At 51.8% G+C, this 70,761-nt stretch overlaps 1 long non-coding RNA gene across 2 annotated transcripts; it reads right to left on the reverse strand.

Moving 5' to 3' along the window:
• Window positions 1-23,577: 23,577 nt before the first annotated feature.
• LOC116794428 lies at window positions 23,578-26,010 on the reverse strand. Of its 2 annotated transcripts, none has more exons than XR_004359794.1 (3): window positions 25,885-26,010; window positions 24,935-25,055; window positions 23,578-23,945 (listed from the first exon to the last, which is right to left on the reverse strand). It is a non-coding gene; the product is annotated as an uncharacterized LOC116794428 (long non-coding RNA). The 2 variants fall into 2 exon arrangements; XR_004359793.1 differs by having other exon boundaries at window positions 24,803-25,055.
• Window positions 26,011-70,761: the final 44,751 nt, after the last annotated feature.

Genomic DNA, 70,761 nt, shown 5'->3' on the forward strand with positions numbered 1-70,761 from the left:
CTGGTGTCTGGGCTGCCCCAAACCACTGAGCCTGCCTGCCCCTCTGGCAGCCCTGACACACAGAGGGGAGGTGGGACTCATCTTTAGGGGAAGATAGAACTCACCTTTAGGGGCAGGTGGGGCTCATTTTTAGAGGCAGATGAGACTCATCTTTAAGGAGAGATAGAGCTCATGTTTAGGGGCAAGTGGGACTCATCTTTTGGGTGAGGTAGAACTCATATTTAGGGAAAGGTTGAATTCATGTTTAGGGTAAAGTGAGACTCATCTTTAGTGCGAGGTGGGGTTTATCTTTAAGGGCAAGTAGGACTCATCTTTAGAGGGAGGTGGGACTCATCTTCAGGGAAAGGTAGAATTCATATTTAGGGGTGAGTAGGACTCATGTTTAGGAAAAAGTGGGACTCATTTTTATGGGGAGGTGGGTCTCATTTTTAGGGGAAGACAGAACTCATATGTAGGGGGAGGTGGGGCTGCTGCTGCCTTGCTGGAGCAGCCAGGTTGGAGCAGAGCAGTGGGTTTGCCCAGAGAAGCTGTGCCAAGAGCCTTCAGAAAAGCAACAGCGTTTTCTGGGATGATTAAGGGCTTCTCTGCATCCATCCAGGCACGTTGAGGCATCGATTCCATAAATGCTGCCTTTATTTGGACGAGCTCCCCAGCTGCATTGCCCTGCCGTGCCTGAGTCCCGCAGTGGGGACAGAGGAGCTCAGCACAGGGAGGGGGGGATAGAGGCAGGAGCAGAGGGGGATGGAGGCAGGAGGAGAGATGCCAGGGTCAGGCCAGGCAAGCTGTGTGCCCAGGGGGGCTGGCAGAGCCGTTCTGGAGGCTCAGCCAGCCCTGAGAGCTGCTCTCCCCCTCCCCGGTGCCTCCCCCCAGCTCTCCACACGCTCCCTCCCCTGCCCTGCGGTTCTCTGGCTATAATCAAATCAAAACTTTTATTAAATTCGAGATTACTTTTTAATGGAATCAATTTCTCGTGTGGTGCTTTTCCCTTCTGCCCCACGGCTCAGCCACGCTCTGCACTCCTGTGGTTTGACTCTGGCTTTTCTCTCTGCTGCTGCCCTAATGCCAGACCCTGGATGAGGGATGAGCACTCACAACCCCATCCTGAGTGGGACAACACTTGTCCCTTTGCCTGGTGTCACCAGAGCAGATATTCTTGCTGAGAAGCATCGGGATTTGCCCCACCTTGCAGCTGGCAGTGAGGATGGAATCAGCATTTTAGGCTTCAAGAATGTTCTCCTGGAGGGAAAAGCCCTCACCTTTCCCCTCAGCTTTGGTGCTGCACTGGAAAACCTCAGCTAGACCCAGCAGCTGGGAAGCTCCTGGAGCTCAGACAGGTTGAGGACACCTGACAGGGGCTCCCATCCTCTTCATCATCCCCTGGAGGAAGTCAGAAATTCAACCCAAGCTGGACATGGTGCCTGACAAGGCTCTGTGAGGATTTCCACACTGGGGGAGGCTCTCTCCATGTGACATGGACCACGTGGATGTCACCAAGCACAGCAGCTCAGTCCTTCCCACCCTCATGGCTTTGTGGATTCCTGATAACTGTATTCACAGGATCCCAGAATGTGCTGAGCTGGAAGGGACTCACAAGGACCATCCAGTCCAACCCTCAGCCCTGCACAGGCCCATCCCCAAGAGTCCCCCCCTGTGCCCCAGAGGATCAGCCAAACCCTCCTGGAGCTCTGGCAGCCTTGGGGCTGTGCCCACTGCCCTGGGGAGCCTGGGCAGTGCCCAACCAGCCTCTGGGGGAAGAACCTTTTGCTGAGATCCACCCTGACCCTGCCCTGACACAGCTCCAGCCATTCCCTGGCTGCTGTCCCTGGTCCCCACAGAGCAGAGATTGCTCCAAATGGTTTCAACTTTGCAGTTTTATGTAACTTTCCCCTCGTTTTCCTCACCTCCCCTTCTGCTGATTCTTTTCTCTCTCTTCAACAACACCTCCAGATTGTATTATATCCTCACATGCAAAAGCCCCACTCTGCTTTCACTTGTAACCGTATAATGACAACAAGAAAAATAACAGTGACAGCTTTTATTTGGTCCTCCTCCTGCTGATGTTCTTGAAAAGGAATTTCAGATCCCGACTTCGGATCTCGCATATAAATATTCTGGGTTTTTGCAGCTTTGTTGGTTAGTAACTGAATTTCTAAATCTTTGCTTAGGTCAGGCTGTGACCTTGTTTGTTCAAGACCTGCTTCAAGTCAAGGCATCTTTCTCACAAAAACCTCCTCTCAGTTTGTAATACCTGAGATTTGAAAAGATGGATGTTCTGCTCTGAAGGCACTCGGAGCGTGGGCTCGTGGGCTCTGTGCTGTCTTTTATAGAGTTTCATTAAATTTCTTTGGGAATTTAAATTGAATTCCTCCAAAACAAAGATGCATTGTCTGAAGTGGTTTCTTCAGATGAAGCTGGAGCAGCAGAGCCCGAGCTGGGGATGTGCAGAGGTGCCCTGAGCTGGAGGAGCTGAGGCCCAGCCCGCACCCAGTCAAGGCTGTCAGGGGGGTACAGACCACACTGGTGGTTAATAATGCAAGAAAGCCACCAAAAACATTCTCTAACCCGACCTTTTGCTTCTTTCAGCCTGTTTGGTGTTCGTGTCACACCATGAGCACCACAAATATTTGTACTGAACACAATCCCTGCCACTGTGTTCATCCCACCACCCAGGGAGGACATGGAGCTGCTGGAGAGAGTCCAGAGGAGGCACCAAGATGATCAGGGGGCTGGAGCAGCTCTGCTGGGAGGAAAGGCTGGGAGAGTTGGGATTGTTCAGCCTGGAGAAGAGAAGCTTTGGGGTGACCTGATTGTGGCTACAAGAAAGATGGAGAGAGACTATTTCCAAGGGCCTGGAGTGCCAGGACAAGGGGGGATGGCTTCCCACTGCCAGAGGGCAGGATTAGTTGGGATATGGGGAAGAAATTCCTGGCTGTAAGGGTGGGGAGGCCCTGGCACAGGTTGCCCAGAGAAGCTGTGGCTGCCCCTGGATCCCTGGAAGTGTCCAAGGCCAGGTTGGACGGGGCTTGGAGCAACCTGGGCTAGTGGAAGGTGTCCCTGCCCATGGCAGGGGGTGGAACTGGATGATCTTCAAGGTCCCTTCCAACCCAAACCATTAATTTTAAGAAAGAGGATAAGAACCCATGTGTGGATTGGAGTTTTGGTGTGTCTGCTCCTGCTGTAACTAAAATATCTTCCACGGCTGAGCATCCGTGTGGCCAGAAGTGAGTTTTCCATAATTAACACATCTCTAGAAAAGTTCACAGCATTTAACTGCTTCCAAAACAGCATCAAAGGCCTCTTTTCATTCAGAATTTGAAGGAGATTTTATAGTGTTCTTTATATCCTTCCTAAGATGGGAATCCAGAGCTCTTTCTCCCAACTGGAGAAATACCCCGTGAGGTGACAAGAAGGTCTAAGTCTGTAGTTATTCAAGTAACTTCTGTCTCCTTTCAAAGTCTTATTTTATTTTTCAGCCAAGTCCATTTTGTCTATATCTGTTCTTGGGAACAAAAGGATGTTATTCTTCCAGATTCATTTGAAATGCTCTTCCATGGTCATTTGTGAAAGCATAAAAATAGATTCAGTCCTGAAGCATAAGGCACATCACCACAAGCTATATGTATTTATATATATGAATAGATATTTGTGTTTGTGTGTGTGTCTGGGTGTGTGTAGTCTTTTAAGGACGACATTCCCTTTTTTTTGGCTGTGCATATGGGGTTTATTTCTGCAAAGGGTGAAGTTTTTTCCAGTCTCACACAAATCACCAGGACTGAGGGAGCTGCAGCTCTGCCGTAACTCTGCCTGTAATTAATAAATCATCTAAAGAGCAGAGAGTAACAGGTCCACTTTGAGGTCCAACAAGAGACTTCTAAGTATAGAAGTCTTTAAAAAATTAAAATAAGAAGTTCATTTTGGTGTCCGCTCTTAGCTCCCGTGTTTCTCTTGCTGGAATCTGTGGGAAGCTCAAGTTTTGTAAATCTGAGCCCTCCTGCAGTTCAGCAGATGAGAGTGGGAACTAGACATAGCTCTGGTTTCCTGGAGCTCAGGGATGGACAAACGTCCTTCCCCAAGGATGGGGTCAGTGGAATTGCCATGGCTTTTCCTGGAGCAGCCAGGCCAGTGACAGCAGCATTTCAAACACCAACTTTCTGGCTGGTTTTTAAGCCTCAGGTTGCCATGAGTAATTAGCTCCCTCTCTGTTACACTCCTCAATCGAATAGATAAATGCTTCTATCCAGTTTCATTTAGTAAAATTTGATCAAAAGATCATTTCCTACAGAACCCTCACTGTCATCACATGAATGTTCATCCTCCTTAGTCACCTGTGCAACCTACTCAGCTGCCTTGGTTTCCTGACACCTGGCTGACAAATAACCCCCCTGCCCCAGGGTGTGGGGTCAGACACACACCTTTCACTGTCCACTGGAGCTCTGTGTCCCCACATTTACCTGCCTGGGGCTGGGGGCTCCTGTTCTCAGCTGTGTTTACCCCCTTACTGCTCCCACTTCTCCTGGCACCTCACTGGCACAATGGTCCCAGCTCCTTCCAGAGTGGGATGTGCCTGGGAAGGTGCTGGCCACCCTCCTGCACCCTCACTGCTGTCCCAAGGCACCCTGACCTGATGAATGGCTCACCAAAGCAGCCTCTGGGCTGTTGTTTCCCACCAAACACAGAATACAAACGCTGTCCCTCAGGAAAGCACATTTTTCAGTGCCACTTTCAGGAGGACAGTCTGTCCTTCCTTTGCATCCCAGTGTAACCCCTCGAGCTGCAGACCAGCATTATGGAAATGTTCCTCCAGCCACAGTCAGAAACACAGCTCTGCCTGTGCTTCATCAGGTCACTGGCAGAACACAGCAGTGCAGGCTCTGAGATTTGCATCCTCCCCAGCAGAGAGACAAGGCTGTTTTCCAGTTGATGGTTGTTTTCCTCTCTGGAGTTTGTAGAAGCCTTGGACAGGTTCCTTGCTGCTGAGGACCCCACTGGGGGCCCAGATCTCCACATGGAGGTATTTGCCAGGCTGCTCTGGCTCCATCCATGAACCATCCACAGCTCCAGTGAAGCTGCATCTGGAAGAGGAGAGAGGAACAATAATTGCAAAGGCTGAATGGAGTCAACCCCAGGTTGGTCCTGGGTATCACACCACCCTCAGGCCCTTATTTTTGCCCCCATGGTGGTCCCAGGTCACTTCTCCTTAGCCTGGGCTCTGCTTTTGCATTGCTCCAGGACTCCAGGACAGGGATGAGAGTGATGTTCCCAGCATCTGTCAGTGTGCTCAGGACAGACCCCAGCCCCTGGGGAAGTGCTCCCCTATTTCAAACAATAAATGCACTCAGTACACTCCATGTAGCAATAAAAATGTAAAGTTTTCTTAAAAAATGAAGTTTCCCTGCCAAAAGTCCTTGAATTTTGGTCTAATGACCCTTGTATCCTGCTGTTTTCTAAGGGTGCTCACAGGATATGGGGGTTTATGTGGCATTCCCAGTTGTTCATGGCTTATGGACAAGCCTTTACACGTTGTTTCTGCACGTCCTGTGGCCAGTTCTACCATTTCTGTGTGGATTTCCTGGAGCTTGGCTCCTACCCTGCCTGCTGTTGAGCTCCTCCTTCCAGTCTGCCCAGTCCAGACCAGCCACAGGCTCTGTGAGCTTTCTTCCCAGAACCTTTGTCCAAGCTGTTTGCAACCCCAAGCCATCATGGAGCAGAAGGGTGAGGGCTTCCAGCACTTTCTGCCATGGAAGGTCTTACCTGGGAGGAGCATCACACTCCTCATCCTAATTCATGCCCTTTGTGAGGAATTCGCTCCCATTCCAGTACAGGGAAGAACAGCAACAGTAAATGGGATCCTGGGGGCATCAGGAAGAGCCTTGGAGCAGGGCAGGGAGGGGATCCTGCCCCTCTGCCCAGCCCTGGGCAGGCACATCTGCAGGGCTGGGCCCAGCTCGGGCTCCTCAGCACAGCAGGGCCAGGGAGCTCCTGCAGCGGGGCCAGCGCAGGCTGCGGAGATGCCCAAGGGATGGAGCAGCTCTGGGAGCAGCAAAGGCTGAGGGAGCTGGGGCTGTTCAGCCTCCAGAGCAGAGCCTGAGAGGGGCCCTCCCCAGGCTGTGTCAGGGGCTGCAGGGAGGGGGCAGAGGCTGGAGCAGGCTCTGCTCGGGGGGCCCAGCAATGGCCCAAGAGGAACGGGCAGGAACTGATGCCCAGGAAGTTGCAGCTGGACAGGAGGAAGAACTTCTTTGCTGGGCAGTGACCCAGCCCTGGAGAGAGAGCAGAGAGGGTGTGGAGTCTCCTGACTGGAGATCTTGCAGAGCTGTGTGGACACAATCCTGTGCCATGTGCTCTGGGATGGCCCTGCTGGAGCAGGGAGGTGGGACCAGATGAGCCACTGTGGGCCCTTCCAACCCGAACCACTCAGGGATTCTGTGACTTTTCAGTGGCTCGTGGGAAGAATTTGCCAATTCCTTTTCCTGTGCCTGAAAACCTCTTCTCTCTACTCTCTTTGTAGCTCCTCTAACATGTAAAAGGTGAGGAAGCTGATCCAAACACCTGGGCTGTCCTTGCTGGGACGCTCTTGAGCAGAAGACCCTCACCATGCACTCCCAGGCTGAGAGGAACCCACCAAGGGCTGACCTGCATGTCCTGGGAGATGCTTCTCCATCCTCTAACATGATGTACCTGTAATGCCATTCCCTTGAAATATGAAAAGCAGAGGAAATATATAAGTAAATATAGTGCCTATATAGTAATATATAAGTAAATATAGTGCTTCCTTGGAGGAGAGCACTGCAGGAATACTAAAAGTGAGTTGTTGGGTTTGACAGAGTACAATGCACACCTGACTTCATTACTCTCTTGAAATACAGACTGCTCAAAGGCATTTTGATAATTATTTGTGTCATCCACTTATTTATTTATTTATTCTGACTTTAAACCAGACTGGGTGCACTAAGGATCTTGGGGAGAGATACTCACACCGTAGGGGGCTGTGTAGGAAGCTGCAATGGTTTCCTAATTCTTTGTGAAATGAAAATAATCATAGGAACCAGGTCTTTTGGTTGTTGGTGGTTTTTTTTTTTAATCCTGAAAATGAACATTTGTAATCACTGTTCTACTGAGAAGCATCTTAACACATTCCTGCAAAGTCTGCTGAAAACAAATGCAGGGAATTTCACCCTGGAAAATATTTTGCAGAAAAGAATGGGTGAATTTGAACACACTAAATCAATTTTTTTTGTATCCTTGGCAGCAAGTGCCTTACTCAAATTTCTATTAAGCTCTGGGAAGGATGTTTTGTGTCGAGAAAGACAAAGTCAGCCCCTTGGATTTTCTTTCACACATGCCAGGCTGCTAATGAAAAGCCCAGACAGCAACAAGCCCTCACCAAAACAGTGGCTTTCAAAGGGCTCCTTCTGTACAAATGTGGTCATTAAAAATTTGCAAAACCAGTACAAAAAAATTAAAAAACAGGTGTAGGCCAAAAATTTAGTTAAAAACTGAATTCCCAGGGCAGTGTGTTCGGGAGGACACTGAGCCCTGTCCTTCAGTGGTGTCTCTGCAGAACATGCAAGCCAGGAATCTCCAGTGTGGGGTGCAGGAAAGGTTGTAGGATGGCCATGGGAATTAGGGAGTTAGGGCTGATACAGCTGCTGAATTAAAGCCATGTGTCAGCAGCAGGATTGCAGTTCCCAGGTGTGGGGGCACTGAGGAGGCAGCGTGGGATGGAGCTGGAGCTGCCTTCTGTGTCTGCACCTTTTTTTTTCAAAATACCCATTGTTTTCTTTTATATTTTGGCCAGTGAAAGATATTTATTTAAGGCAGGAGAGAACAGGAGGGATACACTGCCCAGTGCCAGGCTGAGTGTGTGCCAATGTGGGGTGTTTGTGGGGGGGTGTGTTGGGAAGGCACCAAAAGCCTTTGGTGCTCAGGTTTGCCGTAGGTGACACATCCACGGGGACACAGGGTCCAGGAATCTGAAGGGAACTACAAGGAAGATGGAGCGAGAGTATGTACAAGGACTTGGAGTCCCAGGACAAATGACAGAGGGCAGGGATAGATGGGATGTTGAGAAGGAATTCTTTCCTGGGAGGCCCTGGCACAGGTTGCCCAGAGAAGCTGTGGCTGCCCCTGGATCCCCAAAGTGTCCAAGGCCAGGTTGGACGGGGCTTGGAGCAACCTGGGCTGGTGGAAGGTTGGAATTGATGATCCCTAAAGCCTCTTCCCATCCAAGCCTTTCTATGAACCTCTGATTCCGAGCGCAGATCTCCCCAAATCTATGGAAAGCTGCAGAAGGGTCTCCCCTGGGAGCTCATGGCTGGGGTATGAACCCCCCTGGCTTGTTCTCCCACTGCTCTGAGTGTTTCTCCTGGGAGACTCAAGGCAGTGAGAACCTTCCCCTCATCATCTCCCACGGGCATTATCTGGGCTGGTGCTCCGTGGGGTGGCAGAATCCATGCTGGCACGGTGGTGCTGGCTCTGGCTCCCCCGGCTGTGCTGCTCCAGGGCTCCGGGGCACTCTGGTATTGCCTGTCAGGGAGATTGGTGGGATCTGAGCTGCCAAACTTCCCGAGTCATTTACAAAGCGCTGTTTGCCCCCCCTGCTCGGCGGTGATGAATGGAGTTATTATATCTGCACAATCTTATCCTGCCCCCCAGCAAAACTCAGTGGTGGATTGAATGTTGCTGGGAAGGCTAGTGAAGCACACCGAGCAGTGATCACATTTGTCTTGCAGGGAGATGGAGAATTGAGGGCTGCAATAAGCAGCATTAAATAGCCAAGTGTGCTGGATTACAGCTCGGCTGTGGTTTTCCAGCGGATTCCCATTGCCTTCCCACCAGCCTGGGCACCCTGGGGATGGGGAGCGGTCACTGGGGCTCTCCTCCCATCTTCTCTCACACTTCTTGTGCATCTCAGGAGGGAAAATCAGCTTGGGTATCCCTGCTCTGTGATGGAGTCACCCCATCCCACAGGCAGGACTCCCTCCAGTTGAGGGGAGCAGTGGATGATGTCCACAGGCTCTTCTCTCTCCACCCCACCGCTTCCCTGCTTTGGGATTGTTGTCTCCACAGCAGAGACAAGGTGTATGGGCACCTGGTGGAAATGACCTTTCCTGCATGCACATTATTCCACATGCTGCCCAGATGGGCTAATTAATGAGGAACAATTAGTTAATACTACCAAAGCACTTGGAAACAATGGATCAACACTTTCTGAACCTCTACACCCTCTGCAGCTGCAGTCAGTGTGCACGTTTCTGGAGCAGAGGAGTCACCCCTGGTCAGTATGAGGGTGCAGGGCTGGAGAAGGGCCAGCACAAACTGCTCCAGACCCCCAAAGGCTGGTGCTTGAACTCCTGTGCTCCTCCAACACCTGTCTGGATGCTCTGCAGTGTGGAGTGTGTGGCAGGACAGGTCAGGACTGTGACTGAGGTGTGTTTATGGGCACAGGAACATCAGTCAGGGTGTGACACTGGCACAGGCTGCCCAGAGAAGCTCTGCCTGAAGGGGCTCCAGGAGAGCTGGAGAGGGACTTTGGACAAGGGCCTGGAGGGACAGGACAAGGGGGAATGGCTCCACACTGCCAGAGGGCAGGGTTGGATGGGATATTGGGAAGAAATTCTTTTCTGTGAGGGTGGTGAGGCTCTGGCACAGGTTGCCCAGAGAAGCTGTGGCTGCCCCATCCTTGCAAGTGTTCAAGGGCAGGTTGGAGCAACCTCGGCTAGTGGAAGGTGTCCCTGCCCACGCCAAGCAGGATTGGAACGAGCTGATATTTCAGGTGCTTCCAACCCAAGTCATTCTGTGATTCCATGATTCCATCGTTTGGCAGGGGACGGGCAGAGTTCCACCCGGATGGGGCTGTTGGGGGGAGAGTGGGGGCTGGAGGGTGTTGAGGAGGAATGTGGACCCTCTCACACACGTGCTCTGCGTTCCTTCCTCTGACCCCCGCGGGAGCTGTGGGTGTGCTCGGGGGTACGAGCCGTGCCGGAGCCGAGGGGGTGGGCGGCAGAGGCTGCCGTGGCTCCCAGAGGCTGCGTTTGGGGGCTGTGATTCCTCCCCCTCCCCGGCGTGGGCTGTGGGAACCTCCGGCCCGGCCGTGCCGCGGGCGGGGAGCGGGGACAGCCCGCGGGGAGCGCTCGGGGCGATGCTCCCCGAGCTCGGGGCTCCCGGATCCCGGCGGAGGGACAGCGTGGGAAGAACTGCTGGGAAAGGCACGGCCGCGTCCCCCCGGAGCCGGGGGCAGAGCAGCAGCTCGAGCAGAGACCCCCTGGGAATTACCAGAGCGGGGTTTAACCCTGTGCAGGCTGAACTAGGCTGGGACTGGGACTGTGGGACGGGACTCGGTGCCTGTCTCTACCCAGGCAAGGGGCACTGGGGACACTCTTGCCCAGCTCTACCCGATCAAGGGGCATTGGAAACACCTCTGTACATCCCTACCTGTGGAAGGGGCACTGCAGATACTCTTGCCCACCTCTACCTGAGCAAGGGGCACTGGGGACACCCCTGCACACCCCTACCCGAGCAAGGGACACCGGGGACACCCTTGCACACCCCTACCCGAGCAAGGGACACCGGGGACACCCCTGCACACCCCTGCCCGAGCAAGGGACACCAGGGACACCCTTGCACACCCCTGCCCGAGCAAAGAGCACTGGGGACGCCGTTGCCCACAGGAGCATCCTCGCAGTGACACCAGCAGCAGCAGCCCATTAAAAGCACTGAGTGACTGGAGAGCAAGTCCCAGGGAGGGGTGGAGGTGGCTCTTTCTGTCGTGTCAAGGTGGGATCAGAGGCTGGAGACCGAACAGGGCAGTTCCTCATCATGTAAAACCACCACAGGCCCCTGTTCCTCTCTGGGTAGTGCAGACTGACAGCCCTGCCAAGCCACTGTCACAGATTTCCTGTGCAGCTTTAGAAGAGCAGGGAGAGATCTCGGAGAATTTGCATTAAAAATGGTCACGTTGGCATTTGCTTCTTGCTGAACATTTCTGCTCTTCAAAGAACCACGTATTTTCACAGGAAAAGGAGAGTGAGGAGCACACTGTCCCACGGATCAGGCCGATGCCTTTGTCCTGAGCAATTTTCATCTTAAGAATAAAAGAACTGCATAAAGGAAAATACTGCTGAGCACACTTGGTTTGCAATTTTCCAGCCTTTAAAGGCTGGTCCCATCACTTTCCTCCCAGAGCGGCTTGTTCTCTGGCCCCTGAGGACACTGTTTCCTTGCCAGATACTAATTTTCAAACCTCAGCTCTTTCAGCCCGTTCCAATAAACATCACAAGAATGTTTCTAAATAGGGAATGTGCTTTTTTTTTTTTTTTTTTTTGTTCTCCTTAAGCCTTAAGAAGGAGGGAAAGATTTTTGTTAAATGTTAAAAAAGGATTACTGGGTGATGAGGCACAGCTTGTCCAAGTAGTGGGGAGTTTGGAGAGGTAAGGAAGGGTTAAACCTATTGAAGCTGGGTAAGTGGCCCTGGATGAGGCTGGCAAATCAAGGAATATTGATTTTGATAAGTGGGGGTGAAATTAGGGGGCTGCTTGCTCCTCTTGCAGCAGGGGTTATGGGCACTGTGCCTGCTGCAGATGGGGGCTGGGGTGCTCTGAAAAGGAACATTATCATCAGGTTGTTTCAGGCACTCTAAAGATGTGTCTCCTGCTTGGCTTTCCTTCATTCCAGCATCCCTGGGAAACCAAGGGGATGGCTTTAGGCACTGGGAGCACACTGGGACCCTCCAAGGCTGCCTGAAGAATAAAGGCTGCTCCTGCTACGCTGCCACACTTATTAGTGATTATTTGAATTAAGTGAAAGCTTATAAGTGGCTCTGTAAACAAAGAAGGTGCTGGAAAGCTCAGTGCCTTCCAACTGCCCCGTGCTGGGCACTCTGGGGTTTGCTGAGGTCACTTGCTGTGCCCGTGGCTCCCTCAGCCCCATCTCAGCAGCCCTGGAACGGCCCCTGGCAGCTCCGCGGGTGAGAAAACTGCCAAAAGGATCCACTAAATAGTTGAGTGTGCAAGCCAGAAATAAAAGAGAAACAAAAAACCCTCGAGCAGAAGCTGCTGCAGGAGCAAAGCCCTTCACTCTCCCAGCAGGGAGGCTGAGAGGTGAGCTGATTGCAGCGTGTAAATGCCCTGAGATCTACAAGTCAAAGAGAGACAAATGAATTGTAAGAGATCGATGTTTTTCTGGGTCAGGTGCTTTAGCCAGGTATAAATTACCAGCTTGTTTCCAGGGTGTGGAAATTCGGGTTTTGCTCTCTGATCTGATGAGATTTCCTGCCTTGAGATCTGCCCTCTGAATCCCTAGAAACGATGGGAAGGAAGAAGTGCTAATCCACAGATAATCCCTCCGGGATGGTTCCCATACCTCCCAAATTTCGATGAATGCCATGTGTAACACAGCAAACAATTCAATGTGCTCATATATCTAATGATCAGAGAGGTACCCACAGCCTGTCATAATAAAATAATATGAATTTAATGCAAAATTAAGAAGACGTGGGCATTTTGATCACTAATATATCTACCCATTCCAGAAGATTCCAGAGCTGGAAAACATTTCTGTTCCTTACTTCCCCCTCACGATGTTGAACCTCATTTAACTTCCTCCAGGTTTTCTTTTTCCTTTTTCCTGGTGATCCTCTCGTTGCAATTTCTGTCAGCCAGTGCTTGCCACGCACAGAGACATCCCTTTAACTCCCTTTCCTGGATGTAATTTCTTAGAATTTTTGTGAAATCCATCTGCATGGATCCCAGTGCATACAAATCCAATGACACAATTATAATCAGGCTTAAATGCTGCAGCAGCCCGCTCCCATTTAAGCTAATAGCTCCCAGCAGGCAAAGGTTGTTATCCTTTATGGACCAGCCCTCTGGGGAGCCACATGGAACAGCTTGAAACAACGGGTTATGCATTTGGAAGTTGCCAAACTTTACTTACTGCCTCCCAGGGTCCTGGGATTTGGGAATTTTTAATTTTTTTTTAATTTTTTTTCTTCCCCAGGTGCCCAACAGAGGCTTTTGAGCCTGGGTGTGTTCGTGTAATATGAGCATTTCACTCAGTAATTCCTTTCTCAGATTCCTGGGATTATTGGTGTTCACCTGTGTGGGCATCTGGAAGATCTTTGATTATATTTTTTTTTTCCAGACAACAAGCAGAGGAATAAACTTGAGGGACCTGCAGCCTGAGAAATCCTGGGGATAAACACATGAGCTTCCAGGCAGGGAGGTTTGAGGCAAAATCCCTGGGAAATGCCGAAGGTTTGCTAACACCTTTGTAAATGGAGGTGCTTTTGTTTAAAAGAGTTGATATTTATTAGGCATGCCAGTGGAATAAAAACAAGCACAGATGGAGGATAAATCTTCCTGAACAGCCAGTGCAGCACTCCTTGATCATTCAATAAACATCATATTTTAGCACCTTTAGTCCTTCCCAGGCAGCTCTGTGCCTGTTACAAGAGGGGCTCACCCAAGGCAGGATTTGTTGCCAGCTCCTGTTCAGCCACGGCCGTTCCCATCTGCGTCGGGTGTTTTCAGGCTCTTTCTCTGACACTGAGATTTCTCCTGCTTAAAAGGCAGGGCAGTAACCAGGAGAGGGCTTTTGAATGAAGGGAAAATATTTCACAGAATCACGGAGTCATTGAGGTTGGAAAAACCCTCCCAGCCCATGGATCCCCCCTGTGCCCCATCCCCACCTTGTCCCCAGCTCAGAGCACTCAGTGCCACGGCCAGGCCTTCCTTGGACACCTCCAGGGATGGGGACTCCAACACCTCCCTGGGCAGCCCCCTCCAAGGCCTGACCACCCTTTCCATTAAGAAATTCCTCCTGCTGTCTAACCTGACCCTCCCCTGGCACAGCCTGAGGCCGTTCCCTCTCCTCCTGTCCCTTGTTCCCTGGCAGCAGAGCCCGACCCCCCCCGGCTCCCCCCTCCTGTCAGGGGGTTGTAGAGCCAGAAGGTCCCCCCTGAGCCTCCTTTTCTCCAGGCTGAGCCCCCCCAGCTCCCTCAGCTGCTCCTCTTACGAGTCAGTCTCATGAGTCAGTCAGAACCTTCTCCTTCTTTGTTCCCTTCTCTGGACTCCAGCCCCTCAAATTTTTTTAGATCCTCAGAAGCCTTGTCCAGGAGTACTCTGGAGACTGTCAGAAACAGCCATTTCATGGTCCATTTCTTGTGTGCAACACATCAAATGCAAGAGCTGGCCTGGGCAGCCCTGGGTGTGCCTTTACACCCAACAGGTTCAAACCCGGGTGCTGTGTCGGCTGCTTTGAGGAGCCCTGAGCACATCTGGCCACTTCCCTTGCACAGCTTGGGTGGAGATGTATTTCCATCCTGCCTTGTACATCCTGGACACTTAGAGACTGCATTTCTGATTGAATCAAAGCTCTGATAGCTGTGGCTGGAAGCCCGAGGAGTTTGCACACTCTGCAGAGGATTTGCAGCCTGGCTCTGGCTCAGGATCTGAGCTGAGCTATCAAAGCCTGCGTTCACCCCAGCTCTCTGCAGAGCTGAGGGGAAAAGGGACGAAAATGGGATATTTTGATGGAAATCCTTCCTGACTACACACTAATTCAGGATGGAGAAGAAGAAATCTGAGCATTTCACCTCTAAAAAGAAGTCTGGAAGCCATGGATTTCATTGGTGTTTGGTTTTACTGATGGAGTGCACGAGGAGCTGTGCACAGAACCAGTCTCTGTGAGCAGCCAGGAGAACATCAGAAAACCTGTCCCCTTCACTGAATGAACTTGTCCTCCTCCAAATCCCTCTCCTGCTCTACCTTAGTGTGGGAAAACAAGCACTGCCCATGCAGCAGATGCTCCTGTTACCCACTTGGATGCTCAAAGGGTTCCTTTCTCAGGGACCTCAAGGAGCAGAGGGCTCCAGATCAGAGCAGCTGGAGGATCCCCCAAATGCCTGAGATGGGCATGTTTGGTCCACCAGAGCCAAAGAGAGACTTCCTTGCAGTCATCTGGCAGCATTCACCCTTACTCAAACTGAGATTTGTATGTTTGAGGAGGGATAAAGCCCCAGGTTCCTGCATTTTCATGGGCTCTGACAATTGACTCAGCCTTGGAAAGGAGGAGTCACACTAACCCACTGTGGAGGACAAAGGTGGGTGATAATGGTGAGATCTCTGAGCATTGGAAGCAAATTGTGGTGTCCAGATCTGGGGTTTCGAGCATCGGAGGGACGTGGAGCTGTTGGAGCAAATCCAGAGGAGGCCACGGAGATGCTCCCAAGGCTGGAGCCCCTCTGCTCTGGAGCCAGGCTGGGATCGTTGGTGGGGTTCACCTGGAGAAGGGAAGGCTCCAGGGAGACCTGAGAGCCCCTTCCACTACCTAAAGAGGCTCCAGGAGAGCTGGAGAGGGACTGGGGACAAGGGATGGAGGGACAGGATAAGGGAATGCCTTCAAACTGCCAGAGGACAGGGTTAGATGGGATATTGGGAAGAAATTCTTCTGTCACAGGTTGCCCAGAGAAGCTGTGGCTGCCCCTGGATCCCTGGAAGTGTCCAAGGCCACGTTGGACGGGGCTTGGAGCAACCTGGGTTAGTGGGAGGTGTCCCTGCCCATGGCAGGGGATGGAACGAGATGATTTTTAAGTTCCCTTCCAACCCAAAGCATTCCATAGGTTTGTGGAATTGCTTTGGTGGGATTGGTGTGCAGCTGCACTTGCCCCCACCATGTCTCAGTGCTGCCTGGATATTCCAGGAGTGGCTGCTCTCTGGAGAGGATGGCTGGTCTCCACGTGCTCGTCCCTGTTCTCCCTGGTGAACAGCTGCTGCTTCACAAGGCTCAGAGCTCTCGGAGTCATTACCCAGGAAAACACAGCATTTAAAGGAACCAGAGTGACCCTTTGGCCGCAAATCGATGGCAGGCAGGGGGGGACACATCTCAATTAAGGGGTTTTACAAAGCCTTAACGAAGCCCCCACGTGTGGGCACCACACACCACCTGTGCTGGCAAACCTGGGGAGCTCCCGGGAGGCAAAGCCTGACCCTGGGCTGGAATGAAAGGCACCCACTTAACGAGCCATCCCTCAGCACCTCCCTCCAGCTTTATTGTTTGGGATGGGCCCCTGTCTTACAGACTGCTGGCTATACAAATCTTCTGCTGGGGACAGAATTATTCATCTCCTTGGCCTAGATAACATTAATGGGACACAAACTAATGGACTGATTTTTCACAACACTCCCTAAGATGAATGGGCTTCTTAATCCTCATTTTATCTGGGAAGAGTTGAAGCGTGGCACATTTAAGGTCCAAAGATTCCTCCCTGGATGGGTGTGCACTCACAGGCTCTGAGGTGGTGCCTGGAATTCGATGGACAGATTGCTTTGCATTAGATGAGCAAATCTGCCCCTTTTGCAGCAGCAGCTGTGGGATGTGGAATCTCCAGGCGTGCAGCCAGAGCCCCTCAGAGCCCACAGATGGTGCCAGTTCCTCCCTGAGCTCTGGATATCACTGCCACCTTCCCATCGATGTCCAGGAAAGAGCCCACCTCTGAGCCCAGAAGAGGAGGGGAGAGCACAATATTCCACAGAATACTCCCTAAATACTGATTAAAATTGCTGCTGGTTGTTTGTTGTGCTCTCCTGCTCCAGGATCCACATGGATGGGCTGCTCCAACCTCAGCAACGGATCTCAGTCGCCCAGTGCAGGACATGTGGAGCTGTGTTTGTCACAGAAATGGGAAAATGTTCATCATAGGAGGAGGAGGACAGTGCTGGCAGCTTCTTCCACAATGGCATGGATTTTGTGGCACAGCAGCAGATGCCTGCTTGGTCCAGATCATGCAATTGTTTAGGTTGGAAAAGACCTTTAAGATCATCGAGTGCAGCTGTCAGACAGGTGTAGATACACAAATGTTCCTGGGGGTGGTTAATGGTGAGTGGATGAATTTCCCACAGTGAGGTTTTGGTGTGTGATGGGGTTATACAGCACCTCTGAGAACAGCTGGGTGACCACTGTGTGCTCCAGAAGATCTTCAACCAAAAAGCAAAGGGGATCTACAGGGCGCTGGACCTGCTGAGCCAGAGCACCCACTCCCCACAGTCATTTCTGTTTTCTCCTCTGCTTATCTGGAGATCAGTGGGGCTGTGAAACCTCTCTTGAGGGTCCTTTTCCTCTAAAAGCCACTCTCCAAGTGCCTGTTATTCACCTGGTCCTGGAGACACTTCTGCATGTGATCTAACACATTGGCCACCTCACCGTCTCCCTGCCACCGAGTTTGACCTTTTTGGCTTCAAATTTCTACCCCAAAATCCCCAGCTCCAAAATTCTACTTAATGTTAGAGACTTCACTTTCTGAGGCCAGAGGCTCCTCTCCTACACATGCACACATGCTTTCTCTTTTACCTCATCCAGCTCTTCCTTCCTTTCTTCTAAACCACGGGCAAACTTCCCTTGTGCCATCAACTGCTTTTCCCGACAGCAACAGTCACAGGCTGGATGTCAGAGGCTCTGGGAGGTGAATCAGGACAGGATAAAATGTTCATCTCCTCATTGCACATCACAAATCCCTGAATCCCTCTTTCTTTATTTTCACCAAACACTCTTTGTTCTTGGATGCTCTGGAAAGGGGAATAGTGCACAGTGTTTATCCAGCCACCCCCCGCTTTGCATCTCATCCCCCTTTCCCTTGTTCCCAACGCCTTCCCTTCTGTGATGGCTCTGCCAGCTGAGCTCGTGGCTCCTCTGAACTCTCTTCCACGATCCTAGAAGGTTTTTTCCTCCCTTCCTGGGAGATTACAAGTAATTCAGTGCCCATCCATGCGTGCAAAAATTTAAATAATAAATCATCTCTCCCTGCCAGCGAACACCCATGAACAGGGATGCAAAGCCTCACTTCCTTCTGCCAAAGTGGGGCTCTGTCACAGCCTTGCCATTAATTTTGTGCAAATGCTGGGAATTGTGGACTGTGGGGCTTCCCACCTGCCTGCACAACCTCCCCCCCGTTTCCCTGCTTGTTTTGGCTCTGCTCTGAAGGAAATGATTGCTTTGGGATTCTCCAAATGACAGGGAGGGGGAGCAGCGAAGCCCAGAGGAGCTGATTTGGGGTGAGGATCGAAGGGAAGAAATGGAAATAGAGAACAAAATATGGGGGTGTGGGGAGCTAAAAGAGCTGGTGTGTGACCCCCGTGCAGAGAGCCAGTGTGCTAAACTCTCTTCTACACCGATGTAAAAGGTTCTTATCCTTTAACTAACACAGTGGTGAGAGGTTTATTCAAGTAGAAAATTTTTAATTGCATTCTCTTGTAGTCAAATATTAATGGAAGGACCTTGTACAAATAAAAGTGAATAATGCAACAGCTTAGCTGACAACATTGTTTCACATTCATTGCAGATTGTGAACCTTCATTAAAATGGATTATTTTTGCTTTGGAGATTTAACCAGCAACATGACTTTCCCCTCTCGCTGGCCCTGTTATGCCTGAGCCCACAGAGAGCTCGGTCCAAGGAGGAGCTTGCAAAATTAATTCTGAAATAAGAGGCTGAAACTTCCAGGATGTGAATTCTTCTCATCCCTCTGGCTCAGAGGAGGGCTCAGCACAGAAATCATTAGGCAGGAACTTCAGCAGACCCCAGGGATGGGGGAGGGCTCGGGGGAGGTGGGCAAGGCATTGTGCTTGGGAAATGCAGGGAGAATATGAGCAGGGACCTGTTGTAAAGGAAGCTGAGCTCATCCCAAGACCAAGGCCTTTGCTTTAGGTCAACAGCTCTACCAGTTGGGTGGGTCAACTGGTGTTTGTGATCCAGCCAGAGCAGCTGGAAGGGTGAGGGCATGTCTGTGGCTCAGCCCAGCACAGAGCAACCAGCAGAAGGAACTTCAAGGAGAACCACGGGATGGAGCTGGGTTTGAATCAGGTGTCCCTTCCTGGTGACTGGGGACAGTGGGAAGAGGGAGACCAGTGATAGGCACTGGTTATTGAGGGGGTTGCCTCCCCAAACCACCTCAGCTCCTCTCGGTACCCTGAGCAAGGGGGATGTGCTGATGCCCCCCTGCAGATGCCCTGTCCACGGCTCCAAGAGGCTGTTGACCATTCTCTGCTCAGCTTGTGGGTATTTTAAAGCATCCTTAGTGCAGGATTGTCAGCCCTGTGCCCTGTTACAGAATCACAGAATGGTTCCACCCCTGCCATGGGCTGGGACACCTTCCACCAGCCCAGGTTGCTCCAAGCCCCCTCCAACCTGGCCTTGGACACTTCCAGGGATCCAGAGGCAGCCACAGCTTCTCTGGGCAACCTGTGCCAGGGTCTCCCCACCCTCACAGGGAAAAATTCCTTCCCAATATCCCATCTAACCCTGTCCTCTGGCAGTTTGAAGCCATTCCCCCTGTCCTGTCACTCCAGGCCCTTCTCAATAGTCTCTCTCCATCTTTCCTGTCGGCTCCTTCAGGCCCTGGAAGGCCACAATCAGGTCACACCAAAGCTTCTCTTCTCCAGGTTGAACAATCCCAGCTCTCCCAGCCTTTCCCCACAGCAGAGCTGCTCCATCCCTCTGACCATCTTGGTGCCTCCTCTGGACTCTCTCCAGCAGCTCCATGTGCTCCCTGTGCTGTTCCCCAGGGCTGGAGCAGCTCTGCAGGGGGGTCTCAGCTGAGGGGCAGAGGGGCAGAATCCCCCCTGTCCTGCTGCCCATGCTGGGGGATCAGCCCAGCACACACTCTCCTGGGCAACCACGAGGGTTTACCCCACTTCCAGCTCTCCAGGCTGCTTTACCTGTGATTTCCCAAAGCTTTGGTGCCTCTGAGGAAGCAATGGCCCTGCTCCTCCTGCAGCCTTGGTTCCCATCCCCAACCCCGGCTGGATGGCTCCATGGCCAAGCCCAGGCAGCCCCAGCAAAGAAACCAAAGCCCACCTGCAAGAGGGGTTCCAAGAACAGTAACAGCTTAAAACTCCTTCAGTATTTTGGCCCAGGCAATGGGGGCAACTCTGATGTCCCAAAGCATCACTTTTCCATCAAAATTCCAGAGAGATGCAATCCAGGCACTCCAGTGGCCACAGCTTTTCACTGTTTGTGGTCACAAATGAGCTCAAACTAATTTTCACCCCAAAATTTCCCCTGCTAATCTGCATATGAGGAAGCTGAAGCTGTTCCTGAGCACTGGCTGTGAATCTCTGCAGCTGCACATTTTCATCCTGCCTAAGCCAGGATTAATTGGGTTTGTGGCTGCGGCTCTGGAAAGCTCTGATGTCCCCACTACTGTTTGACTCTCGGGTTCCTTGGCAATTCTGGTTCCTCGTTTACACTTTGAACAGCAATTCCTTGTTATTTTTAGCCCTAAAACATTATGAACATAGAGGAAACGAGACACCTACAGAAGTTGCCCCTGTGCAAAATTATGAATGATTCAAAAGTGCTGTCGCAATTGCCGACGTCTCCTTCTCTCAACAGCTTTGTAATATTAACAGTGTGGGGTTGGCTTGCTCCAGAGCACTGCAAAATACCTGAGAGAAATTGTTGAACCCTGAATTTACCCTCAAGAGAATCAAAGATAAAAGCACTGAGATCAGGGGAGGATAAAGAGAACCCCCCCCATCCCCTGTGCAAAAGGAAACTGTGTTCCTGCCTCAGTTTCCCCCTCTCTGGGCATTGGGAAAGCAGAAATATTTGCACCAAGGGAGCCCTGTATCTCCTGATGCTCAGCCTAGAAGCTTTAAAGGATTGGATCAATTAATTTGCTGCTGGTGGCTCACAGTGCAGGTGTTCAGTGTCCCCTGTGCATCCAAGGCATTGTGAGGCCACTTGCTGGAGCTGGAGCTCGGAGGAGCCTCTGAAGAGCTGTTTGGTGACTGGGGGATTTAGGTTTGTACAATGGCCTCACTGTAGAGTTAGACGAGCTACTGACGTGGCAGTACTTATAGTCTATAAAACAGCAATTATGCTTGTTATTAGATCATCCCATTTACAGCCTCAATCCTTTGCCTATGGTGCATGCAAAGCAACCCAGGGCCTCTCCAAACGCTGGGCTAATCTGTACTAATCCATTATGTAAATCACCAGGACAATAACCAGAGACAAATGGTAAATGTCTTCCAAGCATCCGGCCCTCCTTAATGAAATTTGACCCACAAAAAATGATGGTTTGGTCTGCAGGTTGCTGGGAGAACTGTGTGCAAAGAACATCTGCACTTGGCAATTTGCAGACACAGTTTGAAGCCCTGGGGCACCTCCTGATCCGAGCCTTTTCATGGGGCTGCTGCTGAATTGGTCCCTGCACACGCAGCAAAGTGCTTGGGCTCTTTGAAACAGGACCCCTGCCCCCAAACCAGGTCATTTTGAAGCAGCTGCAGTTGCCTTGGGGAGATGCTCTGCACTTTGAGTCCTTCCAAAATGTGGTCATTGTGAGCAGGACCTCGGGGGAATCTCTGGGACAATAAAACTTGACTGGTACCGTTGTAGGTCATGAGAGAGTGTGTGTTTTTCTTACTTAAGGCCACTTGTGACATCTCTGGGTGGCAGCAGCAAGCGAGGCACTGGATGAGATCCCACAAGACAAGCAGAGCATGCAGAGAGTTGGAGCTCCTGACCTCAGGAAGAGCAGATCTATGGCCTGTGCTGGAAAGCTGCACCCGTGTGTCCATCCTGCCCCTGGACACAGCACACTGGACATCTCTAGTGGTGTCCAGGTGGCTCTGAGGGTGTCACTAGAGGAGTTTACCCAAACTGCTACTTCTCCTCCTTGCATTTCTTAGTAAGACTACGGTTACTCCTTCCAGAGCCTTTATTATGGATTCATCATTATTGATCCCTTATCCCAGAACTCCAGGCTACAGATATTGAAGAGATAACGATATGAGGACACTCTCTTCTCTTCCACGAGGTCTGGCACCAGTCCACGAAGGTCTGGGGTGTCCTTTGCTTGTGTGACTTGCTCTCCCATCGCAGCAGGGAGAAGCAAAGCCACAAGGGGATGCCAGATAGACTCTCGTCTCCGCCTGGATTTCTGCTCCTTGGGAGAGAAACTGGGCTGTGGCAATGAATATTTTAAAATGTGGGGCTTGGGAATCTCAATGGCAACATGTTTCAGCAGCACGCTTCAAAGCAAACACAGCCATGGCTGTGTCTGTGCTCCCGCTGTCTGTCGGCGCTCCCGAGCCCTGACAGACTCCCCGTGATCTGCAAGAGATGGGCTCTGCCTCCCCCTCCCCGCCCGCTTTTTATTCAAATAAACCTTGGGATAATTACATGCAAAAGCCCTGTGCTACTGCAATGTTGATATTGCACATTTGGGAATCGCTGCAGAGGGGATGCATGTAGGCAGAGCCATAAGGACGGTGGCAGCTGGCTGCCAGGCTGGCACCGCGCGCGCCGCGCCAGCCGCCGAGCCTCGGCGCTCCAGACGCTTCCCACAGTCTCACACTTCCCTCAAACACCAAATTTCCTCCCCTGTTTGAGGTGCCTGCCTGTGCTGGGCTCCTCCTCGGATGCCAGTGGCTCCACACTGGGAGTTATTTTGGGAGAACCCGCTGGAGTCGGCTCTGGAGCAGAGGAGAAGGGCTCGGGCAGAGGCTGCTCCGGGCTCGTCCAGGCTGGAGGCTGCTCAGGACTGAGCGGGGTGCAGTCCAGCTGTGGGGTCTGGGGTGTGCAGGGCTGGCCAGAGCAGAGGAGGAGACTGAGGAGAGACCTCAGTGCAGTTCCAACTGCCTGGGCAGGGGCAGAGGAGGGGCAGGGACTGAGCTCTGCTCTGGGGGGACCAGGGACAGCAGCCAGGGAATGGCTGGAGCTGTGTCAGGGCAGGCTCAGGTTGGATCTCAGCAAAAGGTTCTTCCCCCAGAGGCTGGTTGGGCACTGCCCAGGCTCCCCAGGGCAGTGGGTACAGCCCCAAGGCTGCCAGAGCTGCAGGAGGGTTTGGCTGATCCTCTGGGGCACAGGGGGTGACTCTTGGGGATGGGCCTGTGCAGGGCCAGGGGTTGGACTGGATGATCCTTGTGGGTCCCTTCCTACTTGGCCTATTCTGTGATGCTGCAATTTCTGTGAACTTGCAAAAACATGGAATATTTTCATAGGGAATAGTGCCTCCACTATTTACACCACTCATCAAAAAGCAACAGAGAGGGAGGAAACCTGCTGTGCCACAGGGGTGGGAATGGCCCAGGCTCCAGCCCTGCCTGCAGCTCTCCCACTGGGCTGAGGCTGGTCCCCTTCTGTGCAGCCAAGGGGATGTTGTGTCATCATGTCTGAGCTGGATTTTGCCAGTAAAAGTAACTTTCATGACAGACACAGCTTTCATGATTATTTTTTTTTTCACCTTGGCCAAATTTTCAAACAGTTCTCCTACAGAAATAAAAAAAAAAAAAAAGGAAGGGAATAAAACATGAAGAACCTCTTGGAAATAATGCTGGAGGCTTCAGAATTTTGAAAAAACCAGGTTTTCTTCAAAAAACCAAAAAAATAAAACCTACAAAAACCAAACAAGCAGCCTAGAACTCAGTTTTAAAATCTGTACGTTGTTTTTTTTTCTTTTTTGCAGAACATCGAAGTTTTGTGCCCAAACAATGATGTTTTTTATTAAATGAAACTTGTATTTTTTTTTCTCTCACAAAACAAGCAAAAGATCCAAAGGAAATAGCAACAAATTATCCTGGAAATAAGCACTTGCCATTTGCTGAGTGGTTTTGGAATATCTTCCACCAGGAAAACAGGCAAATTTTCCTGGTACATCTGCATGGACCCAGCTTGCAGCTGATCCAGTTTGTCCTGTCTGTGATGAAATCATTAGGAAGCCCCAAAAACTGGCATTCAGACCAAGCTGGTTGCTCTGTGCAGCTGCACCAACATCTCCTCCCTCCCTTCCCTTTGCTGGGATTTTGTACCACCTTGGGTTTCTTCCTTGTGCCTTAATCAAACCCTGTGAAATTAAAAAAAAACCAAAACCTACTTGGAGTGTTACTAGCAAAATGAACACAGGTGTGATTTTTTTGGGTATCTTGAAGACTTGCTCTTCCACAAATAACCTGTAGATAGGGGATGGGAGAAGGAAAAATCAGAAGATTTTAGGTGCATCATTCCCATTGCAATAATTGGAGATGTAGGTCCCTGTTTCCCTTATCTCACTCCCTGTGGGGCAGGAATTTGTACTATTTCATAGAATTATAGAATCATGGAATGGTTTGGGTTGGAAGGGAACTTAAAGCCCATCCAGTCCCACCCCCTGCCATGGGCAGGGACACCTCCCACTAGCCCAGGTTGCTCCAAGCCCCGTCCAACCTGGCCTTGGACACTTCCAGGGATCCAGGGGCAGCCACAGCTTCTCTGGGCAACCTGTGCCAGGGCCTCCCCACCCTCACAGGGAACAATTTCTTCCCAATATCCAATCTAACCCTGCTCCCTGCCAGTTTGAAGCCATTCCCCCTTGTCCTGTCACTGCAGTTCCTGATGAAGGATCCCTCTCCAGCTTCCTTGTGACTGTTATTGCAGTGACCTCAGTAGCACCCAGGTGCCATCCTGCCCATCTCCACAGCTCCCTGCCCTTCTGTCCCAACAGCTGTTTCCAGAGGTGGGGAGCATCTCACAGCTCCTTGTTCTCTATTAATTAATCTCTCAGTTTCTAGCACAGTTCTATGGATGGAGAAATCACAGAATCAGAAGAGAGTTTGGTTAGAAGGGACCTTTAAAGGACATCCAATCCAACCCCCCTGCAGTGAGCAGGACATTCCACCAGACCAGGCAGCTCAGTGAAGACACTCTTAGAGTCACAGAATCGTGGAATGGTTTGGCCTGCAAGGGACCTTATAGATCACCTACTTCCAACCCCCTTGCAGGGCAAACTCTGGATTTGGGAGGTCAGTGAGACAGTCAGCCAGGAGCTCACCCTGATGCTCGAGGCTCCTGCAGGGATATCTTTGCTCCATCTGTGATGGGAGCCCAGTGCCCTCAGGTAACACCTCCTGATGCTGAACTGGGCTGAGGGCTTTGATCAATGCTTCAAACTGTGTGTGCCCACCTAAATCATTATTATGATCACTTTGCAGCTCTTCTGGGTCCATTTTGAGAGTTTCGTTGTCCCTGCTGGTGACTTTCCTGAAGTCCTGTGCGTGGTTCCCTGTTTGTAGCCATGCAATTAACTGTAAGGAGATAAGACAGGTGTCACTAACATTTAGACGGAGTAGAAGGAAACAGCAATTTGCATAAATTAATTAAGAAACTGACCTCGTTCCCCAGTACTCCTCAGAGAGCAAGCAAACCCCCCCCCAGTTTATTAAGTCAATACTTAGTTTGACACCTGAATCAAGCTTTACCCAAACCGAACGACAGAATTAATCCACAGCAAAATGCACCACAAGTCCCTTCCCTTCAGTCATTTATTTTTTAAGCTATCCCAGCAATTTATTTTTAAACATATCAGTACGTTATGTTCCATGACATTTCACATCTACAAAACACCATATGTATTGGCAAGTGATTACTCATTGAAACTGCCATATCATGGATGCAGCTATCTCTGGCAGCCTGGGTTTTCCCACCTCTTTTGGGTCTGTGCCCTTATTGTTCCATGGGCACTTTTTTGTTGGGAAAATGGGCTGAGTGTCTGTTTTATCCCCCCTGAAAGATAGATTCGGGTTTTCTGTGCGCATCAGGAGACCACACCTTCCTTCTGTGAGCCCTGGAGAGTGGTGGGTATGGAATGCTAAAATTCAGAGCAGCACTTTGTCACTGGAGAAGTCACTGGAAGGTGATGCAATCCCACCTGGCCCCAACATGCAGGCAGCAGGTCCTCTCCGACCTCTGCCATTCCTGTGTTCTGCTTTCCGGAGTGGAATTACAGCTACTCCAGCAAGCACAGCTTGAGGACATTATTCACTGCAGCTTAGTGATGATTTCAGAGCCATCCCTTGATGCTCACAACCCACAGGCAGTAACTTCAATAACAGAGCTGCAAACCTCCACCAGTACCTGTCTCATGGCTGAGCTGACAAGAGCAAATTGGTCTGAAATATCCAGGTTGTGGGGAGAGAGTGAGTGAGGGGGGTTGTTACTGCAGGGGCTGCCAACAGATGTGTGGAAACACTGGAACTGGGCTGAGTTCCTTCTACATCACAGAGCCATAGAATCATAGAATGGCCTGGGTTGGAAGGGACCTTAAAGAACATCCAGTCCCACCCCCTGCCATGGGCAGGGACACCTTCCACTAGCCCAGGTTGCTCCAAGCCCCCTCCAACCTGGCCTGAAACACTTCCAAGGATGGGGCAGACACAGCTCCTCTGGGCAACCTGGGCCAGGGCCTCCTCACCCACACAGGGAAGAATTTCTTCCCAATATCCCATCTAACCCTGCCCTCTGGCAGTTTGAAGTCATTTCCCCTTGTCCTGTCACTCCAGGCTCTTCTCAATAGTCTCTCTCCATCTTTCCTGTCGGCTCCTTCAGGCCCTGGAAGGCCACAATCAGGTCACACCAAAGCTTCCCTTCTCCAGGCTGAACAATCCCAGCTCTCCCAGCCTTTCCTCCCAGCAGAGCTGCTCCATCCCTCTGATCATCTTGGTGCCTCCTCTGGACTCTCTCCAGCAGCTCCATGTGCTCCCTGTGCTGTTCCCCAGGGCTGGAGCAGCTCTGCAGGGGGGTCTCAGCTGAGGGGCAGAGGGGCAGAATCCCCCCTGCCCTGCTGCCCACGCTGGGGGATCAGCCCATCAAGATCTCCTTCCTCTGGGAAGCTGCTGTGATCCATTTTCCCTCTGCAAGTGAGTCTCCAGGAAAATTATTCTAAAGATAAACCTGGGAATGGTCATGGATTTGCCCCCGCACTGGGAAGTGGCTGAGCAAGAAGTGTCCTCACCTCCTGCACACCTCTGACACCTCCCCATCTCCGTTTCTGGCCCAGCTGCTGCAAGGGAAGAGCAGAAAACAGAAGTAAAGCACTTTTTAGCAAATCATCATCAGTAATAGACAGGATGAAAAAATGAATCCAGGTGCCTAAAGACAGAGTGCAAACTGTAATTAAAAGCTCCCTGTGCTGCTCTGACAGATGGTACAATGCGTACCCTGAAAATTGTCCACGAACATTTATTTAATATCTGAGAGCACTGACTGCCAGCAGGCTGTGGGGCTCTGACTGCATCACCACTTCAGCAGTGACATCCAGGAAGAAGTTCTCTGGACTGCCTCCTGATTCCCATAAAACCCAGAGACCATCCTGTAACTGATGTGAGGAAGGCCAGCTTCATGTTGTTGGGGATGCAAATAGAAGACCCAAGGCATCATACTTTGCAAAGATATTAAAACTTAGCACGACAATGAGGTGGTTTGTTTGGCTGTAGGGACATGTTGTGGTATTCTGAGGCGTGATTTGCCATCCTGGAGTGGAAGAGCATGTTCTGCAGCACTGATGGGAAAAGGTTCTTTAACCTACTCCTTGTTCCAGCTTAAAAAAGGTAGCACAAGAATAACTTCTGTATGTCCACCACTCTGCCTTTGTGCAGGCCACGGCAAGACCCAAACTCTTCTGCTTCTCCACTAATGAAGTTCAACAAGGGGAAGTGCTGGATTCTGCCTCTGGGATGGATCAACCCTGGATGTTTGTACAGACTGGGGAATGAGAGGCTGGAAAGCAGTGCTGAGAAAGGGCCCTGGGGGTTCTACTGGGTGCCAGTTGTCCCTGAGTCAGCAGTGCCCTGGCAGCCAGGAGGGACATCCCTGTCCTGGGGCATCATTCCTTCTGCTTCCATTTGCTGGTGCCTATTTATCCTTCATCCATTTTCACCACCCTGCTTACAACTTTTATGTGATTTTTCCTGGCTTTGGTGAGGCAGCTCTGCAGCTCATGGGCACCAATGCCAGGAGTCTGATGGTCCCCTGGAGCCCCCGGGCTGCACGTTGGTGGCAGCCAGAGAAGCCTCTTGTGTGGGGCCAGCTCTGCAGAGCAGTGCTCTGCAAATGTTCCTGCTATTTGTAATCAGCCGTGGTTGTCACACTTTGATATTTGTTCTTTATAAGCACTCCTGCAGAGCTTGCCAACAGGAATGTTTTCCACACAAAGATGCAGCAGCATGTGTTTCAGACACGAATTTTGAACTTATGAGCATTCCACGTCGGAAACCTGAGGAGTCTGATGTGATTAAGAAGCAGATCCACATCACATGGCTTGTTTGCAGTCAAAACAGTCCCAATTCTGAATTAGGAAAATCTTTAAGCCTGGGTGTGATCGGCCGGCAGCTCCCGGCAGGGCGTGTGTCCCCGTTCCCGAGTTCACCCCGGCATCAGCCCACCCCAACCCGGGCCAGCAGAGCAGGCAGCACAGTGCTCTGAGCACAAAGATATTCAGCACAGCGAGTGAGGTTAATAAAACCCCAGTCTGAGGAGAGGGAAGCTCTAAAGTGGGAAAAAAAAGCCTTAATGCTTGCAGAAAGATGTTCTGCGGGATCACTGCGGGATGCTGAGCCTGCAGGAAATGCTGGGGAAGGCCCAGCAAGGTGGTGATGGTTGGTCATAATCATGCTTGGGTTTAGTAGGATGGAGATTTCTTGTCCAAGCCCATCCTGGAAGCTCTGAACTAAACTCCCTGAGCAGCCCTGGGCCCCATGGTGACCCTCCTCAGAGCTTTTCTCAGTGTGTCTCAGTTATGCTACAGCAAGGGTATCGTTGGCCCTGAACCTCTGGGTGTGGAAGCCCTCAAAGCAGGAGAAACTACACCGTGCTGGGAAGAAATGGGAAGGAGACAGAGAAGCAATGTTCAGTAGTGCTGCTTGTGCCAACATGGAAAATGAGCCCACCGTGCTGGTACTGCAGGAAAGAAAATGTAGGCTCTCTCCTGGTCACTTAGATCAGGTGGCAGCATTTAGGCATTTTGGCAGAGAAAGGTGCTTGTGAGAAATACAATAGGTGGGTGATATTTGGCAGAAGGGTCAACCAAGAGGAATAAAGTTTCCTTGGTCTCTGGTGCCCTTCATCAGGCAGCCTCAGAACCACTGTGGTGCCCCTGCAGGGATTTGCCATGTTTTTTTTCCAGGGAGCTCTGCCAGGAGGACACATGGTTGTTCTTACAAGTGGTCCTCACCTTTACTGCTGAAAATGATCCACGTGAAATAGTGACCAGGGAGATCAGGCTGGTACATCTGTGTCTGTCACTTAAAATGGGGACACAAAGCATGGCAGAGCCTTGATGTTGGCTACAGCCATTGGACGTGCCTGGAAAGCCCCTGGCCAGCGAGGCTGGAGTCTGCTCCATGCCCCTCAGAGGGTCCAGCTCACAGCCAGGTGGTAATTCCTGTGAATCCTCAGCTTTTGGCACCATGGACCAGAGCCAGGATAGGATCCCTGGGTGCCTCAGCCTTGCTGACCATGTTCCAGTGCCTGTGTAGGGTGAGTTGTTCCTGGCACTGTTTTCTCTGCTTGTTCCCTGCATGCAGGTGCCTGCAGGGTGTGTGTACTCTGCACTGTGCAGCTCAGTGACACCTCTGGCACAGGATTCTTTGGAGCAGGAGTGAGGGCAGTGGATTGCCAGGGGAAGTGTTTGGGTGCATGGATGTGTAGGGACAGGGGCAAGGAATTCATCTGGACTCCTCCCAGCAGTTTGGGAAGCTGCACCATTTTTCTTGTCACAGAACACAGGTCCCAGCTGAGACACAGGTCCCAGCAGCTGCTCTGCAGGTGCTGCTCCTCTGTCCTGTGTCAGGGCAAGGCAGGATGGCAAAGGGGAGGTCAGAGCTCTCTCACAGCCAAACCCCCAGCTCAGCTCAGCACTGGCATTTGGCAGCTCTGCAAATGGTTTTGAGGACCTGCTGCCTCCCACCTGCCTGTCCTGTCACCAGGCAGAGGGGTCCTAAGGCCATGGTATCTGGCCACCCTGACAGAATCCCAGAATCACTGAGGTTGGAAAAGCCCTCCAAGACCATGGAGTCCCCCCTGTGCCCCACCCCCACCTTGTCCCCAGCCCAGAGCACTGAGTGCCACAGCCAGGCCTTCCTTGGACACCTCCAGGGATGGGGACTCCACCACCTCCCTGGGCAGCCCCTTCCAAGGCCTGACCACCCTTTCCATGAAGAAATTTCTCCTGATGATCAACCTGACCCTCCCCTGGTGCAACTTGAGGCTGTGTCCTCTCATCTTTAGCACATGCTGAGCCTGCAGCCACATGGGGAGACACCACCAGGCACATGGGGCTTGTCCCTGAGTCAGCACGTGGGATGCTGGGCCCATCCTCATCCTCTGTCTCATTATTCTGTTGGCCACAAGGCATGAGGGGCTCTTTGCACCCTGCCCATGAGCCCCTAGATCCTCTCCAGCCCTGGACCCCCCCCCCCCCCCGAGGGATCTCAGAGCATCCCAGCTGTGGTTGGTGAGCCTTGGCTGTGCAAGGCTGTGCCTTGGCCAATGCAAACCAGCTGCCTCTTCATGCACATCCCAGCTCCACATCCGTCTGCAGCTCACTCATGAATGTTAGAAACGCTGAGGGGGACGCAGAGGACGAATCATGGGCCATCATGTAGCTATTTCTCTTCTCTTGACCACTCAACAAATGCTGCCTTCTGCTGTCTACCACCCATGTAGGACCTGTGAAGCTCCAGAGACCTCAGCACCAGCACTCACCTCACCTGCTCAGCTGCAGTAGCTCACAGACAGGCTGACTCTGTGCAGAGCTGTGGGTACAGAGCCTTGGAAACAGCAACACACACTCTCAGCCGGCTTAGTTCTGCATTTCAGCCCCTGGAAACACCTGTAGGAAGGGAAATGTGTGGGAAAAGCTGACAGAGCTGCTGTGTTTGGCTGCTGGCACATACTTCTAATTAATTTCTTTGCTGCTCTTCCAAAGCAAAGCTGCTGTCCAGGATCAGTGCTGCTTTCTGCTGGAGCTGCTTAGCCCTGGGATTCATGCCATACTTTCACTTGGCCTGAGGACCCCAGCAACTCCTGAGTCACCAACCTGAAGCTCCCAGTGGGGATCTGAAGGTGTGCCTGGCTCTGCCCTGGATCAGCCAAGCCTGGTGCTGCTTTCTGGGCCAAACGCTCTGGGAGCAGCATCAGAGCACAGGGAAAAGCTGTGGGACAGCCTGGCCTCTGGCAGGTGGGAGCAGAGCCAGCTGTGGGCTGATGGCCCAGCTCAGGTGCCAGTCCCCACAGGAGTCACCCAGGGTTGGGTTGAACACTCTGCAAACATTGCACTGACATTCCAAGAGGAACAGGGTCAGAGCTGCCCTGATAACTGCACAGCACTGGGAGAGCAGCTTGGGACACTGTTCTCCCTGGCTTGGAGGTGAAGTTAGAAAACCCACTCTTTGAGGATCAACCTGACTGCAGAACAGTTTGGTGGACCCAAACTCACCCAGGAGTTTCCTGCCTTTTTGGCTCCCCACAGGCACTGCCTGAGGGAGGCAAGGTCAGCCTGGCACCTTTTCTGTGCAGGCAGAAGGCCTTTCCTTCAGTTCCATCGTGGCCCTTGACATTTGGCATGTCCAGATATGACAGGGACACTGAAAAAGCCACCCAGCCCGGAGCAGAGCTGCATGGAACACATCTCAGCATCCTCAGGAGCAGAAGCCTCATCCTACTCCAGGAAAAGTCGCAGCCGCTGTGTGGGAGGTACCAGTTGCTGAGAAACCACCTCCTCACCATGTAGTCTGCAAATGAGAGTTATTCTGAGGTACTTTACCTAATGGTCTTCATCGTGAATACCCACTATAAAAAATGACTGTACTGGATACAAAGCTTCTGGCTACTCTGACTGTTACTTCTTCCTCTGCTGCAGGAACTCCACGGCTCAAGTTCTGCAATCAAAACCAATTTTTCCTTCTCCGTCTTGCTTTTCTTGCTTCCTCAAATTAGTGGAGTGGCCCTGTGCTTTCAGAGGAGCTGGCAGAGAATAAGACAACCCATTTTTCCCCATTAGCTTTGCAGTGTGTAGGAGCTAGCCCTGGAGTGAGGCATCACCTGGGCTCCTCCCCAGCTGGGACTACGGAGAGGGTAAAGCTGAAGTTTTGCTCTCCACACACTAATACTTCATTTTACATGTTCCTTCACGAAGGCAACGGGGCAAAACAAATGAGCCTTGATAGCCTTCCCCAAATGAGTTCTCATCTCGGCAGTTTATCCCCCGTTCCCCTTCATGGGCAGCTGTTCCCTCAGAGGGAGGGAGGAGAAGTCTTGATTCCTGCAGGGAGGCAATGCTGGGTGAAGCATCAGATCGTGGTGACACAGACAGGACTCTCCTGCCCTTCTGTCCCACAGCCTCCTGTGGTTATGACTTACTCCATGAAGGAAAACTGGTTGTGTGATGTGCTGAGACACTCATTTAGTCACAGCTCTGAGGTGGATCTGCCCAGACATTTTCCCTTCCCTCAAGAGAGGTAAAAGGACATTTAGGCTATTAAACCTGGCCTGTGGAGAACTACAATAATTAGCTGTTCCAATGGAAAAGATTCAAAATTACTGGGCCAGAGAGAAAAGAAATTACACAGGGTTTGTACATAACCGCCCCCTGCCCAGTGATGGGTAATCGCTCCAGTTCAGAAGGGACTGCCCAGGCTGGTGTTCACAGACCAGAAACTGCAGAAAGATTAAGCAGCTAAATCTGCTCAACTGGTTCCATGTGGAATTGCTCTGGCAGTGCCATAACTCTGCCAGGATTGTGTCAGAAGCTTTGGGGTGATACAAGGAAGGGGCTCTGAACAGCGTTATCGCATCTCAGGGTGAATCTTGAAAGGGCTGTTCCCACCCTCCTTGTGGTGGGAGAGAGGGAGAGTCTCTCCTGCCTCAAATTTAGGACTCTACCAGCAAGCTCCTGGTGGATCTGTAGGTCCCCACACCTCAGACACAGCAGTTGGGCACTCTCAGCCTGGACTGGGGATGCTGGGGAGCTGCTGGTCTGTGCCCTCGGGTGTCTGTGGGTCAGGGGCTGCCTCAGCAGGAGCACAAGAACGTGAGGATGGAACAGCTCATCCTGCCGTGCAGGCAGAGGGGCCAAGGAGGAAAACCTGGCCCTGCCAGTTTTCCTGGAAAAACATCCAGGAGCACAAGCAGGAACAGAGCCAGGTCTTGGGGGCTCTGAAGCACTTGTTATTCCAACACGGAGTGAACCCTGAATCAGGAATTCCTGAATCAGGAAAACCTGAATCTGGATTGATAGCCTTAAATTGAAGCCTGTCTTTGGGGCTGACCAGATCTGGCAGACATCAATGCCCAGATTTTAACATCCATCTCGCCTCAGAACCTTTCTCCTTATTTCTCCTCTCCTGCTCTTTCCCTCCTTTCTGCGTTTTCCTGCCCTCATCCCCTTCTCCACGTTTCCCTTCCCCAGCCCGGGCTGCAGCAGGAGCGGCAGAAGTGAGGTGGAATCAGCCGCCCGAATCGCGGAGCAGCAGGGAGCTGACACATCAATCACGGCTCTGCTGTTGGAATTAATGAGAGCGCCACAGGTTCGGGCTGTCACTCACTACCCTCACTTTGCTGCTTCCATATGGCTGCCAGCCGACAGCCTCACGCTTCCCAATCTCTGCCAATTACAGCCTCAGCACTCCCAACCTCCTCCTATTAGACTCACAGCTTCATTATTCTAATTAAGCCAAACAAGCTGAGCCCTCCCTTTTTCACTGGCGATGCGTGTCGCTCACATGCAGCACGGTTACACTGCAGCAAACCCCTCGCTGGGGCACCCTTGGAGGGAAAAACAGCTGGACAACGGGATCATTGGGCTGTCCTGTCTCCCAAACACCTTTCCAGTCCTCACTTCCCGGGGAAATGCCCCCGTTTGGCAGCAAATCTCCGAGGGGTTCTTTCTCCTCAGAGTAATTGCAGGCAAGGCTGGCTGATCTCAGCCGATCTCAGCCAGCCTGGCCTCCGAAACTAATTAGTCAGGGAATCCTTCAAAGCCAGATTGCATTTCCACCTTTTTTTTCTTGTCGTTTTTTTTTTTTTTTAGGTCTGCCTTCTGCCCCAAAGAGATGGGGAGAGCTGGCACTGCATGGGCAGGAGCCCCTCGGGAAGGAGGGAATGTTGCCTCTCTCCTCTGCTGGTGAGAGGAGCTGTGGTTGGGAGGGGTGGTAGTGCACCCCTAGATATCACCCCACACACCCCAAATTTTGCTCTTATTTCCCCCTGACTTGTTGCTCTGGGCAACAAGTGGTCGTGACTCCAAAGGAGGGCTGGAGCAGCCGTGGATGGGGAGGTGGAGCAGAGCAATCCATGCTGGGAACTAATGCTCCGTGTGACAGCTGGGGGGTTCTGGGCCCTGCAAATGGATTGCTGGACACAGCAGGAGCAGGTTCATCTGCCTGGGAGCTGGCAGGGCTGAGGGGCTGCAGGGAGCCCTGGGAATGGAGGAACACTCCTCCTTGCCAGAGAAGGAGCAGGGTCCCATTCCACAGAGCATCTCCTCCTCCATGTCTGGGCTGCACTGGCACACACGGGCATTCCCAGGGGTGTCTGAGCCAAAACCAGCTGGGTCTGCTGGAAAGGATGACCTGGGGATTGCCCCACGCAGCCCATGGGTGTAACCAGCCACAGGCAATCCCAAATCCCTGACCTGGCTGAACTGGGGCAGCAACAGGATTTTACAGGAACCACACCTATCCTGGGGCTCTTGCTCCACGAGGTGCTGGTAGACCAGCCCTGAGTACATGCCCAGCTGCCTGGTGGGTGCAGGGGCAGTGGCTGGGCCCTGGCAGGGAAGGGCTCCTCTGCAGAGGTGTCTCCTGGTGCCGCAGTCCCGGCACTCGGGATTTGCCGACCTTTGAATCCCCTGGAAATCGGTTTCTCCCGGTGTTGCTCTGCCGAGCACATCCAAGAGATGGAAGTGCTGGGTGGGTGCCAGAGCAGATCCTGGGCTCCAGCCGAGGGAGGGAAATGCCTCTCGCTGCTCGTGGTCGGGGGTGGAGAAACAGCAGTGATATTTTTCCATCTCTCCTCCCTCCCCGTGCTCCTGACACTGAGCAGCCTCCAGAAATGCCTTTGTAAACAAGGAGGCGTTCTCTGCCTTAAGACAGGCTTTGCTTCTTCCCCCCCCCCCCCCCAATTTTGAGTTATGTTTTTAAAAAACCTCGGTCTTTAATTCCATTTTCCATTTTCTAAGCAAGCCTGATGGTTTTTTTTTGTAATTTCCTCAGTGTCTCTTCTCCCACCTCAGTCTGAAGTGGAAGCAGGAGGCTTCTAAGGGAAATTTGGAATGGTTTGTGTCACTAAAATTCAGCATATTTTTTAAAAATTCAAAAATTTACCCCCAAATTACTTGTTGTTCAGTTAACCCTGCCTTCACTAAGAGCTGGACTTGATGATCCTTGTGGGTCCCTTCCACCTCCCTGTGATTCTGCGATCTGCTGACTGCTCTGAGTTTGAGCTCAGTCCCACACTCCGACTCCACCAGCACCTACAGCCCAGTTCTTCCCTATTCCCTGCCCTCCTGTCACCAGTAAAGGATCACCCCTGCACATCTGTCCCTGACCAACACCCCTCTAAATGACACCGTGATGCCCCATCCCTGCCCAGGCAGGGGGTTCTGTGGGTGGGCCCTGGTACCCACAGGGGGGGCAGAGCCCGTGACCCCCTGGAATTCCCACTGCCCGGCAGCTGGAGGGGGAGGGAAGCAGTGCAGACATGTTGGCTATGACATTGTTAGCATTTTCCCAATGAGTTATTGCCAGGTTAAAGGGTTGTGATAGTGCCAATATCCCAAGCTGGGTTATTGTGTTATTAATGTGTGGCTGTCGCTGGCTATTAGCACTGTGATCAATCCCCAGTGACAGGGGCTGCTTAGCCTGTCACACTTTGTTTTATCTTCCATTCTTAGACTTTTACTAACTCAGAAATTGCTAATCCAATCTCCTATAACCCAGTTAGGGGAGGACACTGTCTGTGTGCTGCTCAGAGAGGGAGCTGGGCCCTGGGAGAGGACGTGCTGCTGGAGGGGAGGGGTTCTCAGGGATGAGGAGCTGCTTGGAAGGGACCTTAGAGATCATCCAGTCCCACCCCCTACCATGGGCAGGGACACCTCCCACTAGCCCAGTCTGCTCCAAGCCCCGTCCAACCTGGCCTTGGACACTTCCAGGGATCCAGGGGCAGCCACAGCTTCTCTGGGCAACCTGTGCCAGGGCCTCCCCACCCTCACATGGGGAATTACAGCCTATTCAGGAGAACACCTTGCCTTTGGAACTGGCTTATCTCAGGTGCCATCCATGTCTTTGTTGTCTCAAGGGACTGCCATCCTCATCTCCACGTGGCCCACCCCAGTGCCAGGAGGATCTCTCGGGCATTTGCCTTTGTCAGGTACCTCAGAATCCTCAAGAGCTTTGGCACCTCCACACTGGAGCCTTCCATGGGCAGAAAAAACATTAAAACCTTAAAACTTCAGCAGTCCCAAGGATGAATCTGCACTTTGGAGCAACCCATTAGAAAGAGTTGGCAGCTTGGACACGGAGTTGCTGAGATGACTGGAGCACCTCCCCTATGGAGACAGGCTGAGGGAGCTGGGGCTGCTCAGCCTGGAGAAGAGAAGGTTGTGTGGAGACCTCAGAGAGCACTTCCCAGTGCCTGAAGGGGCTCCAAGGAAGCCGGGGGATCTCTGCATTGGGAACTGGAGGGACAGGACAAGGGGGAATAGCTTCAAACTGCCAGAGGGCAGGGTTAGATGGGACGTTGGGAAGAAATTCTTCCCTGTGAGTTTGGGGAGGCCCAGAGAAGCTGTGGCTGCCCCTGGAAGTGTCCAAGGCCAGGTTGGATGGGGCTTGGAGCAACCTGGGCTAGTGGAAGGTGTCCCTGCCCATGGTAGGGGGATGGAAGGAGATGGGCTTTAAGATCCCTTCCAACACAAACCATTCTGTGGTTTTATGATTCTCTTTGACCTCAAGATTGCCCATTTATTGGAAATGCTGCATTTCCTTTAGCAACTCCATTTCTGATCCCTGCTTTTTGCCTTATCTTTTCGTAGGAGAACTCAAGGCATCCAGAGAAGGAGAGAAGTTGCATTTGTGTTCTAACAATGAGACACAGAGATCATGCTGACCTTGTATTGGGATCAAAAACTGCCCAGAAAACCTGCTCTGATCACACCACACCCCACAGTCCTTCTATTGAAGCAGAGACATGAGGAACTGGGATTAAAAAATGAGTTTCTCTCATTCTGCCCATGGTAGTAGTTGAAGGTAGAACAAAAGCTGACAAAGCTGGTGGAGATGCTCCCTGGGGACACTTGGGGTTGTGTGGGGGTTTTGGGACAGAATTATAGAACCATTAAGGTTAGAGAAGCCCTCTCAGCCCATCGAGTCTCCCCTGTGCCCCATCCCCACCTTGTCCCCCAGCCCAGAGCACTCAGTGCCATGGCCAGGCCTTCCTCGGGCACCTCCAGGACTGGGGACTCCAACACCTCCCTGGGCAGCCCCTGCCAGTGCCTGACCACCCTTTCCAGGCAGAAATTCCTCCTGATGTCCAACCTGACCCTCCCCTGGCACAGCTGGAGGCCGTTCCCTCTCCTCCTGTCCCTTGTTCCCTGGGAGCAGAGCCCGACCCCCCCCGGCTCCCCCCTCCTGTCAGGGAGTTGCAGAGCCAGAAGGTCCCTCCTGAGCCTCCTTTTCTCCAGGCTGAGCCCCCCCAGCTCCCTGAGCTGCTCCTGCTGCTCCAGCCCCTTCCCCAGCTCCGTTTCCAAAGAGGACTGGACAGGACTGGTGTGTCTGTCCAGGGGGGAAAGCACAGGGGATGTGTGTGTGGGCAGGGATGGGAGTGTCCAGGACTGGGGATACCATCCATGAGGTTGGAATAAAGCTGTTGGAATTATGCTGTGCACGGTGCACCCTGTGCTGAGAGGAGCCTGGGGTGTTTCCCAAGGGCCCTGCTCTGGCCACGGGAACGTTGTCATTCCTGCACAGGCTGTTCAGGCTGGAGAGCCATTAATTCTGCTGCAGTGGCTGCTCACACCGAGAAACTGCTTTTTGCTTCCCGGCCAAGACAGTTTTGTATCAGCTCCGTGTGCAGCAACTGCTCCTCTGCCACGGTGAGCCCGGGTCCTACGTGCACAGCCTGAAAGTCTGCACCGGTGCCCTGGGGCTTGCAAAAGGCATCTTATCAATAAATGATAATGATTCCCAAGCCACAAAGCCAAGCAGCAAGTTCAGGAGTCCCAGATGCTCCCGGCGCAGGGGGGAGAGCTCCCGGAGGACGCACAGGGCAGTGCTGAGCTCTGGGGCTCCGGGTCTGGCAGCTGGAAAGGGAGGGGGGAGGCAATTCCTGCGAGGCACGACCCCCCTGTGCACACAGAGGTGTTTGATGGGAGCACTGAGCCCCGCCGGGAGGGCAGGAGGGCGCTGAGCTGGGATCTAATCTGGGCTGAGCTCGTCAGCGGGACCAGGGACACTCGTGGCCTTTTCTCCAGCTCCTTCAGGCCCCTCCGTGGATCCCAAGTCCTATTTTTAGATTTTCATCTCTCAACAAGGCCCTGTGAAATCGCTTCAGATGCTGCCATGGACTTCCAGCCCGGTGTGGGAGTCCGTGGATCCCAAGTTCTCGGATCCCTCCAGCATTTCACAACCTTTGCTGTGTTGGACAATTATTCTCAGTAGTGACCCCTCCATGTGTTTGTGTGTCAACATTTGGCATTCAACCACCACACCACAGTGCTGCTGAATGTCTGCAGTGCAAGAAGGACGTGGAGCTGCTGGAGCAAGTCCAGAGGAGGCCAAGGAGATGCTCCAAGGGCTGGAGCCCCTCTGCTCTGGAGCCAGGCTGGGAGAGCTGGGGGGGTTCACCTGGAGAAGAGAAGGCCCAGGGAGAGCTGAGAGCCCCTTGCAGGGCCTAAAGGGGCTCCAGGAGAGCTGGAGAGGGACTGGGGACAAGGGATGCAGGGACAGGACAAGGGGGAATGGTTTTAAGCTGAAGGAGGGTAGATTTATATTGGATATCAGGAAGAAATTGTTCCCTGTGAGGGTGGGGAGGCCCTGGCACAGGTTGCCCAGAGAAGCTGTGGCTGCCCCTGGATCCCTGGAAGTGTCAGGGATGGACAGGGCTTGGGGCAACCTGGGCTAGTGGAAGGTGTCCTTGTCCATGACAGGAGGTGGAACTGGATGATTTTTAAGTTCCCTTCCAACCCAAACCATTCCATGATCCTATGATTACATTCCAATCAGTTATCAGGAAATGGATGGTGTCTCAGAAGCACAAGGAAACCCTTCAGGCCAGTGACAGCATCAGCAGGAGGAACAGGACTGCACATTTCCTAATGACATCCATTAGGAAATCACAGGCACATTCAATTCAAACTCCCTGAGTGATAAATATGTCAAAATAGTTACAAATTGTGCACTTGCAGGTTGTCAAAGTCACACATGGAGGAAAAGGTGCAAACTCCTTTGCAATTTGTACAGTCTCTACTTTCGACATCCACAGACAGGAATATAAATGCTAAATATTCCAGGGGGCAAAAATTCCAACACGAGGTGGGGTTCCACAGTCTCCCATCGGTGCTTGGTACACTTGGAAAGGTGTTTATTTTTATTTTTAATATCATGATGATATGAAAATTGAGAATTTCACGTGAAAGACTAAAATCATCACTAATGTATTTCTTATCAAGTGAATTATCCCCTAGGCAAAGCATCTGCTGAATCTAATGTAATTTTTATTGTGGGCACTGCATTTACCCATTTTTTCTACCTGGACAGGGTTTCCAGCCACACTTCAGCCACGAGGGAGAATCACCTCCTTTTCCCAAGCCAGTGCACTCATTGCACGAGTCCTTGGCTGCATTTGTGGGTGTTAAAAAGAGAAAAATCAAAGCAATTTTAAAAAAAACAAAGTTGAATTAAAAAAAACCCAACCAAACAATGGGCTTTCTCTGTGAGAATGGGGAAAATGGGCCTGTTGGGGGAGAGATTCACAGGATTGAGATGATTCAGGGCAGAAGACTGTGCTCCACTCAGAGCAGGATGAAGGCACATCTGAACCTGCCCTGAATCACACCTGGAGCAGGGAAGGGATAAGAAAAGGGCTTTTTTTCCCCCCCTCAGGTTCTGCAAGGTCTATTTAGGAGAAGAGCTTATGTGTCAGCCCTGGTGTCACACGGGGTGTGACAGGGCCAGCACGGTGCTTCAGCCAACAAACAGGGCTGAGCACAGTTCAAGCACCCTGTGTTCCTGCGAGCTTTTAGATCAGCTTAAACTGTTTAAGCAGCTGCACTGCAGTTTAAGATTAAGCTGGTCTTTTGAGCAATCTAAGCAGTTTAAAATACTCTAAAGGCTTAACATTATAGCCAGTTTAAGTTGCTGTAGGGGCTTAAAGCAGTGATGTGCAGCCAGTATCTTAACAGGGTTTTCCACAAAATGTGTCTTTATAGCCCGTGATAAGCCCTATGGATCAGGGGATGTATGTTTGCATAGGGCACACTCATCTCCTGCCTCACAGGGGCTTCCTCCTGACCTTGCACATCCCTCCTCACGTGCACGTTCCTGCCTCTTTGCTGGACCGTGGTGTCTGTGCCAGCTAGAGAACTCCTCCTTTATTCTGCACCATCCTCTTCCTCTCCCAGATGCACCACAAGGACTTGCTTCTTCAAGGAAAGGGGGAAAACCAGCTCAGTTTGGCCAGCTCCAGAAGCCCTTTCATGAGCCCTTTCACGAGGCCCTTCCTGGTGAAGGAAGGAGACACCTCCTGCATGGACTCTGTAGGCTGAACCCAACAGGGACAAACAGGAGGCTTTGGAGCAGCCTAGGAGAAGGGAACACTCTCTGAGAGCCTGGTTTTGCTAAGCCTTTAAACTGGGAGCCCTCGGGATGCTGTAGGACTGCCCTTCAAGGACCACAGAGGCTGAAGGAGGCTTAGCTTGCTTTAACTCTGCCTTGTGACTCGCTACGGCCTTAAGGCCTTTAAGTCCTCGTGTGACACTGAGGGTTTAAGGTCTTACCCAGCTTTCAAAGTGGCTTAAATGTTCTCTCACCTTTCAGGCAGGACACAGAGCTCCTGGCACAAGTCAGGGGGGTGGCAGGGTACCCCTCATGGAATGAGGGCTTGGCTCCAGAGGTGCCACCCACGAGGGTCCCTGCAGAACAACCTTTGGGGTCTCGTTCCCATGACCACACCATTCCTGCAGGATGCAGGGAGTGGCAGGGTGGGAAAGAGCCCTTCCAGCTCCCCAAAGTCTTTTACCAAAGGCAACATCATGAGCTCTGAGCATGAAGAGATGAGGACAGTGCTCTCACCCGGGGGACCTACACCTCACTACCACTGGTGACCAGGAGTATCACAGGAGATTTTCTGGATCAAACAAATTCTAGGTGTTCTCTCCTCCAAACCTGGTGGGATCAGAGCTGTGTTTCTGACATAACCTGCTTCTAATGCTTTTCAGGGTGTAGGACACTTCCCTACAGAGACATTCAGGGTGTAGGTGCAAGGCTGGGCTTTGTGATGCTGTGCTTGGTGCTGTCCGTGCTCAGGAGGGAAACAACTCTCAGAGAGATTTTAGTGTTACTAAAGTCCCATGGGATGGATGCATCCCACCTCTGGGGAAGGGGATCCAGAGCCCAGGATCTCACCATCACCTGGCTGTACTTTGCACCCTCCCATTGTGACTGGTACTGTCATCACATGTGACCTGTCACTCTACAGTGCTTAAAGCCCCAGCTCTGGGATCCCATAATAACGCAGGGAGACAGACAGGTGCTTCCAGAGCCTTCTCCCTTCCTGCACTGGAGGTGTCCAATGCCAGCCTGATGAAATCATTGTCCAGTGGACACCTTCAGTTATGGACACAGCCCAGGTGACTGTGATATCTTCAGACAACCACGGCCTCTGGGCTCGTTTTGCTGCCCAGCAGTCAGACAGATGAAGCAGATTTCCCATGTCCTGTCCCACCTCGGTCCCAAACGGTGACCAGGAATCTAAACCTGGGTTATTCCACATCCTGCTCCCCAGAAAGCAAAGCTCAGCCTCCGAGAGCAGCCGGGCGTGGCTTTACAAACCCAGGGCCGGGGGAGGTTCTGCCCCTGCCCAGCCCTGGCTCAGGTCAGGCGGGAGCAGGCGCCGGCTCCGTGCGGGAGGCAGAGCCGGAGCAGCTCCGGGGCCAGGCTGGGAGCCACCGTCACGCCCAGGGCTCTGCACTGGCTCGCTGGCCATCGGAGGTGACAGGTGTCAGCTTCGATCCCGCAGCCAGGGAGCTGATCCCAGCTCGGGGGGCGGCAGCACTGCGGGGCCAGGGCACGGGGGAGGCAGGCGGGCAGTGTCCGGGCTGGCTCATCCACCTGCAGCTCGGGGACTCCTGGTGCTCCGTGTGTCCACTGCAGTGTTTAATTTCATGGATGTGCAGCCCCTCCCAGGCCCTCCCAGAGAGCTGCATCAATCCTGGGATGCAGGATCTTGTGAGAATAGATTAATGCAGCTGATAGCATTGTGCACTAAACATCAGAGAATCGTTTAGGCTGGAAAAGCCCTCCCAGCCCACGGAATCCCCCCTGTGCCCCATCTCCACCTTGCCCCCAGCCCAGAGCACTCAGTGCCATGGCCAGGCCTTCCTTGGACACCTCCAGGGGTGGGGACTCCAACACCTCCCTGGGCAGCCCCTGCCAAGGCCTGACCACCCTTTCTAGGGAGAAATTCTTCCCAATGTCCAACCTGACCCTCCCCTGGTGCAGCTTGAGGCCGTTCCTCTCATCCTGTCACCAGTTGTCTCTCCAAGCTCAGACCTTCAAGTAGGATGAGGAGCAGCAGGATCCAAGAAATCTCTTTTGTTTAGACAACTATTGCTTCCCATCAGCTGCTGAGGCTGCTTTTAGAGACCAATGACATGAGGATTCCTCACTGGTTGGGTTCCTCTCCTCTTAAACAGTCAGGTGAGAAGTTCAGGCTGAGATACAAATTCACCACTTGATGAGGTTGGTGATACCCATTAGAGATCCTCCCACACAATTCCCACCTCAGGAAGGATCATCCCTTCAGCACACTGTACTGGAAGGGCTGCAAGCCCCACAACCAGCTGTTTGGGATGTGGGCATGGGACACAGAGCCTGGGCAGCTCCAGGGCAAAAGTGCCTGTGTGCCACTGCAATGCCCGTCTGGATTGCACAGGCTGGATGTTCCTTCCCTTCCTTTTGGGCAGCTCTGGACTCTCATTTTCATAAACACCAGAGCCCTGCAAATCCCCCTGCTTTGCCACAGGCAGTGGGTGAGTTTGTTAATTCTGCATTCCTGTGTCCTTCCCACCAAAAGAGAAGCGACCAAGATATCAAAACAAAGCAGCTGTAACCCAAAATTGCTTAAAATGCATTCCCAGACCCCCCTTTTTTTAGAAACACAGAAACTGGGGCTTGCAAATCTGCACCTGGCAGGGGCCTTGTTTGCTGTTACAGCAGGTGAGGTGAGTGGCCCCCTCTGACAAATGCCACGTTGGATTTTTCCTACCCATCTATTTCTCCAGCGTGTGGAATTTGAGCGTGGAGCTCCCGGCCCAGCAGCCCAGCTGTGCTATCACACGGTCCTGAGAGAGGCAGCTGAGTCAGGTCCACGTTATTTAGACCTGATTTTAAATTAATTGCACTGTGAGGTGCATGGAGGCCCTCGGAGTCACTCATATATTTTGATTTTTCATGCTGGGATGTCACTATTCAAACTGCTACACCTGAAAGTGCCCATAATATATATAACAAAAATTTATTTGTTATCTAAATAAAAGGTTGCATTTCAGGTTTAAAAGAAGTGTTTAATAACCATCATTTTCCCTTCACTCTGCTAATTTGGCCAGTTGAAATGAGCAGCTTTTGTGCCGTGAGCAGTGGCAGAGGCTGCTCAGGAACATTGGGAACACCTGGCAAACCAAAATTGCTCTTTCAGGTGCCTCAGTGTGGGTGGAATTTGGGCTCCTGTGATTTTAATTCTGGTCTTTTTAGCAGACCTGGCTGCATCTGCTGGATTTTTAGGGCAGGAGGTTCTGCACATGAGTTGTGGTGTCTCTCAGCAGGATCTGGCCACCTCTGGACCATTTTCAGCCCTTGGAGAGGCAGTGGGGTGTGTCTAACACCTCGTTGGAAAACCCCTGCCTAATGAAAAGATTTTATTTGTATTTCAATTCTTTATCTGTTCTGTTAACACCAATTTAGACCAAATCCTCGAGAAATACTTGGAAAACCAATATATTTATCAGCAATTTTGCACCAACCCCTACCTGCAGTGGGCAGAGAAAGCTCATTATCTGCTCCCTAATGAGCCATCCAGCAAGTCAAGGGAAACTGAGACTAACAAGATGCCAAAACTGAGCAAAATGAAACACTCCAGTTTTCAAAGGGGAAAAATTTGGAAGGGCTCAACAGAACAGACACAGAAGGGCTTCACATGATCAGCTCTACAAAACTGCTTTCCAGGCATCCAACTGCACATCCCACCTCCCCAGGGGCTGCCACGGGCTCGATGCTCTCTTGCCAAACGAGAGGTGGTCCTGGAGGCCTGGGTGGGGAGTGAGGGGAAGATTAGATGGTGTGGCTTCCTGAGATACTTCCAGCCTGTTTTGTGTCACTTCCATGATTTCACCGCCTCAGATGAGCCAGGTTTACCCAAACCAGGCTCAGAGAGGTGCTCTGGGACTGGCTGCCCTTGTACTCTTGCTGGCTAGGAGGATGAGGAGGACTGGGTTGAGTGGGAGTCCCCACTAAGTCCCAATGATCCTGGTGAGAAGTTTTTCCAGGTGCCTGAGTTTTTCCATAGATGTTTCACCCTGGGCACTCCCTGCTGCATCTTTAGGGACCAACTTGGTGGACCTGCAGGAGGTTTCAATGCCAGCACATCTGGGAATTGCCCAGAGAAGGTACAGACTTTGCTGGACCTTTCTCCTCAGCTGTGCTGTCAACACAGGTCACTGTGCATCCTTCCTGTCTCCTCTAACCCTTCATTTCACATCCCTCTTTCCCATCTCCTGAACCCCAGTTGGCACCAAGGACCTGCTCCGTGTGTCGGATTCACCCAGGTGAGGTTCCCTGACCGGGAAGGTTCATCCCTGCAGTTGTAAAGGCAGAAATACACCCACCACGTATAAATGCAGCACTTGGGCATCTCTGTGGGAGTTCAGGGCACCCCAGCATCCAGTGCCTGCCTCTGGACCAGAGGCACATCCCCAGCTCCTGTGTCCTCTTCCTCAGAGACGGTTCAGACAAATGTGCTACCACATTTTCCAGGTGAAAGCTTCATGCTCTGTTTGTTTCTGCACTCCCTGCCACCTCTACCCAGCTAAAGTGTAGCAGTCAGCTGTGAGCAGCTCTGATGTCTTCTTGCTTAGAAGGAGCTTTGCCCCCAAAGCTTTTCACTTTCTGGCTCATCCCCCCGACCGCCCCCCTGCACTTGCAGTCACAGGCTTCCCGTGACCCCGTGGGCTGGACAAGAGAGACCTTGTCAGGAGGAGGATGTGGCTTGGATGTGCAGTTACTCTAATGATGCCTGAGCCACTGGCAGAGGTTCAGCCTCACCCACAGCAGAGAAGGACCATTCTGACCTCCCAAGTGATCTCCAACCCAGTGGGAGGTGATTTTCTGGGTTCCCAATCAATTCCTTGCACAGCCTCCCTTGATCCAGCATTCACCTCGAGGACAGGCAGGACCAAGGGCTGTAAAAGGCTGGTTTAACCTATTCCTCCTCGTTTTGTGATGCTGAGGCTCTGTGCTGGTGCCCTGTGCAGAGCTGAAATCAGGCTGAGGTGCAGGTGTGAGGGGCAGCTGCAGCTCGTGCCTGCAGCCAAAGGCAGCCCAGACCCTCCCAGCTGGCTGTGAGTGGGACCTGCTGGTCACAGAGCAGTGACACAGCAGTGACACAGCAGTGACAGAGAGACACAGATGAGGAAAAGGGCTCAGAAAAGGAGGGAACTGCCAGCTTAGGTGGGTATTGAACGTGCATTCCCTGGTTCACCCACATCACTGCTCTCCCTCAGCCCCTGCCACCGGGTTTATCCCTTTGGAAACCCCGGGACAGGGAGAGCTGATGCATCCCAGCACAGGGATGATATAAAGCCAGGAGGTACTCCTTGGAGCACAGGTGTCTCCCACATCCATGATCTGTATCTCACAGGGGAGCAGCAGCTTTGCTGTGGGGCAAGGGGGTGATGCTACCACTCCCTGCGTGCTTCAGCTTCTCAACTGCACACTGACCTTGGCACACTGGGATGGACATTCCCACCCCTTGGCTGGGGGTGTGAGGCTTCTCCACAGCCTTGCAGGTTTTGGCACCCACCTTCCCCTCTCAGACCCAGGGCAGTGCTCAGCTAGAACAGGCAGAAAGGATGAAGTGTGAAAAAGCTGAGTGTGAGTCCATCCCTGACGTGTCCAGTGCTGTCCTTGGGTTATTGGCAAGCTGAGAAGGATATCTATTGTTTCATTTTAAATCTAAACACGTGTGCCCTGGATGTATGGACAGACTGGGAATGAGAGGCTGGAAAGCAGTGCTGGGAAAGGGCCCTGGGCATCCTGGTCAGTGCCCAGTTGGCCCTGAGTCAGCAATGCCCTGGCAGCCAGGAGGGCCAACCCTGTCCTGGGGCATCAGGGAGGGGATTGTCCCGCTCTGCTCTGCCCTGGAGTGACCTCACCTCAATATTGGGGCAGTTTAGGGGGACACAATGGAAGGAAGAGATTGAGCCATTGGAGAGTGTCCAAAGGAGGGACAGGGAGATGGGAAGGGCCTTGATTTGAAGCCGTGGGAGGACACTGAGGGCACTTGGTGTGTTCAGCTGGAGCAGAGGAGACTGAGGGGAGACCTCAGTGCAGTTCCAACTGCCTGGGCACGGGCAGAGGAGGGGCAGGGACTGAGCTCTGCTCTGGGGAGACCAGGGACAGCAGCCAGGGAATGGCTGGAGCTGTGTCAGGGCAGGCTCAGGTTGGATCTCAGCAAAAGGTTCTTCCCCCAGAGGCTGGTTGGGCACTGCCCAGGCTCCCCAGGGCAGTGGGCACAGCCCCAAGGCTGCCAGAGCTCCAGGAGGGTTTGGCTGATCCTCTGGGGCACAGGGGGTGACTCTTGGGGATGGGCCTGTGCAGGGCCAGGGGTTGGACTGGATGATCCTTGTGGGTCCCTTCCAACTCAGCATATTCTGGGATTCTATTCTGCTTGAGCACCCTCTGACTGGACAGAGCACAGACATGAATGCAGCACCCCCAGACCTCCCCAAAAATACACAGACATCCAGCCATGCATCAGGAGTGCACATACATGGAGATCCATGTCCTGCTGTGCCCCTGCCTGCTCCTCTCTGTGTGTGCAGACACGTGAACACACCCAGTGCACACACACAGACACACGGGAGCACTGAGGGTGGGGAGGCCCTGGCACAGGTTGCCCAGAGAAGCTGTGGCTGCCCCTGGATCCCTGGAAGTGTCCAAGGCCAGGTTGGACGGGGCTTGGAGCAGCCTGGGCTGGTGGAAGGTGTCCCTGCCCATGGCAGGGGGTGGGATTGGATGTTCCTTATGGTCCCTTTCAACCCAAACCACTCTGGGATTCTCTGAATACACACACACAAGCTTCCCCATGGGCAGTTCTGCCCTTGTTCACTGTGGCTCCAAGCACCACCCTTCACCATTCTAACAGGTTCTGACACCCAGAAAGTCATAGTCCCCTCCAGACTCCTCTGGGAGGGAATTCAGTTCCCTGCTCCGAGCACTGGGGCTGTTGGGTCACCATTTCCCCCATCCACGGTGTCAGGCCCCACTGCATCCTCAGCCTGTGCTGGGCTTGGCATGAGATGGGTTTTCTCCCCATCCCTGCTGACATGGGTTGCAGTTGCCATGGCAATCCATGAGCTGAGCTCCTGTGGAGGATAACCTCCCCAGATCCTTCCCACCCTTGAGGGACAACTCCCTGCACCCCTGGCTGAGGGAGAACCCTCAGGGTTTTGCATCACTGCAGCACTTCTTGTCACTATTTCCCCTTCAGCCTCCGGTGTGCTGCAAACCTGAGACTGTGGAGCAAAAATGCAGGGTGAGCTGAGGAGGGTCATTTTTTGCTTCCCAGAAATGTTATTGAGATATTATCTGACAACACTAAAAAAAATGAACAAAAAGCAACCCCGTGCAAGTGGTGCATTAAAAGTGTTTCTGAACCCATTATATAATTGCTCTCCATCATTAAGAAGGATCAAAGTTATCCTGAACCATTTGAAAATGTGTCTGGAGACGTAGCCCATAAGCTTTGTCTCATAACAGACATTTAATAGGTGGGTGATTAATATGAAAGTGCTTCTTCCTTCAAATATCAATATTAACTTGAACTTTGCCTTAAGTAGGTTTGAGCCTATATTTGAAAAAGTATATTGGTTAATGTGTTAAATAAAAATCAGTCATTCCACACTGTAATCTTTCCCTTTGACTCCTTTTCATTCCTGTCCCTCAAGTAATGGCTCGAGCCTGGTTTTCTGCCAAGGGATGCACAAAGGGAGCTGTAAGTCACCTGCAGCCTGCAGAGCTGAATCCCCAATTCTTGAGGCAACAGAGCAAGCACTGGGCTAAGAACACATAGGCTGAAGTGGTTTGACACGGGTGATTAACAGAGCTGGTTCATCAACAAACACATGTGGATCAAAAAGAAGACTGCAAATATTTCATAAGGAGAGAAGGGGCTAAATGAATCGAATAAAGTGTTTGCTGAGACTTGCTTGGCTGCCTGGCAGTGAAAGCTGCATTTCTGGGGCCCAAAGTGGCTGTTTTGTTCCCTTTTCCTTCCAGCAGAACTGCCCCAGCCCCAGGACCCTCGCTGTGTGCTGCTGATTGCTTGGTGTGATATTTTTCTCTGTACCACTGGGCTGTTATTAATGAACTGCCAAACACAAGGGGAAAAAAATGAAGCCGAGTGCATCTGCATAGCTAAAGAGCTGCTTTCAATTTGCCTCAGGTCTACAGGTTGCTCAGTTTATTTGTGAGGACAAACTTCCAGCCCCTTGCTCTCCAAAGGGAGCTGTGGACAATAAAAAGAGGGGCTGCAGCAGAGAATTGGGTGAAATATGGGAAATGGAGAGAAAAAACTAGTTTTGACCATTTCAGGCAAATTATTGAAATGGGTAAAATGAATCCCTCTGCACCTCCTGGCTCCAGAGGAGGCTGCAGGGCTGGGTTTGGGTGCTGGGGCCTGCAGAGGAGGTTGGGCAGGTTTCTGCAGGAGGGAGGAACAGCAGCCAAAGCCCAGGGCTGGCACCTCACAGGGTTGGTGGCACCTAAGAAGCCAGGGCAGCTTGGCATTGGCAGCACTCTGCAGGAGAACAAGGATTGCATTTCCAGGGTAAATGCTGCAGGGAATAAACACCCCAGCCCTGATTCCTGGGGAGCCTTCACTGATGGGGAAGGGCAGAGTGAGCCATGCAGCCTCCTGGGAGCATTTTAGGAGGTTAAACTGGCTGCCAAAGTGTACATCAGTTTAATTTGGGAAGGAAATTGGGTGATCTGAGTGGAAAGATATTATTCCACTTCCCTGGATGCTTCCACAGCAAAACAAGGAATACACCAGGGGAAGGAGAACCCCTGAGCATTCCCCCCTGCTGCCCCTGGGGGTCCTGGTCAGGTGGGAGGGCAAGGTCAGCCCCATCCTACCCCAGCTGAGAGCCCAGGGCAGCAATCTACGTTCTCACCCTGAATTTCCTCCCATTCTGTACTGGAGGACTGAGGTGGTACCAAGATATTTGCTCCAGCTCAGGGTGTCCAGGAAAAGCTTTCCTGCTCCAGGTGTCTGGGGAGGCAAAAGGGCAGCCACAGCAAGGGCAGCCTAGAGGGCACCTCCCTGGGGCCAGGCTTTGCCCAAGGGATTGTCACTCAGAAGCCCAGAATCCCCGAATCCCAGAAGAGCTGAGGTTGGAGGACACCTCTGGAGATCTCCTAGTTCAGCCCTTGCACGAGCAGGGTCACCCAGGGTAGGTTGTCCAGGGCCAAAGCCAGGTGGGGTTTAAATATCTCCAAGGATGGGAACATCATAACCTCTTGGGACATCCTGTGAACTCCAAGTGCTCAACCACCCTCACAGGAAAATCTTCTGACACTCAGACAAAATTTCTTGCATTTCAGTTTGTGTCTGTTGCCTCTTGTCCTGTCACTGGGCAACACTGAGAGGCTTTACTGACCTCCACGGGGCTCCCAACATTTCTCCAGCCTGATGTCCCTCTGAAAGACAATCTGCCCATCAGGTGTGTCATGGAATCACAGAGTGGTTTGGGTTGAAAGGGACCATAAGGAACATCCAATCCCACCCCCTGCCATGGGCAGGGACACCTTCCACTAGCCCAGGTTGCTCCAAGCCCCATCCAACCTGGCCTTGGACACTTTCAGGGATCCAGGGGCAGCCACAGCTTCTCTGGGCAACCTGTACCAGGGCTTCACATAAGAATTTCTTTCTCATATCAAATCTAAGTCTACCCTCTTTTGGCTTAAGGCCAGTCCCCTTGTCCTGGGGAACAAGAACCTTCTGCTCCCACCCACGAGTGCAACAACTTCCATACCAAGGAGACAGTGACCATACTGGAGATGCTTTCTGCCTGCACAGCTACAGCAGGGTCCTTCAGATGGTGGGTTCCTGCTGGGGCAGGAGCTGGTGGGATGCCCTTCAAAGAAGGTGTAGTGTTTATCCAGGTTTACCAGATTAAAGGACACAAGGAGCAGCTGCCTTAAGCTTGAAGCTGCAGAGCATTGAACAGCCTGGCATGTGCAAGTGCTGTCATTCCCACAGGTCAAGGGCATCTGGGGACAAAACCAGACATTCTGGGTATAAACCAGTCTGGTGACAACTTCGCTGGAATCCCCAGAGCACGAGAAATCTCATGGCTGCAATGCAAAGGCAGGAGATGCAAATCCATTGCCAGAGGAGCATGAGATGGGAGTCAAACGAATAATTCTCATGCCTGGAGAAGGAACTCAACAGGTCTGGGAACCTCTCCTTAAGTAGGGCTGGACTGAGCCCTCGTATCTCTCATGGGGTCCAAGGTGGGCACAGCTGGTCCTGGGAGAGGAGGTGACATTCTCAGGAGAATGATCCTGGGTGAACCAACACAAGAGGATTCAGGAGTCTGGAGAGCTTCCCTAGAGAGGGATTTCTGCACCCAGGATGTGCCAGGACATGCCAGATGAATCCTGCCAGCCTGGACTCCTGCAGTTGAATATATGGGGACACAGGAACTGTGTGGAGGAAGGGAGGAATGTGCCCTGGGTGCTGTTTGTCTGGCACGTTGTGACTGCGAGTGCAGTAATTGAACCGTGTCGATAATACACCAACAGAGCATTTCCACCAGAAAATGGCATTTAAATGGCATTTTGTTGTAATAAAGAATTTCCATGGGAATACATTGATTTCAAGGAAATTTAATTTGGGGGGAAAAAAAAAAAAAGCCAAGAGAAGACATTTTGTAAGCTGTGAGAGCTCGGGCACCTCTATTGCAGTAAATACATCATTCGTTACTCCACAATTGACTTTATTTCTCAGCTTATTCACCATCAGGCAGTTATGGAATTTGATGGGAGCTGTTAGCTAATATTCAGCCTCGACTTTTGGCAGCTATTTCCAGCGTGGAGGGAACTTGCAAAAGAGCCAGGTATTTCTGGTGGAATTCATCCTCTATGCAAAAACACGGCTGGGTGTGACACTTCCCTCGAGCCCTGGCAGGATGGAGACGCCTCCGAGACTTCCAGAGCCTCTTTCCCAAACACGCTGCCCAAACCCCTCGGTCTTTGCTTTCTCTGAACATAAGGCTGCAAAGCGTTGCTTTGGCCACCCTTGGCTTTCTGATTATTTCTGTTGTGCCTCCCCAGCCCCAGAGAAGCCCCCAGACCTGTCAGACAAAGCCCCAGCCCTGTAGCTCTGCCGTGTCCTTAATTAGTTCTGCGCAGCCCCTGCTTTGGGCGATCGCTCCCCTTGGTCGTGTGAGGGAAATTAATTCCTTCCCTGCTCACTCTGACTGAAGGATGGCAGCAACTCCCAGCTTTTGGAGTGCTCTCCTGACCATTCACAGAGCAAGAGGGTCCTCATGCCCCTGCATTCTGCAGGCTGCACCCCCAACCCGCCCCCAGATGTGCCGCTCCAGCCGCTTCCAGGGATGGATCGAGGCTTTCTCCTCCTTCAGCAAAATCCAGCAGAGCTGGAAGAACAAAGTGCACAATCTGGGTGCTCACATAAGATTTTTAGGGAGATATAAATAAACCACAGCTGTGAACAAACAACCAAAGCTGCACATAAACACCAAAGGTGCTCGGTCCACCCAAGGTCAGTGGGATTCAGAAACTCTCATCCGAGGAAAACACACAAAGACTCCGGCTTTGAAACCACCTCAGTCCCCCCAGACCATGAGAAAGGGCAGCCAACATATCTTGGCCATCAGGATTAGAATAAGGGGATTACTGCACCTGCTAAAGTCTCTCTGAACTTCAAAGGCTCATGGCACATCATATTTTTAAACGTGTCCCAGAGTAATTAAGCAAAGCAACTTTAAAAGAAAGGCATTTTGGCAGTCTGAGGAGCTCCTGTGGGGGCTTTCTTGCTGAGGAGAAGGTTGGCCTGATCACAGCAGGGAGGCAGGTGTTTTACAGGCTCCCTGCCATGGCCACATCCAGCTGTGACACCGTCTGCCAGGGCCAGGCTCGGGGGCTGGAAAAGCCCCCACAGCAGCTGATGAACCCACCACCCCTGAGAGCAGAACTGAGGTCCTGCTCCAGCTTGGTGCCTCCTCCTGCAAAGGGTGTTATCCCCTTATCCAGGTGTGAGGGTGGGGAAGGGGCCAGGATTCCTGCAGGGCTGGCCAAGGGATGGATGGATGATGTTGGAGCCCCTCTTATCTACATCCACAGTGTGCCTCTGCATGGAGCAAATGGGGCAGGAGCAGCCACTTGTGATGGACACGTGCCCCAAGCACCCTGGAGATCAGGGTGGGTTCCCCATCACTTGTGATCCTGTCCCTGCTGCTGCTGCTGCAATGCCAGGACCTCCAAAACCTCCCCTCAAGCCTTTCCATTCTAGCACTGAGGTTCAGCCCTAGGCTGAGAAAATGGCTCCTCTGGGTGATTTCTGATTTCCAGCCTGTCTTCAGCATTGCAGCAGGTAGAAGCAGCATCCTGCTGAGCTTTCTGTGACTCACTGTGCCACCCACTTCTCGAGGAAAGGGAATGTTTGGTCTTTAACAAGTGAGCCAAGCACTGGAAATTGCTCGTGGAGTATTGATTGGTGACCAGACTGCAGGGAAAAGGGATTTTCAGTCATTATCTGGAAGGTGTCATGGCCATGAGACTGATCTTAAAACAGAGCAGAAACAGAAGTTATTCCTCTCGTTTTGTTTGGGGTTTTTATTTCCTTGGCATTGAGTTCTTGGGTAACATTTACAGGATCAAACCTGCTGCGGAGGGGGAGGGATTGAGAATCAGCACGAGAACACATGGCCAGAGAGAGGGCTGGATCACACATCCCATGTGGTCCAAATGACACGTGTGGGTGCCATGAGATAAGGGGTTTCTTCTTCTAGACCCAGTAAGAGCAGACTGGTGCAACTGGTACCCCAGGGAGCAATCTTTCCACCCACCCCTCCTTCCCTCCCTCAGGAATGAGTCACAGAATGTTCATGTCCGGCTCCCCAGCCTCTCCCAGCTCCTTCCCAACCGCTCGCCTCACTCCAATTAGGCAAGAAAAATGTGTGGAAATGAAAGGAGCTGTGTGTAATTTCCAGCAGCTGTTAAACTCCTTTGCTCTGCTCCCAAGATGGTTGAATTTAAATTGATCTGGCTGTGGAGCCCACGCTGGAGTCTGAACATCTTCACTTAGTGCCTCACAAAACATTTTGGCCGAAGCCCAAAGGCCGAGGACCACTGGCCATATGAGGGATGGGTCAGAGGAGGGGACTCAGTAGCTGTAGTTCCTGGGCAAGGCTCCCAGGAGGAAACATTTCCAGCTCCCGTTGGCAGAGGTGATAATTTCCAACTGAGCATTCCCACCTCTGCCTGGTCATTCTGCTGGAAACACAGCACTTTTTTAGGATCTGGTTTGGATTCCCACCAGAAGCCTGCTCAGATATTGCCTGGTGGCTGGCATTTTATCCCAGAGGTCATGTTCTGGGTGACTACTGGAGAAACACAGGGACACAGGGCCTTTACAGAGTCCCCTGGTCTTCAGGAGAGACCCAAATCAGCCACGAGTAACTCGCAATTTCCAATCCCATAGCCAGGAGCTTCTGAGGTCCCAATATTTCCTTATAATCTGAATTAGGAAGCTTAGGCAGAGCTGAACAGCTTTGTCCTGCCTCCAACCCCGTCCCCTCACAGCCACCCTGCAGGGTTTCAGGGTCCCTTCAGAGCTCCCCAGCTCTGATCCAGCTGGAACACTCCACGGAGTGATCAGCAGGGAGGGGTTGCAGGTACTCCCGGAGCTCAGAGCAGCTTCACTCCTGCAGTTCCCCTTTGTTCCCAGGATGTCTGAGCTCCATGAAGACCTTCCAGTCTCAGCCTGCAGGTCCCACATCTCAGCTCGTGTTGCTCAGCGTTTCTGCCCAAATATCCACGTCCCCATCCCCTGGGAGCAGCTCGGGGTGTCCGACCCTCGTGGCTCTTCACTCATCTCCACCCGAATGTGCCGTTTCCCAGAGCGCCCCGGCTTGCCAGTGATTCCTCTCTCTCTCAGTGCTGCCGAGCAGATTTGCTGCTCACGCCTTGGGGCACAAGGATTTCAAGGCTCTGCAGTTCGCCGAGCACGGAGGAAACGCAGCCCTGGCATTTCTGCAGCACCCAGCGCCCTTCCCGAGGGGCAGCCGGGCTTTGCAGCTCCCTGCCAGCCAGGGGAGACTGCCAGGGCTGAACCGAGGGATGGGGAAGCTGCCCCTCCCTCCCCGAGCCCTGCCAGGGCAGCCTTCGGTGAAATATCAATAACTCCTCGCCATCAAAAAAATAAATACAACCCAAATGTGCCAATTCCTCCCCTGCACGTGCACACCCCCCAGCTCACACTCAGCCACACGATCGATCTCTGTTTAATTAAATACTGGCAATGACTGTCACGTGGGGGCAATTCTGCTGACTCGGGCACTTTGGGATTTTTATGCATCTATTTCTGCTTCGCTTTTCCATTAACTTATTTTTCCCTTTGTAATAAGGGGTTGTCAGTGTAATTTATACAGCGGTGCAGGAAGCACGGGCAGCCCGGGGAGCCATTCACAGCTTGCCAGGGATAAACACAATTACACATTTTTAAATGTCAGACTTCAGGAGAAGGAGCAGAGAAGGTAAACTATATAAATCGCAGAGAGAGAGAGAGGGAGAGAGAGGGAGATGCTCTCTCTTTGAGGAACAGCTTCCCAGGAACTCTCCATGCCCCCACATCCGTGTCCTTCTGCATCTCTGAGGTGCAGAGGCACAAAGGAAGGGCCACAAGGAATATATAGGAAGCGACAGTAGCCCTTGTAATTTCCCATATTGAGTGTTTTAAAGAGGCAACTGTTAAAGTGTGATTCCCTGGCACGTTTTCCCCCCAGCCTGTCCCCTCCTCACCCACTGCAGGCCAGATGCACAGGGGAGAGCCCCTGCTGCTCCCTCCTCATCTCCCAGGCAGCTGCTTTGATCTCATATGCGATTAAAAGAGGATAGTTCAGATGGATTAAACGAGAGCCACTTATATAATCTGTTTAAAATTCCAGCAGCACATATCCAGAGAAGAGGAGAAGAACAGCCACCAACTCCTGCTTGTTTTGCAATCCAGGTGGGAGCCTTTCCTGCTGCTTCCCCATCCTGGGGGGCTTGGGGCAGTGTGGGAAACCACCCACAGGTGACAGAGTGACCTTCTTGCTGTGAACCATGCTGGATATCTGCTGGAAAGAGAGATGAAAACTGGGGTGGAAAAAGGAGCCTCGTTATACCCAGGCCCTAGGAAGGATCAGCTGTTTGGGCTCTATAAAAGCTGATGGAGTGATGGGGGCTGGTGTTTTGGGAAGGTGTTGTTATGGTAGAGGTTGTTGGCTGGGATAAGTCTCCCGGCCTGAGCCTGGAGCAGGTGGGATCCAGAGCAGCTTTGCTCCTGCAGTTCCCATTGGTTCACAGTGTCTCCAGGATGTCTGAGGTACCTGGAGACCCTCCAGTCCTAGCCCACAGGTCCCACATCTCAGCTTGTGTTGCTCTGTATTTCTCCCCAAATAACCCCTATCACCATCCCCTGGGAGTGACTCAGGGTGTCCAACCCTCGTGGCTCTTCACTCATCTCCCTGAGCCTCCATCCCACTGTGCTATTTCCCAAAGCATCCCAGGTTGTTTTGGGGGGCAGTGGGATTTCCATTTCTCTGTTTATGTGATTTCCCACCCTCCTTGGGTGGGAGAAGGGAGTAGGTCAGGAGGGTCTCCTTATCTGACTTCTCTTAGCCTGGATGGAATGAGGGGTGAGGAAGCAGGATGGGGCTGAAAGTCTTGCAGAGGTAGGAGAGAAACTGGAGTTTCTTGTTACCTGGAATTTCTTGAAGGCTATGGAGGAAGGAAGTGCAGCTGGTGGGCTCCTGGGGCCCCAGAAAGAAGCCATTTGAACATTGAGATGTTTTTCCCACTGGACTGGGAAGATGCTGCAGCAAAACAAGGTGGGAGATAGAAAGGGAGCACCTCTTGATGCAGGGAGAGGGAGGGGACCTTGAGAACTGAGCAAGCTGGTGTCTCACCTCAACACTTGGCTGGTGCTGCTGATGGGAAGCCACCAAAACAGGCACAGCCACTGCTGGGGGGCTGGTGGGGGGGTGGGTGTGGAAGTGGGCACCATTTCAGAGGGGGGAAGGGGGGAAGGTAGAGGATAACTGGTAAAGCCAGTGCATGCTGGACCTGGAGTGGGTGGGAATCAGCAGGACAGGGAGAAGCTCAGCCCCTACAGGAGACAGTTCCTGATCTTGGACCCCTGGACAGACACTTAATGAGGTGGCAAACACATCTGGCCAGGGGCTGGAAGGTGGGGGGGTGAGCAGGGGGTGCTGGGGATGGGGAAGAACACAGAGAGGTCCCTTCCACAAGGCCACTGTAGGAAACAAGGTGCAGCCCTTTGGCAGAGGGAGGAGGTGCTTGCAGTGGTATGGAAGTGTTTGAAGGAAAAAACTGGTCTGGGAGTGGAGTACAAGGCAAATTAATGGGTGATGAGGCTTTTTGACCTTTCTGGGGGCTGTGGAACCTTTTTGCAGGAATGCTGCTGGGAGTATCAGAAAGGATGAACTTGTAGCCATTTGAACTTGAAGGACACTGGTGTGTTAGACTGGATTGACCTCAGGAGCACAAAGGCCTGATCTCTAACCTGGCTTTGGAAAAAGGGATGCCAAGGGCATTTCTGCTCCTGCAGTTCCATCCCTGTAATATCAATTTGGGCTGCAATTTCCAGGGTAGTGTTTCTTTACTAGGGCCATACTAATGAGTTGCTCAGAGCCTGCTCGGCATCTAAGTGTTTCAAAGGGTGAGGGCCAGGCAGGGATAAGCAGGACATCTCCCAGGGCTGGCTGGAATTCATTAGTCCGATGGTTTCATGCCCTGGCAGGAAGATGAAATGGAGCTGTGGCGACATTACACACCAAACTCAAGTTATTTACTAAGCTGCAAAGGGTTTAACAGAGCTTCTGATGCAGTCAAACCTCAGCCTAAGTGCTAGTTATGCACAGAACAGCTCATGCTTAGGCAAAGGCAGCTGGGAGTGACACCCAGGTGAGAACATTGACTGCATTGTGGGTGACAACAGGGCTCTCCAGGGACTGCAGGAGCCTTTCTGAGGTGCCAAGGCTGAGGCAAGACCCAGAGGGATGGGACTTCTGACAGGAGACTTGCAGTGAGTTTTGCTGTAGCAGAGGCTGGGATGATTACTAGGCTCCGGGGTAGGTTTTAAAACCAGTCTCTGAAGGTGTTTGAAGTGGCAGGGAGAGTCTGGCTGTTCTTGTAGCAGGTGGACTGTTTACAAGCCTCGATAATGACCCAGCAGATGTTGATCTTCCTTTCAGGATAGCAGGAGGTTTAAGGTGTTGCTTGCATAGCAATGGGAATTCGGCTGGGGATGAGGCTGATGGAAATGAGACACAGCACATCAGCCCCAGGAAAGCCTCGAGGTTCCACAGCAGGGGGAATTGCTGGAGATGTTTTCTCCTACCCTGTGTAAAGAGCAGCAGTGTGTTGTATGGACCAGCTGGGGGTGAGTGGTGACCAAACTGCTCTGAGGGGCAGTGAGCACTGCTTGGTGAGACCTGGCTGGCTGTCACAGCACGGGGGGTACATCCCACTTGTCAGGGCAGCACCTGCATCTGATGTCCTTCACTGGGGGTGTCTGAGTGCAGGGGACTGTCTCCTCTTTGGTGGGAGACAGTGACACAGTGAAGAGAAGACACAGTGATGTGTTGATAGTGTTTTTGAGGACTTGAGGGTGTTTTGAACTAGTTGGTTCTAGAACTGAGATGTGATCACAGGAGGAGCCCACGGTGGGCACACGTGCCACAGAAACTGGGTGAAGTGGAAGGTGGCACTGCCCAGTGCAGGCTCTGGGCACTGATGGTGTCGTGGTCTTCTGCCCACGTTAATGGGCCCCTTGCTCCCAGGGAAGGGCATTAGTTGCCCCTCTGGGCCAAGGGAAGCTGCCAAGGTGGGTTTTGCCTACAGTTAGACCCAGGCAGTAGAAGATAAGGGGTGAGGGAGCACCAGTTGCTGTTGAAGGATGACACATGGAAAGGAAGGGCCCTTCTGGAAGGGATGCTGCACATCAGAGGTGTCTATGGGCTTGGGAAGGAGCCTGGTGTGTCTCCATGAGATGGCACAACTCCATGTCCCTGATGGAGAGCTGTGGTAGGTCAGACCAGCTTTCAGATGTGAGCAGGGGGAAACTAGGTTCACAGAGCTCACAGACCAGAGGGGAGTGTTTGCATGGGGTGAGGGGACACCCGGGGTCCCTGGAAGCTCAGCTGAGGATCTGCAGGCTGGGGGTGAACCTCTGGGGGGGCTTCTCACCCTCTTCTTGCTGCCAATGCTCTTTGCCTCTAACAAAGACCTGATGGTGTCCCTGGAGCTCAGATGCCAAGAGGCTAAAGAACACTGAACATACAGTTCCTCAGGAACTGGGGAGACAGGACAAGGGGTGATGGATTCAAACTGGCAGAGAGTAGGTTTAGATGGCATATGGAGAAGAAATTCTTCCCTGTGAGAGTGGTGAGACCCCAGCACAGGTTGCCCAGAGAAGCTGTGGCTGCCCCATCCTTGGAAGTGTCCAAGGCCAGGCTGGAGCAACCTGGGCTAGTGGAAGGTGTCCCTGCCCATGGTAGGGAGATTGGACTTGATGGTCTTTCAGGTCCCTTCCAGCCCAAACCATTCTCTGGTTCAAGAGGAGCACAAGATGTTTTGAGGCAAAGCAGAAGTGGTGTAAGATGTGCAAGCTGGGACAGCAGCTCTGAGGGAAAACTGAGTTCCCCATCACTGAGAGGAAACCAAGAAATTATTTATCATTTGGCCATTCAGAGATGCCTGAAGAGCCAGCCCTGCACTCCTGAATGCTTCTCCAGGTGCAAGCACCTCTTGAGCTGGATGCTTTTCATGACTCTACTGTTCAGCCTTGAGAGAAAACTCCCCAGTCATTAAGTTTAGGACCCTGCTGGTGAAGAAGAAAGTGGTGTGGGATCACAGCAGAGAGCAGAGTGTCTTTAATGAACAAACAAAGCAGCAACTGTGACCAGAGGAAACAAAATGCTGGTCCCAGACAGCTGAGGTTTCTAGACAAAGAGTTTACTTGAGTAGGAAGCAAGGAGTCTGTTTACAGAGCTAATGCAAGGATGAAAGGGAGAAAATGAAACTAGAGCTTTTTATGATACTGCTTGAGGAAAAAGACAAGGAAACAATGCTGGCAGAAATAAACTTTGAAACACAAACAGCTGGTACTACAGTCATCATAGCTGGACATAAAGCAAATGAGACTGCAGAGATGTCTGAAATTGGGTTTGTTGTTTGAAAGCTCTGGCATCTCTGTAAACACAGAAGGTTTCGCAGTCACTTGTTCTATCCTTGGACTTGACTCTCACTGCAATAAACAAAGCCAGAGGTGGCCTGAGAACGTGCTCTGAAAGGCAAAAACCAGCTGAGCTGTCCAGGGAAGGGCTGGAAACACTGGGGCACTGAGGCAGACAAGTGTAAGTGCCCCAGGCAGCAGGAGGTGGGCTGGGAACATGAGCATGCAGGGAAGGAGAGAACTCACAGGGACAAATACATGGTTTGTGTGGTGGAACAGTGAGCTGGGAAGGGACAACTTCAAGTCCTGTTACCTCAGCAGCCCCAGCACATGGAGGGGCTGCAGTGGAGGCTCCTGAAAACCTCTCTGCTCCATGGTGCTGTCCCTGGCTTTCTGAAGGTCAGTCACTGGGCTTCACACAGGCTGAAGCTCAGGGCTGCTGATCCCCCGAGGGTGCTGTCAGATGCTTTCACTGGATTGACTTACTTTATCTTTTATTTTTACCAGCAGCATGGCAAAAACCACCCTTGGGAAGTGACTGGCCATTGGCTTGGGCTGGCAGTGAGCAAAGCTAGTCTGATATTTCCTTTAAACCTAAGGAGTTAAGTCTGCCATCTCCTTAAACTGTTTGGAATAACCATTGGTTACTCCAAAAAGATATTCTTCCATTTAGCTCCTCCGTAGCTGTCAAACACATTTAACTTCCTGTACTTTGACCCCTGCAATCCCAAGAAAACCTGAATCACATCCCAGTTGTTGGGACTTTCCTCTCTCCCAGCTCCTGTGCCTCGGTTCCAGTGCCAGAAGATGCAGCTCTGTTTGAAAGGCGCTTGTTGTTCCGTGACTGATGTGGCTCCGGGAGCACGAGCAGCAATATTAGGCTGAAGAAACTAATCAATAGTTGAGATCATACCAAAATACATTCTGAATTCAACAGGCAAGTGCAGCCTGTCCTTTCAGAGCCTCAGGGATTTCCCTGCTTATCCCCACCAAGAAAAGCGGGGAATAACTTTTTCTAAATCTCGTTCTGAGGCCAGCTCAGACCTCACCACCTAAAAACAATAAATGCCTCTGGTTGTTCAGGAGAGGTTTTTGTGTGCTCCAACGTGCTGCACTTCTGAAGGGAGGCAAAGGACTTGTGTCTGGGGACTGCCTTCAGGTCTCCTATCAAAATGTTACATGTACAGAAGCCCGATCTGTGCCCAGAGGCCTCCAGGTGTCCTCCAGAAGCTGTTCCTGCCAGGATGATTGAGTTCTGAGGGCAAGCACTCTGCCCTCACCTCCTCTGACACGTGCTGCTGGTGCTTGGCTGCTTCCTCGTGGTGTTTTCCGAAGGGTTGGTGGCAGCCTCACCTCTGCTCCCGGAGTTAATGTGCAGCTCCAGCTGCTCCTGGCGTTCCCGGTCCCTCGTCTCCGTGGTGTTTTGTATTCCTTCAAATGCCTGGGCCTGGATTGGAACATTTTCCCGGGCTGTCTCCAGAGCTGGCAGGCTCAGGAGCTGGTTCCAGCTGATTAGCTTTCCCTGCTTGTTTCCTGCACGTTCTTTTTTCCTTTATGGCCACCAGCTTCTCAAGGTCTGTTGGAAGTCAACAGATTGTTGCTGAAATGGGCTTCAGCTCCTGCTTGTACTTCCATTATTCAGCATTTGCTTAGAGGTGAGGGTAATCTAAGCAAGCACAAAGGAGAATATTGCACTTATCCTGTTGGATAGTGACATTTTCATAAAAAAATCATCCTTTTCAGACTTATTTTGGGCTCTAATCCCAACCTTCAAGATGTTTGTAGCTCCTTCCAGGCTAAACCAGCCAATTTAATGAGCATCCTCTACGGGGCAGCAGCCAGGTCACTAATGAAAAATTGAATAACGTTGGACAGATGTGCTTTGGAAAAGCCTCCTTGGTGTCTTTCATTCTGACAAAGAGTCATTCACAGCTCCTCTGAAAACCCAAGTTTTCAGCAAGTTTTGTGCTCGTGTTGTACGAAATCCTCCCCGAGTGTTTCCTGCATCTGTGTATTTGCATGCACGAGTTTGCTGAAAGATGGTCAAAGCCCCCATTAAAATCGGTGGAGAAGGTATCATCTGCTGGTACTGCTTACCCTGCTGCCTTTAACAGCTGTGATAATCAAGAAAAATGAGATTCAAAGACTTCAATGTGGAAAAAGTCCATAGTTGACTCTTTTTTTCTGAGCAGCATCTGCATCAGACTGTTAGAAAAATGAGTATAACTTTGCAGAGAGAATTCCTACGGAACACCTCATTTTATTTAACCAAAAAATCTCAAGAGACCTCTCCTAAGAAGCCTTCAAATATCTGTGCTGGGCATTTAATAGTTATACATCCTCTCAGCTCTCACACCAAAGTAATATTCTTTTCTCCAAATTTCATCTTAATGGTGGTTTATAGCATATGCTCACAGTGTTATTCATTAGCTCCGGGTAAATAAACCTAAAAATGAGGAGAAATCCTACAATAAATATGAGCAGCAAAAGACTGGCTAAAGAAAAATTGGAGGAGAAGTGAAACAGGAGAATTTTTTTTCCCTACTTCGGCCATTAGTGTGTTGTTTGGAAATCACTCAGCCATTCTTGTTTACTTTTACTGACAGGAATTATGTGATTACAGCATATTACTATCCCAGTTTCTGGCAGAAAGGCTGGTAGAGGACACTTAGGTGAGGATTATGAGCAGAAAGTGGGCTGTACTTTTGAAAGCTGAGATGATGTGTGAGCAGGGTGCACTGCAAGAGGGTATTCACACGTTCTTGGGTGTCCACACAGTAATGTTCCACCTTTATGTAAAAACTCAGAAATTTAGACTTTAAGTGAGTAGTTGTGGAGGTGTTGGTGAGAAAGAATCTCTGACTGCTTGGAGCAGGACCACTGCTCATGCCAGATCAGGTCAGGGTGTTGTCCAGCCACGTCTTGGAAGCCTCTGGAGGGAGTTCCCCTCATCCCTCTGAGCCCAGCACCTTCCTTGGGATGTGGACTGTCCAAGGTCCCGCGTGTGCCTCCAGGCTGTGATGTCCAACATCATCTGACACCTCTGGGAAGTGTCTCCATCTTCCTGCCTGTCCTTCAGGTGTGTGAAGGGCACAGTGCCCAGACCTGTGTCCCTCAGCCCTTCCTCATGGAAAGGAAAGGACGTGGAAAAGAAAAGCATGTGGACTGCATGGATTGTAATTCATAAGCCACTGACCCCAATCATCTTAATGGCCTCTGTTGGCTCATCTCCGCTTTTCCCATGTGACTCTTGAACCTGGGGGCCCAAAAGTGGTCACGGCACGAGGTGTGGCCTCCCCCAGCCCCCAGCAAGGGGGTGGTGACTCTTTGCAGCCTCCCGGCCCTGTTCACCACAGGCAGGATGAGCTCTGCATTATTCAGCAGGAGTGTGCTGCAGGCTTGTTTGCCCTGGCAGCCCCTCAGCCCCAGCCTGGCCTGGTGCCAGGCACGATGACAATCCACACAACTTTGCACTTCTTGTTGAACTCCGTGGAGTTTCTGTTGGCCCCACGCTCGGGTTTCTCAAGGTCCCCCTGGACTGGAGCTCTCCTGTTTGCTGTGTCAATCATCCTCTCTCATTTAGTAGTGTCCACAAATTTGCTGAGGGTGCTCTCTGGCTCATCAGCCAGGTAGCTGATGAAGATATTGAACAATATCAGCCCCAGTATTGACCCCCGAGGCACTCTGCTTATTACTGGCTGCCAACCAGATGTTGAGCCATTGATTACCACGCTTTGAGCCGAGCGGCCCAGCCAATTTTCAAGCCATCTAATAGCCCTTTCATCCAGCCAGTACTTCCTTAGCTTCCAAATGAGAATGCTGAGGGGAGACGGCGTCAAAAGCTTGATCAACCTGGCTGTGTTGAATTAAGGCCAAGTCTGAGGTTATTAAGTGAAACAGCAGACATGCCTCCACAACCAAATGAAGGAGTGATTGCAGTGTCTGCTGCCGTAGCCATGCTGGCTCTAGGGCACAGGAACAATAGCATTAACATGGGTATTAGCTCCTGCTAACAAGCACAGTAAAAGCTCCTGAGGAATTACACTCCTGAGTGCTGCTTTCAAGCAGAAACCCAAGTCCAGGCTCCTGCCTCTACACAGACTCACAGAACGTGCCGAGTTGGGAGGGACCCACAAGGATCATCCAGTCCAACCCCTGGCCCATCCCCAAGAGTCACCCCCTGTGCCCCAGAGAATCAGCCAAACCCTCCTGGAGCTCTGGCAGCCTTGGGGCTGTGCCCACTGCCCTGGGGAGCCTGGGCAGTGCCCAACCAATCTCTGGGGGAAGAACCTTTTGCTGAGATCCAACCTGAGCCTGCCCTGACACAGCTCCAGCCATTCCCTGGCTGCTGTCCCTGGTCTCCCCAGAGCAGAGCTCAGTCCCTGCCCCTCCTCTGCCCGTGCCCAGGCAGTTGGAACTGCACTGAGGTCTCCCCTCAGTCTCCTCTGCTCCAGCTGAACACACCAAGTGCCCTCAGTGTCCTCACACGCCTTCAAATCAAGCCCCTTCCCATCTCCCTGTCCCTCCTTTGGACACTCTCCAATGGCTCAATCTCTTCCTTCCATTGAGTCCCCCCAAACTGCCCCAATGTTGAGGTGAGGCCGCCCCAGGGCAGAGCAGAGCGGGACAATCCCCTCCCTGATGCCCCAGGACAGGGTTGGCCCTCCTGGCTGCCAGGGCACTGCTGACTCAGGGACAACTGGCCACTGACCAGGACCCCCAGGGCCCTTTCCCAGCTCTGCTTTCCAGCCTCTCATCCCCAGTCTGTACAAACATCAACTTTGCCCCATCCCAGGGGCAGAATCCGGCACTTCCCCCTCTTGAACTTCCCATGGTTGGTGGTTCCCAGCCCCCTGATTTGTCTGGGTGTCTCTGCAGGCCCTGCTCCTGCTGCCTGTGCAGGTTGGTGGAGCGAGGACGGGCACGTCGGCACAGGCAGCAGCACCCTTTGCTTCTGCTGCGTAATCACAGCTCCTGAGCTTTGTGCTGACGGAGCTGCCTTCTCAGGGACATAAAGAAGCAATTAAAAACTGTCTTTGAAATCATTATGTGAAGTCAAACCTTGCACCTAATGCTGCTGTGAGGCCCTTAGCTGGGTGAGCAAACAAACCACTGGGGAGATGAGGAATTCAGATGGGAAAGTGAGGCCTTTTGGTATTTATCCCCTTGTTTGTGATTTGCAAATTCCCATCCATTATGGATGTTGTGGCCTCCCATTCAGATGGACTCGTGCTGCCAGATATATTATAAAGACTTATGGTAACAAACAAAGAAGAAAACATTTAATTGACCCCAAATGACTATTGCTATTGGTGTCAAAGATATGAGAACAAAGCTAGTCAACTTGAATCACAAATCCACAGCTGGTAGAGGCATTTTAGTAAAGACCTGAGACAGCTGCATGGTGCAATTTCTCTCACTAATGATTCCTAAATTAAGAAATTAACCCCCTTCCACAAGCATTTGGATTGCTCTGGAGTGGGAGACAGGAAAAAAATTGGACCAGAGTCCACGGTAATGGCAACCATGGATGCTGCCAACAGTGCTTAGAAATTTTGAGCCCCAGTGCTTGCAGAAATGAGGCACTTGAGTGCCAGATGTGGCCCTTGAAGGGAGGGGACAGTCCCCAAAGGCACTGGGGAGTCCTGTGGGGATTGGTGGGTGAGGGGCTGGACATGACCCAGCCCAGAACCCCCCGTACCCTGGGCTGATCCCCCAGCATGGGCAGCAGGGCAGGGGAGATTCTGCCCCTCTGCCCCTCAGGTGAGACCCCCCTGCAGAGCTGCTCCAGCCCTGGGGAACAGCACAGGGAGCACATGGAGCTGCTGGAGAGAGTCCAGAGGAGGCACCAAGATGATCAGAGGGATGGAGCAGCTCTGCTGGGAGGAAAGGTTGGGAGAGTTGGGATTGTTCAGCCTGGAGAAGAGATGCTTTAGGGTGACCTGATTGTGGCCTTCCAGTGCCTGCAGGAGGCAACAAGAAAGATGGAGAGAGACTATTTCCAAGGCCCTGGAGACACAGGACAAGGGGGAATGGTTTCCCACTGCCAGAGGACAGGGTTAGATGGGATATTGGGAAGGAATTCTTGACTGGGAGGGTTGGGAGGCCCTGGCCCAGGTTGCCCAGAGAAGCTGTGGCTGCCTCTGGATCCCTGGGAGTGTCCAAGGCCAGGTTGGACGGGGCTTGGAGCAACCTGGGCTAGTGGAAGGTGTCCCTGCCCATGGCAGGGGGTGGGACTGGATAATCTTTAAGGTCCCTTCCAACCCAGGCCATTTCATAATTCTCTGATGGCACTCCTGTGCTGCAGCACATTCACCAGACATTCTGGTCTCACCAGGGTTATGTCTTGCATTAGCTTTGAGCCAACACAAGCAGTGCCTGACCATCTTCTGTCCCATCAACCCAAACCTCTGCACTGCTGGAACACCTCTGTGTGCAAATTGCAGCTGGAAGCAGCAGACACAGCCCAGCCCTTACAGTAGGGTCAGGATTTTATGGTGGCTCTATGGCACCTGTGTCCAGCCTGGAATGCCACAGGCAGAGGAGACCAGATCAGCCTGGAACCGATCAGCAGTTTTTTGTCAGGCCATCAAACCCTCTGGAATGAATTTGGCCTGGCACAGTGGGTTCGTGTCAGATCAGTGGTCTGCCCTGAAAGCTGCAGTGCTTTCCAGCTGGTGTGAGGAGCCCTGGCTCCAGGTTTGCCCCACTGGCTGTTTGTGATGCTCAAACTGCTGCAAGTGAAGGGAGGTTCTGTGAGGGAGCATCAAAGAGCAGCAGCAGGGCTGGGATGCCATTGCTGAGCAGCTGAAGGGCCCTGTGCAGCCTTGCAGGGATTCCCCTGCAATGAAAAATTCCTACTCCTCACTGGAGGGGAGGGAGGCGGGAAGGGATTCCTTCGGCCCTCTCCTGAGTGAGTCTTTCCCTCGTGGCTCCACTGGCTCAGCTGAGCTGAGCTGTCTGGGTGGACTTGCTCACTGAACCCTGGGATTCCAATAATTGCTACTAGTCCTGTCACAGTCTCATTGAGGGCTGTCACTGCCTTTGATTTGACTACCTTTGAATGTGAGCCAGAGATCAGCGAGGTCGAGATGTTGCAACATGACAGAAAACTTCAGAGTTCTTGAAGAATCAGTAAATGCTGATGGGTCTTGGACCGTGTCCTTAGACTGCCTGCAAAAACGAAGCTTTTTTTTTACCATTTCAGCTTCATGTTCTTTCTGAAGGCATTCTGAAATGGGTGATGCCTGGAGATATTTTTTTTAGCTCTTGCGAGATGTTCATCTCCCATCAACAAGAAATGTCTGATGTGTTTATTTTTGTGTGTGTGATCTTCTAATAGATTGCTTTTACCCCTCTGAAGGAAAAGTCATTGACTTTCTTAAGAGTTCATGCTCCTTCCTCCCATCCTCCCCCAAGATCTTTGTTTCTATCTTCTGCAGTGATCTGCACATTTGCATAATTTCTTTCCTTCATGCCTTTTCCAAGAATTCTCACTTATTCACCAGTTTTAACGGTTCTGTGGTGCTTTGAGAGATTCTGAAAGAGCAAAAGTTCCCTGAGCACAAAACCTTTGATATCTCCAGCCATTTCCTCATTTCTGTCTGGGTCAACATCTGTTTGGGGTGTAAAGCTCAGATCATGGTGAGTTGCCTTTCTGGTCACCCCACACAACAGTTTTGGTTCTCCCAGAGTCCAGCACTTTATCTGCTCTGTCAGATGTGACCAGATGCCAAAATATATTAATTACCTTAAAAAAAGCTTACCCAGAGCTTTGATCCCGTAAATGTAGAGATTTTCTTGTTTTCAGTGATTTCTTCTTAACAGGTTACAGTGCCTTGTGCTGAGATAAGTTTTTAGATATCTTTGGAGCCTTGGATCTATCCTTCACAGTAGTTGCAAGATTGAACTCTTGCCACTGAATAATGCTCAAAGAGGCACCTTTCTATAATCCATATTGCACACAGAAATCCTTTGGAACGCTGAAGCTGCTGACTGTTTTATTCTCATTTTCACTTGGGACCTCTGGCTCCTCTCCTCTCCCTGCAAACATTCCTCTGCTCCACGGATGTGGATAATGATGTAGTCAGGCTGATCAGTTCCCTGAAAATGGCTAATGAAAGAGAGTAGGATTAGATGGGATACTGGGGAGAAATTCTTGGCTGTGAGGGTGGGGAGGCCCTGGCACAGGTTGCCCAGAGAAGCTGTGGCTGCCCCTGGATCCCTGGAAGTGTCCAAGGCCAAGTTGGATGGGGCTTGGAGCAACCTGGGCTGGTGGAAGGTGTCCCTGCCCATGGCAGGGGGTTGAATGAGGTGGGCTTTGAGGACCCTTCCAACCCAAACCACTCTGTGATTCTGTGATAATGAAAATACTGAATGATGGGGTATTTTAGATGCCCCCAATGTGTACTCAGAGATATCTTTTCCCCTCCATCCAGACCAATTTATAAATGAGTAGATTTGGTGCTTTGCACCCTCGTGGCTTTTCCCATCTGGGACCCCAGGATGGATCCGAAATTCCCTTTGTAGTTCACCAAAACCAGGAGTCTCCAGGGTTTTCTTAGGCTTGGAAACCTTCTTACCCTGGTTCCACATTAGCAGCTTTTCTTGCCTCAGCTGCAGACTGTCCTTGCATGAGATGGTCCCACACAGCTCTTGGGTTTTCCTGTGCCAACAAGACCTGCCACCAGACACACCTGCATCACCCACGGAACAATTCCTGGGAAACGCTTTGGCTTTGTGCCCCTTTCCTTTCCTAAGGGTCATTCCACCCACTTCTGAAGTCATGCTTAGATTTGCCTGTTCCAGAGACTTTTTCATCACCTTCCAGGTTGCACACCACTGTTGTTGAGCTGGACCATGAAACCACAGGCCTTTCTTCAACATTTCCATCTCTTCAGTCTGGAAAGGTAAGCCTGTTTTGATTGACTGAGGCTTCTCTTGATGTATCTCCCTTCAGTCAGCAAAGTCTGCTTTGCCTGCCTACATTTTATCTTTTTTTATTATTATTATTCCGGGTACGAATGATATGTTGTCTTTAAATCCTTGCTGACTGCTTAAAATTCTCCCACATCTTTGGAGTGTTTAATTATTCCCCTTCAGGAACGGGTTTAAATTGACTGACTTCCTTTCAGGCTGTGATTTCACATGTAATGGCAGAGCTGCTGAAATTATTCCAGGCTGGCTCCCTCCCTCCCTCCTGCAGCTGACTGACCCGGGAAAAGCAACGCTTCAAACCCAACCTTTCCTCCTCCAGCCGGGTTTAACTCCACGGGCTCCCTCCTCTTGGTCACTCCCCGAGCACACGGACACGGCAGGGCAGGGACACGGAGTCTCCTCCCGCAGCCGAGGTGCCAGTTTGGGGTGGCACAGAGCGTGGGTGGTATTTTGGTGCCGGTTTTGTCTCAAGCTCCCTTCACCAGGGGGATTGCTGATGTTCATTAGCTGCTAATTGGTGCTGGAGAGCTGCGACTTTTACCCCCCAGCCTGGAAACTGCTCTGACGGCAGCAGCTGATGCTTAATTGCTAAGTCTGAGTGAAGCTGCGGGTTCACAGAGACTGCCCGAGCTCTGTTATCTGCCTTCGCTTGACAATTACACGTAGTTTTGATTAGTAAAATTTTGATGGGTTTTACTCTTCTGGCTCTTTGATGTTTTGAGAAAGCTTTAGCTGCGCCGCTGAGCCGCTCCTGTAAAGCATTCCAGAGCATTATTTAGGCACAGGGAAATGGAAAATCCAGCTGGAGCAGTGGCTCTTGGAGAGGCCATTCCCGAAGCGCTGCTCTGTTCCCGATGGTCACCATCCCAGGCAGAAATAAAGGCTGACTTATTTAGCCTAAGAACTAGTTTTAATTTGTTGGTTTGCTTGATTGAATCAAATTTGACTGTAAAATGCCCCACTTTTGACTTCCTAATCTGTTTGCCTGTGTATCTTTGTGGGTGAATGTGAAAAACAGGGTGAGGTTGTTGCTGCCTGACTGCTGGTTAGGGAGGCTTGGGTGGGACGAGCAGACTCGTGGTTTTCCATGGTCTGTTTTGATCCCAGAACTTTCCCTGTCCCAGTGCCTGAGACACTCTTCAGCCACTTGACCAGACCCAAAACTGCAGTGCAAGGATCCAGAAGCTCGAATCCAGGAGCTGTGGTCATGTGAAAATGTATTTTTTTTAGGATGTTTTGAGACTGGGAGGAGGAGGGTTAGACACTGATCTCTGCTCTGTGGGGACCAGGGACAGCAGCCAGGGAATGGCTGGAGCTGTGTCAGGGCAGGCTCAGGTTGGATCTCAGCAAAAGGTTCTTCCCTCAGAGGCTGGTTGGGCACTGCCCAGGCTCCCCAGGGCAGTGGGCACAGCCCCAAGGCTGCCAGAGCTCCAGGAGGGTTTGGCTGATCCTCTGGGGCACAGGGGGTGACTCTTGGGGATGGGCCTGTGCAGGGCTGAGGGTTGGACTGGATGATCCTTGTGGGTCCCTTCAACTCAGCACATTCTGGGATTCTGTGACTGGAAAGTTCAAGGTCTTGTAACCTCACAGCTTTGATTATTCTCTAACCTGAAACAAGCCCAGGTGTTAATTCTGCCAGAATCACTTCTGGGTCTAAATGCTCCTGTACAGGTAATTGCAGCAAATGAGCCAAGGCCTCAGCCAAGGTCTGGCTGAGTCATCTCTGTCTCAGAGCAGCCCTGAAAGGACAAACCCAGCACACCAGGTCGTGTCTCCCAATGCCAAGCTGTACCACCCTCCTTGAGATGCTCAATGTGCTCTGCTTCCCCAAAGCACACCCATAGCTGGTGTGGGCCACTGGATACTGTTATGTGGAATATCTCCAAGCATGAGATGTGTGCTGGTCCCTTCTCCCTGCTCATCACTGTCCCCTTTGCCTCTCTCTGAGGGTGACAGTTCTCTTTTGTTCCTTCCTGGCACTGCAAGACTGAATTGCACTGCTGTTGTTTTCTTCCCAGTTCCTCGCTTGGTCCCTCCCAGCATTTC

The sequence above is a fragment of the Chiroxiphia lanceolata genome, chromosome 15 (assembly GCF_009829145.1).
Source record: "Chiroxiphia lanceolata isolate bChiLan1 chromosome 15, bChiLan1.pri, whole genome shotgun sequence".
In the NCBI taxonomy this organism is placed as follows: domain Eukaryota; kingdom Metazoa; phylum Chordata; class Aves; order Passeriformes; family Pipridae; genus Chiroxiphia; species Chiroxiphia lanceolata.